The 72,089-nt window shown below is 39.3% G+C and overlaps 1 protein-coding gene and 1 pseudogene across 1 annotated transcript; both read left to right on the top strand.

Annotated features, from left to right (window-relative positions):
• The first annotated feature begins 17,652 nt into the window (after positions 1–17,652).
• On the top strand, positions 17,653–51,651 carry FMR1NB (FMR1 neighbor). The gene is made up of 6 exons (XM_077887800.1): positions 17,653–18,047; positions 30,306–30,425; positions 34,285–34,425; positions 36,509–36,605; positions 49,893–50,041; positions 51,488–51,651. Exons 1-6 carry the CDS (start codon positions 17,732–17,734, stop codon positions 51,502–51,504), a joined length of 840 nt encoding a protein of 279 aa, XP_077743926.1. The 5' UTR covers positions 17,653–17,731; the 3' UTR covers positions 51,505–51,651.
• Positions 51,652–67,565: 15,914 nt separating this feature from the next.
• Positions 67,566–67,670, top strand: LOC144309312 (small nucleolar RNA SNORA70; annotated as a pseudogene).
• The last annotated feature ends 4,419 nt before the right edge of the window (positions 67,671–72,089 follow it).

Genomic DNA, 72,089 nt, shown 5'->3' with positions numbered 1-72,089 from the left:
AGAAAGTGAGTCAGCGGGGAGGGAGCGAGGGCAGTGGGGGAAGGAAGAGAATCCCAAGGAGACTACTCATCGAGCACAACCGGAGCCCGACTCAGGGCTCCATCCCACCACCCTGAGATTATGACCTGAGCCAAAATCAAGAGTCAGACACGCAACCGACTGCACCACCCAAGCACCCCATTCATAACTGATTTTACACCAAGGAGACCCCTATAGAGAGCTGATGCAAGGAGGTCCTGGGTGGGGGGATTCCCCTTGGAGATGGAGGCCAGTTGTTTTCCCTACTGCCTGGCCAGCAAATCAGCAAAGCCTCTCATGTCCTTGGAGAAGGCTCCAGAAGAGGAAGTTCAGTGGTTAGCCACATCGTAATGCTGCTGAAAGAAACTCAAAAGACCCCGTCTCCAACAGACCTCCGTGCCACTCAGGAGACTGATTTTCTAATCCAACTGCTGGAGGGCCTTCCAATTCAGATTTGAGTTCATTCCAAGCAAACTTGGCCTAGGGCCCAATCCTCTGCCCTCTTCAGGGGGTTGCTTTCTGTCCTGGTCCATGTAGCCTAGAGCAGGTGTGGGGAGGATCCAGCAGACCTGGACCTACCAGACACTAGCGCCCGAGGAGCCGTTGTTCTGGGACCAGTAAGTGCATGATCAATGAATTTCCCTGGGAGGCTTTGGGATTGGTTTTATTACAGCCAAGAGACTCGGCACAGTTACTGCATATGCTGTTGGTCCCCCCGTCGGACTGCATGACAGGTACGGACATGCCGGGCTCCCTCGACCCAGCGCAGCGCACTGACCCGCGGAGTGGGTGCGGGTATTGCCATCTTTCCCTGTGAATGCAGAGCCTCTTGTATTTCCGAAGCCTGCCGGGACCATGCAGTAGGTGAGCAAGAACACATTGGAGGCCTATTCCGTTGCCAGGAGGCAGTGGTAGCCCCCAGTACCCTCCAGTTCCCAGCCCTCTTCAGCCAGTGAGTAAGTCCAGCATCTGTGGTCCCTGATTGCAGATCATCGTGTTTTTAATAGTGGCCACCGGGACACCCAAAGCATCTGATTCACCAACAGGCCTTACTGGCGCTTGGTACGTGGCCGTAGAGTTGCACTGTCCAGTTCTTCAGCCACTAGACACATGTGGAGGCTGCTCAGAGCTTCTAACGTGGCTGGTGTGAACTGAGATATCCCGCCCTGAGCCGAAGGCCGACTCTCAACCACTGAGCCACCCAGGTGCCCCAACAATTCAGTACTTGAATATAAAGAAAAATTAGGAAGTCTTCAAAATCCATCGTATATTCTCTCAGGAATAAATAAAATCTTAAAAAGAATAAATACTGAATTGTTAATATTTTGGACCTGTTCAGTCAATTAAACTATGTCATTAACATTAGTTATACCTGTCTCTTACTGTTTTTCTTTCAAATAGGTCTACTAGAAAATTTTAAATTCCATGTGTGCCTCACATTATATTATTCTTGGACAGAATTGCCCTACATTTTGCTAATGTCGTCTTCTCCAGATTTCTCTAGGAAGAAAAAAAGTACTTTGTTTTCATCTGGCAAAGTGTTAATTTTACCTTTATCGTCGTGCCTCGGGCATTTTGAACTTCCCCAGCAATAATTAATAACTGGAATATATCAGTAATGAGTAGGGTAATCCATTATATTATGTTGATGATATTTTAGGGGTTTTATTGTTTTTATTATTTTTATTTTTTTAAATATTTTATTTATTTATTCATGAGAGACACACAGAGAGAGAGGCAGAGACACAGGCAGAGGGAGAGGCAGGCTCACTGTGGGGAGCCCCATGTGGGACTCAATCCTAGGACTTCAGGATCATGGCCTGAGCCAAAGGCAGGCGCTCAACTGCTGAGCCACCCAGGCGTCCCTATTTTAGGGTTTTAAAAAAAGATTTTTATTTATTAGAGAGAAATCATGAGGTGGAGGGGCAGAGGGAGTGGGAGAAGCAGACTCCCTGCTGAGCAGGGAGCCTGATGTGGGGCTCCATTCCACTGAGATCATGACCTGAGCTGAAGGCAGACGCTTCACCAGCTGAGCCACCCATGCACCCCAGTATCATCTTTTTATATAGGCTCCATGCCAAGCCTGGTGCCCAACACAGGCTTAAACTCAAGACCCTGAGATCAAGACCTGAGTGGAAATCGAGTTGGACCCTTAACCGACTGAGCCACCCAGACACCCCTGTTTTTCTGGTGGCCCTCACAGCTCTCTATGCATGCTCTCTAAGCACAGCTGTGCACAGGTGGCTACACCTTGAATTAGGATGGAGACCAGGACCAGGCCACTTGAGTGCCCAGCTTGGGGGCTACATGAGCAGCTGTCCAAAGAGCTATTCCACAACCTAATAAGAAAAATTGTTAAAAAAAAAGAAAAAAAAGAAAGAAAAATTGTTGGCCTTGCAAACACTAGCTACACAAAACAGCCCTTCTCACCTGTTTGGCCTCCGGGTATTAGAGGCAGCACATCCTGCACCCAAGAATGTTACTTAAGAACCCACTAAAGTCATCGGACAGGTAGACAAATGTGATTGGAGCCCTCTGCAGTAAAGCCATGGAAGGAACACAGGTAGCAGTAAAATAATACCTGCTCCACCCCCAGAACTCCTTCTGATCCCGTGGAGTTTTAAGTACTGGGAACCTGTCTCATTTCTGATGCCTCTGGCAGTAAGACTCTGCCAGTATATGGATGGGTCATATCTTTGCCATGGAATGGTACATGCCTTTTGGGACAATTACTGGTTCTGGTGGGGACAAATTGTCTCACTACAGAAGAAAGTGTGATTCTCAGTTCCAACATTCCCATCTTGCCATGGGGTGTGGTCACTAAACCAATATCGATCACGGTCCAATCAGGAAACCAGAAATCACACCAGTGTTTTTAATGGGAAATTTAATATAGAGATTGGTTAGACAGACATTAGAGGATTGAAAATTCAAAACAGGAACATTAAGGTAACAGCAGAGGTGGAGTCTGCAGGAAGCATCTGCCATCTTGAGGCCTGGGGGAATGAAGGGATGAGGCTCAAAGGAAAGGCCCACAGATTTAAAACCCTGAGCTCTAGGAAAGGGATGCTGTTGGTTGATACTGGTACCTTGGTAACTCACGGGAAGGCCTCCATGGAGCTGGGACTTAGACCATTGAGGAGGGAGTGGCAGCCAACTGGTTGATGCTGGTGTCCCTGAGGAGATGTGCTGATGCTGGTTCTGATGGGGGGAGTGCAGGGGGGGATCTGGAAATTGAATTCAGCTGCTGTTACTGGAGCAAACCATTCCTGCCACGGTCTTCCAGCCTCCCTCTAGAGCCTCTTATCGGCAGAACCTAATAGGCAGCACTGGCAACGGAAAAATATGGTGTGCGGAGTCCTAGCCCCAGCCTCAGAGAGCAGAGCAGAGGATGGAAAGATGGTTTGGGACTGAGAGACAATAGTTTAATCATTGACAAAGTGCAACAAGCTGAAAAAATGTTAAATGGAAGCACAGCCAATTGGGGGTTAGGCCACTTGCAAAAATAGGTTGGCTACCCTCTCAATAGGAACTGAGATGCCCCCATTGGCTGCTTTGCTTGAGTTACTGGCTTAATAGGGGCCTCAATTTTGAGACTTGGTACCATAGAAGGAAACATGTCTCACTGATGGGTGAATAAGTTCAGTAGAATACTAAGCCATCTGTTATAATGATGGTTAGTGCTGACAACCCGTGGCATTAGTTGCTCTGCACAATGGGTGGAACTGCAAAGTGCTGCTTTCAGCAATAAAGCATTCTGCTCCTCAACGAATGAAATACACCTTTTCATAGACTCATGGGCTGCTGCTAACGGCCTCACTCCAGTCAGGCCATTGAGCGACCCAGGATGAGACCAGTAAAATCATGCCCTATGAAAACAAATACAACTCACCCACAGGCTCAATAAGTCACATAGGTGTTTGTCTCCTAGAAAGGGCCACATCCTGAGAAAAGCAAGGCATCTGGGATCCCTGGGTGGCGCAGCGGTTTGGCGCCTGCCTTTGGCCCAGGGCGCGATCCTGGAGACCCGGGATCGAATCCCACATCAGGCTCCCTGCATGGAGCCTGCTTCTCCCTCTGCCTGTGTCTCTGCCTCTCTCTCTCTCTCTGTGACTATCATAAATAAATAAAATCTTTAAAAAAAAAAAAAAAAGAAAAGAAAAGCAAGGCATCTGCAAGAAGTAAGTCAATTGAGGTCATGAGACATCAGTCATATCCATATCCATGATGACCTACTAGATCTATGTACAGACCCACAACACTAACAAAACCACCACGAAGGGCTGCCATTTGACATACAAAGAAGCTACCAATGCCACCCCCACCCCCACCCCCACCAGAGCCTGCACTCACTGACAGCTTCCTAACCCTGTAATTCAGGGTGAACTTGGTCACACTACAAAAGACCAGACTGGCTGGCTCATGCTGACAGACAGACTTCACAGGCCCCCTGCCCTCATTCCATTTGAAAATGCTCTCTGGGTGTAGGGTTGCTGTCCCCTCCTCCAATCAGATAGCCCATAGAGATTTAAGGCTCTGATGGACCACCTTGCCACATGGCAGAGGAGGTCAAGAGAGACTTTCAGACCATGATGCAGATCTGACATTTAAGAGGGAAAAGGAAGGAAGGAAGATTGAGTAGGAAGGATCTTAGAGTATAACACGGTTCCAGGCATGTTTCTACCAGGCTGATGGAGGTTCTTGAGCCAAAGTCACCTGTTACAGGGGTTCTTCTCCTCATAAGAATGGATCCGCATTCGTCCCCCGCCACTGTGCTCAATTATTGGCTTGAGGTGGTCTATAGGAAACATGACCTTGGCACAAACAGCCATAAATGCAGAAGGGTAGCAAGTGGGGCTGTCAGACAATCACGCTTGCCACAACAGATTGAAGTGGCACACTTGCCACTTGAAGTGGGCACCACACTACATAATAATAATTCCCCCTTTCTTTGGACCTGCATTGACTACAGTGAGTAGCTGGAAAGTTTTTACTACATAGATGAAGGAAATGTGGATGAACACAAATTTAAAATGGCATCTGGTGTCCTTTCCCACCAGGCAGACAACTCTGACACTGGGTATGTCATAGACCTCCTCTGCAAGTCGAGGACACTCCTGGGGCTCTTACGCTCATGCAGTGCAGTAAGTCACTTTTACACCGTAGCCATCTTCCTTGATTTCAAGAGACTGCCTTTGGTAATTGAATTGTTAGCCCTGGGTCTCTGTGGAGCTTTTCACTCCAGCCTCTAAAATAAGGGGCCTGGTTCATTCCTGAGGGGAGCTTATGGAACCCAACTGGTTGGGCATGGACAGATCCAACTCTAGGAAGCAAGTAGAGGATTAAGGGGCAAATAACCTCTCTTTTGTGAAATAAGTCAATCGGAGAAGGACAAACATTATATGGTCTCATTCATTTGGGGAATATAAATAATAGTGAAAGGGAATAAAGGGGAAAGGAGGAAAAATAAGTGGGAAATATCAGAAAGGGAGACAGAACATGGAAGACTCCTAACTCTGGGAAATGAACTAGGGGTGGTGGAAGGGGAGGTGGGCGGGGGGTGGGGGTGACTGGGTGGCGGGCACTGAGGGGGGCACTTGATGGGATGAGCACTGGGTATTATTCTGTACGTTGGCAAATTGAACACCAATAAAAAATAAATTTATTATTAAAAATAATTAATTAATTAATTAATTAATTAATTACTTGAAAAAAAATAACCTCTCTTTTCCTAGGCCAGATATGGACAGATTATTCCCATCTGGGGCAGTGACCATACTGCCAACTATCACAAAGCTTGATATGTCACCCCCAATTTGATTTGACTGTGGGGGATCTTATGACCACCCCACTATCAAACAGCAGCTCCAGTATTGCTTCTACCAGGCAGAGGACTGAGCCACTCTTTGCCTGGATTTTCTACACTCATGTACCATTGCTCGTGATGTCCATGCTAAATGGGTACAGACGTTCACCTTGGACAGAACTCAAAGCAGGCTTTGTGTTCTTTTCACTCACTTCCAGGGACAGCCTCCATTGCCTCCCCTGCCTCCTGCTTGGACACAGAGCTTCCTGAGAATAGCCATACAACTCTTTGGTAACCAAAGACCCAGTGGGCACAGGCTATATATCCGAGATTCCGGTGCCTTTAGCAGGATCTATCTGGGGGCCTTAGGGACACAGTTTATCATCATTTTATATGGGCTTTCCTCCCACCAGGAGGTGTTTCTAAGGCAAACTTGAGATTTCCAATGAGATAGCTGGGGTCTTAATATCAAAGATATTCTTGATCCCTCGTCTCTGCTTGTGTTGGATACCTGCATAGCTTTGCATTATTTACTGACTAGACAGTTTGCACTCTGGCCAACAGCTCCTGCTGTTTCTGACTGAATACCTCACTGCAAGTGAAGCTAATGTCAACTATAGGCACTAGCCACATGGCTCTAAACTGCCTCCCACCTAAGTCCTACAGTTTTCACGATGAACTTTGTGTTATTTAGGATTGTCTTCATTTTGCAGTGTCTTGTTTGCCATTGTCACCATTTCCAGAAACCCCATTGGCAAATCCAATTAATGTCTTAGTCCAATGGGAAGGCAGGTTTCACTGTGGGATAATGACAGAACATGAGACCATGTGCCTCATCTCACTAATACTTAGGCTTATGAGGTACCCCAATCAAACCTATTCTTGTGCCCACTGTACAGGACTGGCATCTTCTTTCACTCACCTTCCAAAGATAGATTAAATGGAGCAAAACTAGAGGCAGGGAGGCCACGTTGTTGGAGTAATGAGCCAACGCAATGACACTGAGAATGAAGATGGTGGGATCACTATGATATTTAAGAGCTAGAATCAGTGAGACTTGGTGATTATTATGTATGGGGAAAGAGAAAGGGAAGAAACTAGGGTTATGATTCACATGGTTTGGGCTTAATAGTTTTCTTTCAGAGGAATGTAGATTTATTCATACAACTAATGTTTATTAAACATATACCATGAGTCAGGCAGTATATTTGATGTGGAGATGCAGAAGAAAATGACACTCGGAAACAGAAAAATCAGCATAAAATAATAGATAATTACAGGGACAAAGAGATAATCGTGCCTCTTCATATGATGCAATGAGAAGGGCACAACTCACTCAGCAGTGTTCCTGTTAAAAAAAAAAAAGCTTAACCTAATAATTCAGAAACATCAGACAAGTTCAAATTGATGGACATTTTACAAAATAAAAGGCTGGTACTTGTCATAATTATTGAGGTCATAAAAGACAAGGAAACACTGAAGAACTGTTTCCAATCAAAGCAAACTGAAAAGACATGACAGTTAAATGCAACATGTGGTCCTGCATTGGATCTTCAACCAGAAAATACTGTCATCTTCTGTTACAGAGGACATTATCAGGAAACGTGGCTTATAAATCAGGTCTGCAGATCACGTGCTAGGACAATGCAAATTTCCCATTTTTGATAATTGCACTGTGATTATATAAGAGGATGTTCCTGTTTTTAGGAACTACATGAGGTATTTAGGAGCAAAGGGCTCCGATATGAACTGAAAGAAGTTTCGAGCAGTAGCATAGCAGCCAAGCATGCTTAGGCTTCGGGGTTAGACTGCAGGAGTTCCAATCCCAGCATAGTTATTTACTACCTATGAGGCTTTGGGCAAGTTATTAAAACATTCTATAGTTTAAGATTCCTCCCTGGTAAAATGGAAGATGTTAATAATAGCACCTAACTCATAGAGATGGCATGAGAGTGAGATTGCCATATGTAAAGCACTTAGCCCCGTGTCTGGCATGTATGCATAACCAATGCTGGCTGGATTTCTGCTCTTTTGCCTCTACCCTGGAAATACAGAGAGAAATGGGATATGGCTCCCTTGTTCAAAGAGCCACAGTCTCGTGGGAAAAATAAGGTTAATAGATAATAACAAAACCACGTGATAAGTGTTCTGCTAGGGATTTGAGCTGAGTGCAACTGAACCTAGGACAATGAGTTCTGCAAGAGGAAGTCAGGAGAAGTTTCACAGAGGGCTTCTGGTTTGAAATGGATCACCAGGGGTGAACAGGAGTTTGCCAAGAATGCACTTTTTCCCATTTTTGTCAGGCCCAGGGCATCATTGGTGCAAAAGCACAGAGCTCTGGAAAGGGCATTAAATAGTAAGTAGAGTACAGCTTTGGCCATGCAGTAGTGGTTGGCAGAAGGGCCAATATTGACTACTAGTCAGTTGACACAGGTTGAGATCCCAGCTTAAATATCACCTACAAACAAACAATCTCCCTAAACCTTGATTTCCCTGAAATATGGAAATATTAACACTTCCCTCATGCCTGTTAGGAGGAATAAAATAATATGCTTAGCCCAGCGCCCAGGACATGGCTCATCCCCAATAAAGGATCATGGTTAGTACCAATGCTAGTGTTAGATATTTCTAGGGTTTGCCACATTTCCTGATTCTTCTTTCCTAGGCACAGGCCTCCTTTGAGTGAGGCTTGGCACTGTAACTTCCTCAGGCCCACGAGGTGAAAGCAGAAAGGATGCATGTCCTTTTTGGGTCGAGGCCAGGATGCTGTGACTCTCCACACTCTCTTCCCCTGACACAGCGATGTGGAAGCTCAAGATGAGAGGGTGCCATCAGAAGACAGTGGCACATCTGTCAATCCAGTTAACGGTGACAACAATGAGCAGAGTGCCGCCTGCCAACCTGTGTTGGGCATGTAGCATGAGCAAGCAATAAACCCTTGCTGTTTTAAGGTACCAAGACTTTGGCATTTTATTATCTTTAGCCACCCTTATAAGCCCTGAGGAATCAGTGACTTTTCTAGATCCTTTGGTGTCCCATGCCGATTCCAGCTAAGGGAAAATAGGCATTCATCACTCTCCCACTTTGTTGATGGGGTGATAAAAACGGATGGAAGATTTAGAAGCATGTGTGGTTAACAGAGGAATTCAAAATCATTGTAAACAAAGAAAAGTCATCCTGTCTTGCAAAGACTCAAACAGTGAGTGGAGGAGGTGATAAACATGGAACAGATCTTTCTTTCTCTGAATTAACTATGAATTTGGTTTTTCACATTCAAGCACCATAAGATTAGTGATGTTATAACCTAACCTTCTAGGGAAGTATCAGGAGGGACTATAATCTTGTCTGGGGCTCAGGAAAAGTCTCACGAAGAAGTGATATTTGGGGTGCCTGGGTGGCTCAGTTGTTGAGTGTCTGTCTACCTTGGGCTCAGGTCGTGATTCTGGGGTCCTGGGATCGAGTCCCACATCAGGCTCCCCACAGGAAGGACTATGTCTCTGCCTCTCTCTGCCTATGTGTCTGCCTCTGTGTGTGTGTGTGTCTCTCATGGATAAATAAATAAAACCTTTTAAAAAAGTGATATTTAAACTGAGGCCTGAAGGAGGAAGAGGACAGGAAGAGAAAGTGTGTGAAAAGGTAGCAGAGAGCATCATGAGTCTGGGCGAGCTGGGTGTGGCCATAAGAGGAGGAGCTGAGGCTGGGGTGGTCAGCAAGGCGCAGAGCAGGTGAGCTCTCAGGAACCAGGATCCAAGGAAAGGAATTCGGGTTGTCAGGGCAATAATAACTGGCTGTCGAAAGGTTTCCAGAACGGGAGAGGGATGTGATCCGATTTATGTCTCTGCAAGTATACGGGGGTCACAGTGCGGTGAATGGACGGGAGTGGGCAAGGCTACAGGTAGAGATGAGCTGAGACTATCTCAGGAGTCCAGAGACAACGAGGGGGAGGCAGTGGAAACAAGAACAGCGGAAGGAATAGAGACCTTGTGTATCAGTCAGGGATCTCCAGGGAAATAAAACCCATAAAATATGTAAAATCAATATAGATTTAGTTTGAAGAATTGGTCTATGTGATTATAGGAGCTGACAAGTTCAAAATTCCTAGGGCAGGCGGGTAGGCTGAGAACTCAGACCGGAATTGATACTGCTATCTTGAGACAGGATTTCTTCATCAGGGACATTCCAATTTTGCCCTCAGGGTCTTTCAACTAATTAGATAAGGTCTGCCCAGATTATTGAGGCTAATGTCCTTTACTTAAAGTCAGCTGATTGTAGATGCTAACACACAGCTATAAAATACTTTCACAGTGACACCTAGGCTAGTGTGATGGACTGACTAGGTTCTACAGCCTGGCCAAGTTGACACCGAAAATGAATCGTCACACGTAGTTTCAGAGTTAGAATAGAGAGCTGTTGGTGACTGAATGAATGGGGATTGGAAAATATGGAGGACTCAGGGGCACCTGGGGGGCTCAATGGTTGAGCATCTGCCTTCCGCTCAGGGCGTGATCCTGGGGTCCTGGGATCGAGTCCTGCATCAGGCTCCCCCCAAGAAGCCTGCTTCTCCCTCTGCCCTATGTCTCTGCCTCTTTCTCTCTGTGTCTCTCATGAAAAAATAAAATCTTTAAAAGAAAAGAAAATAAAAGCAAAATATAGAGGACTCAGAGAAGACTCCCAGATTTCCCACTTGAGAAACTGGACAGAAGGTAGTACTGCTGATGAAGATAGTGAACAGTGCAGAAAGTGCGGGTTCGTGGCGGAGAATCATTCAATTTTGGATGTGAGCCGTTTCAAGTGCTGTGAGTCAGCCAAGCAGAGATGCTTAAGTGAGGTTAGGGAGAGAGATCTAAACTGAAGTTTTGTAAATAATCAAGATGTAAGGGCAAGTCAGCTGCTGGAGCGTAGTGATCCTTTGAGGGAACAGTGTAGAGTGAGGGAGGAAAAGAGAAGAAGGCCTAGCAGAGGGCCCAGCGGGGGGGCCTAGAGGAGGAGCATCCAACAGAGTAAATAAAAAACACATAGGAAAGGAAAATGAGGAGGCAGCAATCTGAAAGTGCCAAGGACTTCCTGAAGGAGGGAACAGATTTATTGTCATCATTTAGACTGTAGCCTTTAGGGAGCCAGCAGAGGTTATTTCAGTAGGAAGAATCATTTGACTGCAGTGAGTATGGTGGGTTAGAATTGTGAGATCCTATTGGTGGAGAGATCCTTTAGGAAACTTTTGCTGGTCGAGGGAAGAAGTAACTATGCAGGTCTAAGCTAGGACTGTTTAAGTAGAAATAGAAGGGAGGAATGGGACTGAGGAGTATTTTGAAGCAAGATCAACCGGCATCTAATTGGACATAAGGGATTAAGAATCCCAAAAAGCTCAGAGGTAGTAAATCAAAGGGATCCAAAGGATGAGAACATCTACAGGAAAAAGCAAGTCAGGAAAAGGTACTGGTTTGGGAGAAAAAGATCGGAAGGCCAGGTTTGTACATGCTTCGAGGTGTAGCAGAGTATTTACACCTGCCTCCCAAACACACCATGTCTATCATGTCCTTCCATTCCTCTGGGTCTCTGTTCGGCCTCTCCTCCATGAAAAAAATCTCCCCCATCTTGTTTGGCTGGACATTTTCTATTCAATCTTCAAAACTTAAATTAAATGTCACTTTTCAGTAGCTTTCACTGACAGCCTCAGGCTGAATTATTTGCCCTCTTCTCTCTGTTCCTATGGCACTCTGATCACACCTTTGTTTCCAAGAGCATTCATCACATTGTGTTATAATTGTATTTTACATGCCTGCTTCCCACCCTAGAGCGGAGCTCCCAGAGCCCAGGGCCTCTGACTTATTCCATCTGGTTCTCCTAGAAGCAACAACATTGAACTTGCTTTGTTGATCTCGAGTTTAGAGCTCAGGACAGGGGTGAGGCGAGTTATATAAAGATGAAAGCACCACTGACACAGAGTGATCAGCAAAGAAATGAAAATAAATATATCACTCAGGAAAAATCCAGCACAAATAAGTAGCAGTGGGCTAAATCTCAGGGAATGCCTACATTTAGCCAATGGGCTAGGGATTAGAAGGACATGAGATTTGTGCTTTGTCATAGCAATTATCCATTAAAATCTATTTATTTAGTGGATTCTGTGTGCCACTCACTGTGTAGGCATTAAAACTACATCAGTAAATAAGAAGCAAGATCCCTGCTCCTACAGAGCTCACAGTACTGTGGGGACACATGGCTTCCTCAGGGAAGGAAGAAAATTAACAGTTTCAAATGCTGCAAAGTGTTTGAAGGAGGATAAATACTTCAGTGGCTTTCGGGTTTGAAAATTGGAAGGTGGAGGAGCCATCTAGCCAGTTTCATCGCAAGGATAACGGCCAAGAGTTGTGATGGAAAGGAAGTCAGAGAAGTAGAGAATACAATTTTCTGGAATGTAGTAGGCCCTTGAGATGCAGAAAACGAAACAGGTGGTAAAATCAGATAATGTGAGTCCCAAACAGAGGAGATTGACCACAAGCATTGAAACCATGGTTTCAGAGAGCAAAGGGATCTAAGGTCTTTTACTGACCCTTTCTCTTTACCTGGAAGTAGGAGGAGCAGCATCCATCACAGAGGGTTTTCAGGACAGTGATGAACCCAGGAAGGGTTTGACAGTAGGAAGCTAAACTTCAGCTAATTCAAGGGGAAGGAGAACAGGAAAAAGGAAAAGTGTGAGGATTTAGAATAATTTCTCTTCATTAGGATGGAGAGGTAGGATTCTCTATACCATAGGAGGCGCAGTGGAAGGAGCTGATAGAGCAAGTCAGATGTGGAACGTGCCTGGGTGGTAGTAGCCCTGAACTGGCTGGGTGTGAGGCTATTGAAGGCGATAGAGGCTCACTCAATCTTTGGGGGTTTGACTCCCTATACTACAGAAACTAGAAAGCTAAACACTACATTTCCCATATTTCCTTGCAGACATGGTTTTGGATGTGACTTAGGTATGACCAATTAGACAAAATTATATTATGCTTGAATTCCAAACTGAACCAAATGTGGAGCAAAGCATCACACGCAGGACATTCATTTTGCTGGTGAGAGTCTGGAGTCAACAGTTCTGGCAGCAAGTTCCCAATCCCCAGGTCCCAGCTAACGTAGCATTTTCCTAGAACCACCAGTTCTAGAGCTCCAGTCTCTCAACTAGAGCAAAGGTAGTAGTTCCTTTTATTGGATGACAAGGATATCTCACACGAGATACACTGGGGTGGATTGTTTTTTAACTTGGCTCTCTTTTATAGGACACAATTACTTTCAGTAATAATCATTACATGAAATGAATAAATATAAATGGCCAGAAAAGAAATGCAGCCAGTGTGAAAATTTTCTTTTATTGAACTTCATATGTATATATATATGCATATACATAATCACACCATAGATATTAATAAGTAATAAAGGAAATATTAGAATCCAAGTGCAAAAAAGAGAAGAAAAACAATGGGTTAATACTTCTTAATTACACTGATAATTTTTTTGGGGAAAAAGGGAGAACAAACTTACATCTATATATTGGTCTGTTGCAGTAATGAATAATAGCATTCTAGTTTAATAAAAATCAAATAACAAGAACAGCACTGTACAAAGAAGGATCCATCTCAATTTTAAAGATTTTCAAATTTGGTAAAATCGTTCATGAATAAACTGTCATTTCACATTTACACTTACTAAACAAGCACAAATATTAGAGACATGAACTATACCTGAAGTGAGCTTGCAAACTGTGATGAACTAATTCTCAAAAACGAGCGTATGTTGTTGAGTCCAACAGGTGTTAGGGATTGACCAGTTGGAAGTTCTCTAAAACTGGAAGTTCTCCAACTTAACTTCCATGTAAATACAATGTTGATTAAAGGATATGTCATTAAGATGTGCTGAATTGAAGCTTACATATCTATTATTATGACTCAACAGCAGTCACAGCAATTTGTTTAGAACATAGTCCAATAAATGATTTTTTTTTTTTTTTCAGAAAGTAAGCCAGACAGGAGAGCAAATGCTTTGTGGTCTCATTTATATGCAGAATCTAATTTTTTTAAAAAAAGTCAAACTCGGGCAGCCTGGGTGGCTCAGCAGTTTAGGGCCGCCTTCAGCCCAGGCCGTGATCCTGGAGACCAGGGATCAGGTCCCACATCGGGCTCCCTGAATGGAGCCTGCTTCTCCCTCTGCCTGTGTCTCTGCCTCTCTCTCTCTCTCTCTCTCTCTCTCTCTCTCTGTCTCACATGAATAAATAAATAAAATCTTAAAAAAAGTCAAACTCATAGAAAAAGAAATGGAGATTAGAAAAGAGATTGCCAGGAGCAGGGAGATGGGGAAAATAGGGAGAGGTTGGTAAAAAGGGTATAAACTTTCAGCTATAAGATGAATAAAGTCTGAGGATCTAACATGAAACAAGGCGACCACAGTTGGTAACACTGTATTATACCACTGAAATTTGCTAGGAGGATAGAACTTAAATGTTCTTGCCAAAAAAAACAACAACAACAACAAAAACAAACAAAAAAACCCCCCACAAAAACAAAACAAATGAGAAAGAAAAGAAAAAAGAAACAAAACAAAAGATGAATATGTACGGTAATGGATGTCTTAATTAACTAGATGGAATCCTTTCACAGTGTACGTGTATATCAAATCACTATGTGCACATTTTAAATTTCTTACAATTTTTTTTAGCAGTTATACCTTAATAAAGTTGGAAAAAGAAGAGGTTGGCTTAATAGAACAGTGAAGTCACCTCTTGAAAACCTAGTATGACACCACCTAGGAGAAGGCAACCTGTGAGTTGTACACTCTGAACTAGAGCCAATAATCAACATACAGTGTAGTTTCTTCCATAACCGGAGACGTGAGGCTAAGAACTAAGGGTGGTGGTGAGAGATACCTGATGACCCACTTGCAAAAATCTTGTGCTTTGCTTATCATCCCCACAACTCTGGTTCCTGCCATTTTAGAAGCTTATTATCTAAGAGAGGACTTTTTCTTTCAGGGAACACAACAATGGTTTGCACTGAACTAGAAGCTGGGACTGCCACTTCATGCCACCAGGCAAAGTAGTAAAAAAAGAGAATGACTATGTTGGCTAGGGTGATCGATCCTGATCACCATTAAGTACTATATGCTTAGGGGAAGGAACTACACTGTGTTTCCATTTCCCTACTGAGGCATCCTTTATATTGCTTTCATTAAACCAATGAACATCTTTGTACATGTCTCCTTTTACACATGGATGACAGGATAGATACCCAAAAGTGGAATTTCTGCATCACAGACTATGTGGATATTTAACTTTACAAAGTGTCGTCAAATTGCATTCCAACGTGGTTGTACCCACTTACATCGCCACCAGCAATGACTGAATTTCTATTTCTGCATATTCTTATGAATATTTATTAATTTTTGCCAATCTGATGAGCATAAAATGATATCTCATTGTTGATTAATTTGCATTCCCCTGATTACCTGAGGTTGAGCATCTTTTCATGTCTGTCTATAGCAATATTTAAAAAATAGTGTCAATTCTCAATTTCCCACAAGAACAGTAGTCACATTCTGAGCAGTGGTATGTACCACCTCATGAAGCAGTTCTTGTATTCATGCCCATATGACAGATTTTCCTCCCTAATTAGGTCTGGGTTGACTAGTATCAAATTTAGCTCCCTCAAGAATATAGAATGAAAGAGGAAAGCCAGTGCAGAATTTTAAATCACCATCTGATAATCTTCAAAATGGCCACTTCGTATGGCTTTTTGTGTCCCCAATCTTGAATTAGTGTTATGTAATCCAGGGATTGCTCAGGCATAATCTTAGGGATTTTGTCCCTCTGAGTTCCAGTTAGTAATTTGGGTTTCTTTTTTTTCTAAGATTTGATTTATTTATTCATGAGAGACAGAGAGAGAGAGGCAGAGACACAGGCAGAGACAGATGCAGGCTCCGTGCAGGGAGCACGATGTGGGACTCGATCCTGGGACTCCAGGATCACACCTTGGGCTGAAGGCAGGTGACAAACCGCTGAGCCACCCAGGGATCCCCGTAATTTGGGTTTCTAATGGCTTAGAAGTACTGGCATTGTTGTAGAACTGCTATGTCTTGCCTCTTTGCAGCAACTGCAAATGCTACCATCCAGGACAAGTCACAGCAAGCTAGAGCGAGAAGGAATCTTCGTAATCAGTCTGCCCATAGCCCATGCTTTGCAGAAGGGGAAACAGTCTCAGAGAGCATAACCTGTGAAGCGGTCAAGAGCTGAGTGCCCAACCTGCGTGCTCTAGCTTAATCTCCTGAGCCCTCAGGGTGGTTGTGTGGTGCTTGGTCACACGATCATTCTCCACATGTGCTATGACATGAACAAGGTTGCTGTTGGGAGGCAACTGTTCATGGATTTCTCAAGTTTCTGCATGTCTCAGGGGAGCTTTTGTCTTTTGTCTCTGACCCACTTGTCTTGCCTCTTCTGCCAGCAACTAGGAAACTGCAGCAGGCCACCCTGTTACTCACAAGTAGGCTAAAATCTCCAACACTTCAGCTTCTTAGAGTTGCAAGCAGTAGTTTCAGAAGCTGTTAATAGCGTTTTGTGGGGCAGGTGTCCTCTGGTTAAATTAGTTTGGGAAAAGCTGAGCCCAAAAAAATCATAAAAAAAAAAATACAAGGAAGGAAAAGCAGGTTCTTTTCTTGTCAGATCCTTTAAGAAACTAAAGAGCCCTGTGAATTGCTCCTGGATGTGGGGATGGGGTTGAGCGGGCTAATTTCAAGAATTATTTGCATAGAAACTTCCCTCCCTCCTTCCCCCTAAGGAATGCCTATTAACAGTGGAAAGAACAACAGGAACAATAGCATAAAATCAGCAGAAAACCATTTGGAAAGCCAAAGTAAGATATTGTAGGAACAGGGATGGAAACGCAGTGGAGAGGGCCAGTTTTCACATCCCTTGAAAATTGAAATGAGGCAGGCTACAGTTAAGCCAGCATCAAGCACTCGCTCCTCTTGCAGGCCTGTCCAAACCGTGCAAGCTGCTGGGATTTTGCCTGAGAGTCCGATTCGAGAGTCAAAAGGGGGCTTAGAGACGATGCTGAGTCTCTGTTTAGACATTGCTGTGCTAAGGCCCCAGGAGGGAGGCACTTAGGCCCCCCCCCCCCCGATTCTTTAGTGGCAAACGATGGGAATAAAATCTAAGTGCTCTTAGAGATACTCTTTAGTGTTCCTCGCATGTTCTTTGTTGTCACGTTGTCCTGTTTCATCTATTTGTACCCAAACCTTCAAATCTCTGCAGGCAGGTATCATTTCGGTCCGCTTAGAAGCTCCGAGGACTGTATTGGCTACAGTCACTGCGCACGTCCAGCGCCGCCCGCTCCAGCTGCCTGCCGGGCCGGAGTCGGCCCAAACCCGCACGGTCCCGCACAGCGATCGAGCGCTGCGTACGTGGCTAGCGTGACTGCCAAAACGGCTTCTTGATTCCGTTTCATTTTAGTGACCTAGAGTTAACATCTAAGCAGCCCCAGGGGGTAGCGGCCACCGCAGGGACTAACGGTAGTGACCGCAGAGCGCAGTGCGGGACACGGGGGCCGAATGCGAGCGGGGACGAGGCGCCAAGGCCGGAGTCGGAATTCTCGCGAGGCACTGGGTTGCTCGGGGACCAGCAGTCCCGCCACAGCGGGCAGGCCTCAGGCCGCGTACGTTCGCCAAGAGCATGTTTCACAAGCAGCAGAAGCGCCAGGGCGCCGCTGGGGGAGTGGCGCGCAAACGCAGACAGTCGTTAAAAAGGGGCGGGGCCTGGGACGACGGCTGGCACGTGCCACGTGCAAACTGGGCCACGTCAGCGTCACTGTCCCGGGGGATTGTGGGGCGTGAGTCGGCGACATTTGAAGTCTCACCTCAGCGAGGCGGCCACCTCTAGCCATGCCTTCCGAGGGGAAGTCGATGCGGGGGAGGACCCGGTCCAAGTCCAGGGTGCTGCGGGGAGCCCGCTCCAGGCTCAGCTCTGAGGCGGGGTGCGTTGCGGAGGATCCGGCGACTGGGTCGCATCCCGGAGGTAGCCTCCCGGGCCGCCAGGCCGTCATGGCTGCCACGCCTCAGCCTGGCTGGCAGGCGTCTCTGTGTGGCCTCCAGGCCGAGACTCGCCACTCTCTGGGAAGGATGTGGGCCCACAAGCGCTTCGCGCTCCTGTTGCTCGGCATCTGGGTCTTGGTGCTGTTCTGTTACTACCTGAACACCGGTGAGTGAGGGCGGCTGGCCTCTGCCAGCCACGCGTTCGCGCCGGCTCTCCTGCCCTTTGACTTCTACCTGCCTGGTTGCCCCTGAGAGCCCCTCAGAAAGCCCTTCCCTCCCCGACTTCCCCGCATAAGATTCTAACCCCCCTTCACCCCCCTGCTTTTTGTTCGAAAAATGGCGGTGACCTTCACCTCACGTGAAATGGACTTTGCGGCGAGCAAGTGAGGCAGTTTAGTGTATTTCAGCGTTGCAGAGCCACCACCGCTGCCCAGTTCCAGAATGTGCTCGTCGCCCCGACTTAAAGCCCGCGTTCATTCGTAAAGCGGTTACTCCTCATCTCCCGGCCCCTGGCAACCACCAGTTTGCTTTCGGTCTCTGGGGATTTACCTTCCCCGGACATTTCGTATAGAGTTAACATAGAATATTTTTTCTTTTGTGTCCAGCTTAGTTTACTTAGCATAATGCTTTCGGGATTTATGCCTCTGCTACTTCGCTTCATCGTAATGGTCGAATATTATTCTGTGGCATGAATATACCGCGTTTTGTTTATCCATTTATCATCTGATGGGCATTTGGGTTATTTCCAGGTGTTGGCTATTATGAATAATATTGCTGTGAATATTCATGTACAAGTTTTTGTGTCAATGTGATGTGAATTCGCTTAGGCGTATACCTAGGAGTCGGACTGCTGGGTCATAGGGGAATCCCATGTTGAATTTTTTTGACGAAGCCCCAAATTGTTTCACAAAGTAATCGAACCATTTTACATTCCCACTAACAATGTGGGAGGGTCCCAATTTCCCAGCATTTGTTACCACTCCCTTTTTGATCATCACCATCCTAATGGATAGAAGTGGTACCTTATAGTGGATTTCATTAGTTTCTATAAAGACTACTGATACTGAGTATCTTTTCATGTGCTTTTTGGGCGTTTGTATGCTTTTTTAGAGAAATGGCTGTTCAAGTTCTTTGACCATTTTTTAACTGGATTGTATGTGGTTTTGTTATTGAGTTGTAACAGTTATTTATGTATTTTGGATGTATGATTTTTACATATTGTCTCCCATTCTGTAGGTTGTCTTTTTTACTTTCTTGATAATCTTTTTTTTTTCATGCACAAAAGTTTTTAATTTGAGGCAGCCCAGGTGGCTCAGCGGTTTAGGGCCGCCTTCAGCCCAGAGCCTGATACTGGAGACCTGGGATCGAGTCCCACATCGGGCTCCCTGCACGGGGCCTGCTTCTCCCTCTGCCTGCATCTCTGCCTCTCTCTCTCTCTCTGTGTCTCTCATGAATAAATAAAATAGAGTCTTTTAAAAAAGAGTTTTTAATTTGAGGAAATGCAATTTATCTGGTTTTTGAATTTTTTTATTTTGTCACTTGTGCTTTTGGTGTCCTATCTAAGAATCCATTGCCAAATCCAAAGCCAGAAAGATTTATTCCTATGATTTCTCTAAAGTAGTTTTTGGTTTTATTTTATTTTTTAAAATTTTAAATTTTTTAAAAAATGTTTTGGTTTTAGCTTTTCTATTTAGGTTGTTGATGCATTTTTTTTTGTTTGTTTTAAAGATTTTTATTTACTTATTCATGGGAGAGACACAGACAGAGAGAAAGGCAGAGACACAGGCAGAGGGAGAAGCAGGCTCCATGCAGAGAGCCCGACGTGGGACTCCATCCTGGGTCTCCAGGATCACGCCCTGCGCTGAAAGCGGTGCTAACCTGCTGAGCCACCCAGGCTGCGCGGCTGTTGATGCATTCTGAATTGATTTTTTTAAAATTTTTATTTATTTATGATAGTCACACAGAGAGAGAGAGAGAGGTAGAGACACAGGCAGAGGGAGAAGCAGGCTCCTTGCACTGGGAGCCCGACGTGGGACTCGATCCCGGGTCTCCAGGATCGCACCCTGGGCCAAAGGCAGGCGCTAAACTGCTGCGCCACCCAGGGATCCCCTGAATTGATTTTTTTTAATAATAAATTTATTTTTTATTGGTGTTCAATTTGCCAACATACAGAATAACACCCAGTGCTCATCCCGTTGAATTGATTTTTGTATATGGTGTGTGTTAGGGATCCTACTTCATTCTACATGTGGATATCCAGTTGTCTCAGCACCATTTGTTGAAGAGACCATTTGTTCCCCATTGAAAGGTCTTGGCATCCTTGTTGAAAATTAGTTGGCCATAGATGTATGGGTTTATTTCTGGACTCCTAAGTTCTGTTCTGCTGATCTGTGTATCTATCCCTATGCCAGTACCATCCTTTTTTTGATTACTGTAACTTTATAGCAAGTTGAATAATTGGGACATGTGAGTTATCCGGTTTTGTTCTTTATTCATTAGGTTTTGAGCATTCAAGACCCTTTGTAATTCCATATACATTTGAGAATCAGCTTTTCCATTTATGCAAAAAAGCCACTAAAGTTTTGATAGAAATTGCAATGAATCTGTAGATCAGTTTGGGCATCTTGCCATCTTAACAGTATTAAGTCTTTCAGTCCATGGATATGAGATGTCTTTCCATCTATTTATGTCTCTCTTAATTTATTTTAGCAGTGCTTTGTAGTTTTCAGGGTACAAGTCTTTAACCTCCTTGGTTAAATTTTATTCCTAGATATTTTGTTCTTTTGAATGCTATTGTAAATGGAACTATTTTGTTGATTTCCTTTTTCGATTGTTCATTGCTGGCGTATAGAAAAACAATTGATATTTGCATGTTGATCTTGCAGATTCTGCAGAGTTGCAGGGTACAAGGTCAACATGCAAAAATCAAAGTACTAGCCTCCATTTCCCCTCTCTTAAAGTTCTTCTACCTCTAACCTCATTTTACTAATCCCCCTTACCTCACCTCTCAAATTCCTTTCTCCATCACCTCCCTTCACAGAGACCTTTCCTTGCTCACTTCGCCCACACCAAGGCCTTTCCTTCTTTTATGGTTTGCCTTCCCTGCCTCCTCTACTTTCACAATTGACTTTCCTCTTTCACCTCCTGCCTCAAAGGCCTCGTTCCCTCAAGCCCTCTCACAAAGTGGGAACTTCCCTCTCCTCACATAATACTGAACTTTCACCTCCTTTCTTAAAGAAGTGCTCTTCTGTGCTTACAGAGGCCTTCTCTCTGTCACCTCCCTTCACAGATATATTCCCTCCCTCATCATTGCTCAAAAGTTCTTAACTTTTAGTCAAGGTCCTTTCACTTTTCACCTCCCCACAATGACTTTCCTTTGCTCACCTTATCGGCATCCTCTTCCCTCACTCAAAAGCCTTTCTTCTTTATCTCACAAAGCCCTGAACTCCCTTCACTCCATCTTCCTTTGAAAATGCCTTCATTCACCTCACGCTGTCTTCTCTCTAACTTACTTTCACAAAGCCCTTCCTTGCCTCAGTCAAAATCCTTGTCTTAGCTCCTTATTTACCCTTCTCCAGGCCTTCTTCACTCACTGTCCTCTTAGATGCCTCTTTCAGCCCTCCAAAGGCCCTCCTTCCCACTCACAGCTTTCCCCTCCTTCACCACTCAAAGGCACACTCTTCTTCCCCATAGTCGACTTTTCCTCCTTCTACTCAGTGGTCTTGCTGCCTCACTTTCCTCAGTCTTCCCAACTTTCTTCTCCAAATATGTCTTGCCCCCTCACTCAAGTACTTTTCTTTTCCCCACAGCCTTCACTTTTTAGCTCCAAGTTGGCCTTTTTAGAAGCACCTTCTCTACCTTACCTCCCATGGCCCACCCTCCCTTCCAACTCCCTCTCAATGGTATCCTATCTCCTCATCTGTATAAAGGCCTTGGCTTTCCCATAGTCTTTCTCCCTCCCTCAAACTCTAGCCTCAAGCTCAGCCCTTCCACCATCCACCTCTAATCTCAATGACTTCTCTTTCCCTGCCTGCTCCAGGGCCTTCTATGCCCTCAACCAAGGTTCTCCCACAGCCAAAGAAGGGGGCAAAACGTGGGGAGATGCATTGTGAGTAAATGGAATATAGACCTGTATATACTATGTCGTAACTTTGTGGGTTTATGACTTTTGGTGAGGGATGAAATTTAAAACTGAATAAAGTACATGCTATGCATTCTTTTCCAGCTATTTTATATAAGCTGGGAAAATAGGATTTTTGTTCTTTCACAAATATCTCAAGATACTTTTAAAATGATTGCTTGCAAATCATATTACTTCAAATTATTCGTATTTATTTTTCTTACTATTCATCTAAAATACCAGAGTATTTCTGAATTACTTTTACTGTATTTGTAAATGTTAGTTACAAATACATTTGAAAGCCTTACAAACTGAGAGCTTTTTCATTCTTTGAAAAAGTAAGTTAAAAACAAAACTATAAATTGTACATCATTTTTTCTTAGTCCATGATTTCTTCATTTTCTATTTCTATTTTGGGTAGAACTCTTACAAAAAAAGAATACTGTTATTCAGTGTGATTTCTTTATTTCCATGGGGACTTTTTCCAATATAGGCTTAACATGTTTTCTCCTAAAATAATCCATGATTCATTCTTTATATTGTCAGATTTCCCAGATTCCCAGGAGGTGATATGACACTGGATGGATTAAGTACCATTTTGCATTTTAAATGGTTTAACTTAATTAATTTAAATGCACTGTGTTATGGGTTAAATTGTATCCCTTCCACAGAAAAAGTTGGAATTTTAAACCAAAGGACCTCAGAATGTGACCTATTTGGAGTAAAGGTCTTTATAGAAGTAATTAAGTTAAAATGAAGTGAACCCTAATTCAGTATGATTGGTCTCCTTATAAAAAGGGGAAATTGGGACACAGAATTAGACATTCATAAAGGAAAGACAAAATTAATAGAACAGGGAGAAGACAGCTGTCTACAAGCCAAGGAAGGAGGCTTTTTTTTCTCAGCCCTCAGAAGGAACCAATCCTGTTGACATCTTGATTTTGGACTTCTAGCCTCCAGAACTGTGAGACAATAAGTTTCTGTTGTTTAAGTCACCCAATTTATGGTGCTTTGTTTCAATAACCCTAGGAAACTAATACACACTGAAGATTTAAATAATTTGGCCATGTCCTGGAGTATTGTGGTGAAAGCAAGGCACGTGGTCTTAGAGCTAAATTCCCCTTCTGCTTACTAGACAGACCCTTCTGAGTTCTCTTTTTTTTTTTTTTCTGAGTTCTCTTAGATTTAATGCCACTAATAGAATTTGAGGTTGAGGGACTTGAGGTAGATCTGGGATATCTCTAGTTTTGTATTTTCATTTGGGCTCCCAAGACACTTTGCTTTTCAGGTTCTGTTTATGTAGAAGATATGTAGACTAGTGGCATACAGAATGAGGAGACTAGCCGATTGAGGACTGGGAGTTTGATCCCACCTATTCCACCGATTCTCTGTAACCTATTGAATCAGTCCTCATTGCACATTTTTTCAGGGAGATTTAAAAAATAAAATAAGAAATAAAGATTGAATAATAGGTAATATTTTCGAAATGCTTTAAAAGCTCTATGGACAAAACCATGAGACTAGTTTCTCTATTATTATATTAGAATACTTCACTTATCTCCTATCCTTGGGAAATGAATGAGACGGTGCATATGGTCTGGCTACCTGCTGTGTACCTCATTAAGTATCAAGCTTGCTCTTGCCTTAACCATTTGTGTGTGTGGTATGGTTAGAGAAGCTCTGAATTAGGAGTTAGGAGACCCAAGTTATTTCGATTCTGCCACTGACTTGCTGTGTGACCTTTGATGAGTCACTTTACCTCTTTAGGTTGCAGTTACCTTGTCTAAAAATTGAGATTTCACTAGATGAGTGTTTCTCCTGACTCAGTCATTTGTATAACACCTGCCTGGCTCTTGGTTATCTTACTGTTACCAGTTTTTCATATTTTGTTAAACTGCCTATTTTTTTACATAAATTTATTTATTTATTTATTTACTTATTTATTTATTTTTATAAATATATTTATTTTAAAAGAAAACTGTAGCACAATTGTAGATGGAAAACTGATCATATTTGCTATCAAGAGAATTATTTCTAAAAATAAATATCCTGAAAACAAAGTAATGTTATTACATTTACAATTCTAAGCAATAAAAATAAACAGTGAAAGACATATGACAAAATATTTACTCATTCTACATTGTACTTCATTTAATCCTTACAATCCTTCAAAATAAATATTATCCCCATTTTGCAGATGAATAAAGTGAGGCAAAGAGAAGTTTACTGCCCGACTAGTCTGTGGCAGAGCCAGAATGCAAATTCAGGTCTATTTGAGGCCAAAGCCCAGAAAGACTGCAGCATAGATAGACCCTCAACTTATGAAAGCCCCAGCAGAATCTTCTCCAACGTGATAACATGAGCCACTGTTCCCATTCTGTCCTCACTCTTTAATTCAGTTCCTCGAATCTGAGAGACCTCCCTGCAGAGTAGGGCTGACAGCATAATTCATATAAAGAAAATGCAGGGTGCCTTGTTCAAAATTTATTATACATTTCAAGATGATAACAGAATCATGAGTAGGGTCCTTCTAAGAGCCAGACTCTGTAGACTGTGCAGGTCTTATACCCGTGGAGCCTGCAGCTTAGAGTCTGTTTTTTTTTTTTTTTTTCTGAAATGTAGTTAGATTTTCAGTCTTTTTTTATAACAGAGAAATTAAAAAATAAAATTCTTTGTGATGGGGAAACATAATTGGTCCTTTACCATTTCTTGCTGCCATTTAAGGAAGCTGGCTCCTAATCTTTTGTTTGCTGAGCATGTTAATGAGTGTACAGATGCAAATTAGAGGTAGAGAGGATGGAATTATTCTGCCTATGAAAAGCAGTGCAGGAGGGGAAAGAGTCTGGAGTCTACCAGAGTGAAGAGGAAGATCTGAGAAGACTTGGGTGAGGGCTGATGGGAGATTTTGGAGAGAGGAAAGGACAGTTGAATTGCTCCCAGGGATGAAAGAACAGAGATGTTAAGGAGAGTTTTATAAAGGTTTGCCATATGGTGAGTTATGTCAACCTTGTTGGGTGTCATGGTAGTTTTGATATGCTAGATTGATTGATCTATCTACCCACACACACACGTATATATATATAAGTGAAAAAGAGGAAGAGAGAAACAATCATATATTTCTTTCTATGCTTTTAAAGTAAATACATAAATAGCAAAAAATAAATACATACATAGATATTCAACTGTGTTCCTCCTAAAATTAACTCATGTAATACTTTTGGTACTCATGCCACACTTTGGGAAGTACTGCTCAAGATAATTTGTAAATAATTATCTTTAAATATAGGGAAGAAAGAAACCAGTGGTAGAGTGCAGGTTAAAACATGCTGGAGAATTTTGTTTCAGGCTGTCACCAATGGTGCCTATCTGAGTAAAATGTTTAATTGCCTCCTCTATTTCAAATGTCCATTGAAATGACCAAAAGATCTATAATGATTGAAAACCAAAAGAACGAAGAAGGGTGCCATATGCCATCAATATGCCAGAATTTTGGAGGGTTTTCTGAAAGATAGACAGGAGGCCAGGCCAGACACTACTAAGGAAAGTTGCAGCAACCTGTGTTTGACCTCAGGCTTAGGCCAAGCCTATCTGGTAGGGCCTGGAGACTAGGGTACTTTGAGTTGGGGATCAATCTCTGTCCTAGAGGGACACCAGAAAGTACAACCTCCTATAGAAATTAACCTAGAGTGGAAACTTAAGCCACGTTGTGCTATACTGCCAGCCAATGCTTCCTTCATATGATGCACCAACAAGGACAGTCAGTTGGGGAAGAGGAGGAGCACCAAGTGAACAAATGGCAGTTTCTGGTCCTGTCAAAGCCACTTATAATTGATTTCTTTTCTGTATGGTGTACAACAGTGAGCCCTCTACTCTATTGAAGTGTGCCTGGCAATATTAATCTCATTTTTTTGTACCCAGTGCTGGAAGCACTCTTCTAAGCCCTTGGTGTGCCCAGCTGCTTCTAATCCTTTTTTGAAACTTAAATATCATCTCAGGCCATCCTCTAGTTAAAGTAGGTCCCTTACCTTATACTGTATTGGTATCCCCTTTCTTCACAGAGCTCATTACAATTGGTAATTATTTAACTTCTTAGTTTACTTATTTTTTGTCTGTTTGCTCCACAATACTGTAAGCCCCAGGAAGGCAGGGTTCTTATTTGATTTGTTGTATTCCCAGAACCTAGAATATAGTAGTCATTAAATACATATATGAGTAGGAGTTAGGAAAAACAAATAGAACAAAATGGGTTATTTTAAATATTGTCAAGATGTGTAATATACAGTGAAGATAAAACTTTAATGAATGAATGTTTATGCATAATGTTAAAATACATAAAACAAATGGTCTTAGAAATTCAAGTAGAAATGGACAAAAACCACAGTCACGGTGGGAGACTCTAATACATATCTGTTAGTCCTTGACAGAAAAAATAAAGATATTGAGCATTTGAATAACACCCTGTAGCTTGATTTAGCATGTATAATAAAGTTCATATTCATGTAATACATTTCATATCATAAGAAAGTACTCTACAGTTTGAAAATACACACTCAAGTGTATGTGTATGGAAATTGGTCTCATTAAAATGAGAAGGGTTATTTTCATTGATATAAAGGAGATTTAAAAATTATAAGTGGATATTATTATGATTCCATTGTAATAATTATTTTGTAAGTGGCTGATTTCCTAGGAAAACATGAAGAAGTGAAATGCTGTTCAGGAACTATTCTCTCTACAAAATACAGTCAGACTATTTATGGATGACTTTCCCAAACCTTTAATGGATCATGTATTTCTTGTTCTGTTTAAATTGTTTCAGTATAGAAAAAAAGGATGGGGAGCTTCCCAGATTATTTTATGAAGCAAATATAAACCCCACACCAAAACATACAGAGAGATAGCACAAAAGGAATTGCAGGCACACTTAGAAATGTTGATCCACAAATCCTACGTACAGTGTTAGCACTATGGGCTTTATTTCAAGAATGTAAGAATATTTTAATATTGGGAAATATATTAATATTCAACAGTTAATAGGCAGAGGGAAGTATGATTGTGGCAGTAAATATTAAGAGCATTTGATAAAATCCCAGTTCCATTCTTGATTTAAAAGTAACACAAAATAACAACAGAAACTCTGTAGTAAATCAGGACTAGAGGAATGCATCCTTAGTTTAATAAAAAATGTCTGCCCTAAGCCAGAAGTCAAAGTTATACTTAATGCTGAAACACTGGTGCATTCCCATTAAAGTCAGGATTGACTGTAGCATGCCCATTATCATAGCTGTTTTTCACCATAGTTTCAGAAGTTCTAGCAATACAGTGAGACAAAAAAGAAATGAACTGTTAGTATTGGAAAGAAAGGAGACAACACCATCTATATTTAGTGATTATATGATTGTATAGATCTGGAATGAAAGTGAAGAACAGTGGAGAGCTAATGAGTCAAATAAGGTAGTAAATCAGAATATACATGAACCAGGGCCACCTGGGTAGCTCAGTGGTTGAGTGTCTGCCTTTGGCTCAGGTCATGATCCTGGGGTCCTGGGATGGAAGCCTGCTTCTCTCTCTGCCTTGCTCTCTGTGTCTCTCAAGAATAAATAAAAATTTAAAAATATATATACATACACCAAAATCAATAGCTTTCTTACATACCAATAGTAAATCAGTAAGAAAATGTGACAATACAGATCATATTTGCATAGCAAAGTATATATGATATAAGGGAGTAAACATAGTAAGAAAGGCATGGGACCTATATGAATGTAACTATAAACCTTACTCAGAGAGAAAAGAGAGTTGAATGAGTGGAGAAAGCAAACTTATTATTGGGTGAGAAGATTTTGTACAGTTATCACTTCTCTCCAAATGAGTTGACATATAACTGAATTTATGCCTAGCACATGAGACACATAATAAATACTTTTTAATGAATATTAAGTAAGTGAACATAATTACAATAAAAATATTGCTAGATTTTTTGACTTGACAAAATGATTCTAAGCTTCATCTAAAAATGTTCTTCAGAGTTAAGAATAAAAGTTTGATAATGAAGACTAATGAAAGGATTGCCAGATCAGTTATTAAAACATATAACATTGTAAGATAAATTATAACATTTATTGGTGGTATTGGTGCGTGAACAGATAGATTCATGGAACAGAGTAGAAAGTCAAGAATCAGATTTATAATTGTTTAATGACTTAGAATATGATGGTGAGATCATAATTAGGAAAGGGTGGGTGTAATGTATTTGGACAACTGAAAAAAAAAAAGCATCCCTACTTCAAAATATATTCCAAGTGGATGAATGACTTAAATTTCCAAAGTGAAGCTATAAAAGTGTTAGAAGGAAATATTGGAATTTATAATGTCTTTCTAAACATGACCCAAAAGGCAGAAATAGTAACAGAAGAGATTGATATATTTGATTACATAAAACACCTAAAATTTTGAACTTCCCAAAACATCATAAAAAATATAAAGGTAGCTGACTACCTTGAAAAATATTTGTAACACATGTGGTAGACTAAAGCTTAAGTTCTCTATTATACAACAAATGTATGAAAGATATAAGCTCCCTGATGACTAAAGGTGCAAAGTAAAACAAAAGAAATACCATTATTTTGGCTATCAAGCTGGCAAACAACAACAAAAAAGTCTGGGGTGCAAAGTAACTTGTATTTGCCTGCACTACTGGTAGAAGTGTACCTTTGAGCAGCCTTGCTAGAGGGTAGTGTGACCAAAATCAAGAGCCATCCCTTAATTATTTATCTTAAGGAATTTTTCATAGCTATTTGCAAATACAGAGTTCCAGTAGTAATCATTACAATGTTGTTTATTTCTTCTTTTTTTATTGAGGTATAATTGATATATAACATTGTTAGTTTCAGGTATACAACATAATGATTAGATATTTGTATATATTTCAAAAAGATCACAATAACTCTAGTTAACATCTGTCATACATAGTTACAGAATTTTTTTTCTTGTGATGAAAACTTTTTTAAAAAAGATTTTATTTATTTATTCATGAGAAGCAGAGAGAGAGGCAGAGGCACAGGCAGAGGGAGCAGCAGGCTCCATGCAGGGAGCCCAATGTGGGACTCAATCCTGGGACTCCAAGATCGCGCCCTGAGCTGAAGGTGGCGCTAAACCGCTGAGCTACCCAGGCTGCCCTGATGAAAACTTTTAAGATCTACTCACTTAGCAACTTTAAATATGCAATATGGTGTTCTTAACTATATTCACCATAGTATACATTACATCTCCAGGACTTATTTATTTTGTAGCTAGAAGTTTGTATGTTTTGATGTTTTTAACCCATTTCACCTACCTCCACCGCCTCCCTCTGGCAACCACCAGTCTCTTCTATGAGTTGTCGTCGTTGTTTTGTATCTATGAGTTCTATGCAGTGTTTTTCATAATATCAGCATCTTGTGAATAACTGAAATGTCTTTCTATGTGGGAATGGTTAACTCAGTTGTATTAGAGCCATATAATGGAATACTGTGGGATTTTTAAAAAAGATTTTATTTATTTATTCATGAGAGACAGAGGGGCAGACACATAGCAGAGGGAGAAGGAGGCTCCTTGCGAGGAGCTTGATGTGGGACTCAATCCCAGGACCCCGGGATCATGACCTGAGTCAAAAGCAGATGCTCAACTGTTGAGCCACCCAGGTGCCCTAAGTACTGTGAAATTATTAAGGATAGTGTTGAAAAATATTGAATGATATAGACAAATCCATGCTACAGAGACAAAAATGGATATACTTTCCTCTGATATAAAAGGAAATGATGCAAATAAAACTAAAAGCAGTTTGTTGGAAATATTAAGGAAGAAGGATAAGGAGAGTTTTACAATGTCTAAGGCCTTGATTTTTGTCTGTAAATAAAGATACCATCAATATATGCCAAGAGTTTCTGTGATGGAATCTAATTTAGTTTGGATGCATACTGTTTCCAAGTAGTTAATTGATTGGGCCTCAGTGTTAATGCTGTTTGTGAGGGGCAAGTTCAGTATTATAATTCAGTTTACAGCACGAGATGTGTTAGCCTATGGCTTATGCATTTTAAAATTATTTTTTTAATCACAAAGTTTTAAAAAATTAATAGTTTTACAGTTTCACAACAGAATCACATTCTGATTATTAATAGTACCTAAGCTATTATGAGATTTAAGTATAATATCTGTTAGCTCTTAGACTTTTCATAATTAAGCAAAGGGTAATTACTATTAAAAGGTCATAGAAAGTGATCAATGCTTTGTATGCTGGGATTAATAATTTCACTTTTTCTTAAGGGTTCTTGAGTTTTGTGTCTCCAAGTGAATATATTCTGTGGAGCAATGAAGATGCTGATGGACAGTCTCTGGAAAAAAATTCTGCATGGGAAACTCTGTTGAATTTTTTCCTTCCAACAAGTAAGTTCTTTGATTTTTTTTTTCCTCTCAATGTCCTCGTTTTGAAATGAGTAGTTAAATGTTTAGGAGGCAGTGTGGTCCATTGGCACGGGGGTGAGACAGACCTGAGTTTCAAAAGATTTTATTTATTTATTCATGAGAGCCACAGAAAGAGAGGCAGAGATATATAGGCAGAGGAAGAAGCAGGGTCCATGCAGGGAGCCTGATGCGGAACTCAATCCCAGGACCCTGGGATCAGGCCCTGAGCTGAAGGCAGACATGCTCAACCACTGAGCCACCCAGGCATCCCCAGACCTGAGTTTTAATCCTAACTCTGCCCTTTGCCTTAGGCAGGATAACATCTCTGAACTTCAGTGTCCTCATCTTTAAAATGAAAATATTTACCACAAAGAATTGTGAGGATGACTTAAGACAATCCATAAATGTTTGTTATTCTTTATAGAAATACTCTTCCTTCACAAATATCTAAACCTTTCACAATTTACCTTAGTGGCATTGTTTGAAATTTAGTCACTCACCCAGTACTGTGAAATCAATGTCTTCTTTAGCATTAACCAGAGAATTTTGTGGCTCTAATATTACGGAATATACCAGATGTTTTGCCATCTGTTTTAATGATAAAAAGTTCAGGTTTCAAGTCACATCATCTTTTTGTGATTCTGGATATAATGTGTTTATCAAGCACATGATGACCCCTGAGAATTATTAACCACAAATAAACATGTTTCATTTTCTACAGCATGTGGTGCCCTTTCAAGGAGAAGCTTCAAATAAATTGACATGTGAATTACAAAGATGAAATTTTTATTAAAAATCATTAAAATTTATTCTAACAAAATTTGATGTACATATATAAGCACAGAATTATATTCACTGTTTAGTTTCAGACTCTACCACTTAATTCTTCTATGATCTTGCATAAATCTCTTCACATTTCTCTATACTCGTTTCGTCAAGTACAAAACAGGCATAATACCCACTCTAAATGAGAATAGCAAAACAAATGAGGCCCTTAAATAAATTTTAAAAACTGCCATGGTCAAGTTGAGTGAAGAAAGAGAAATTTGAAGGGTTTCCTGGCTGACTCAGTTGGTAGAACATGTGACTCTTGATTTTGTTTTTTTTTTTTTTTTTTTTAAATTTTTTTTTTTTTTTTTTTATTTATGATAGTCACACAGAGAGAGAGAGAGAGAGGCAGAGACATAGGCAGAGGGAGAAGCAGGCTCCATGCACCGGGAGCCCGACGTGGGATTCGATCCCGGGTCTCCAGGATCGCGCCCCAGGCCAAAGGCAGGCACTAAACCGCTGCGCCACCCAGGGATCCCTTGATTTTGGAGTTGTAAATTTGAGCCTCATGTTAGACGATAGAATTTACTGTAAAAAAAAAATAGAGGTGCTAGGTGGCTCAGTGGGGTAAGTGTCTGCCTCTTGATTTCAGCTCAGGTCAAGATCTCAGGGTCTTGAGATCAAGCCTCTTGTGGGGCTCCACACTCAGCAAGGAGTCTGCTTCTCTCCCTCCCCCCCACCCCTGCTCATGCACACACTCTCTCTCTCTCTAAAACAAATAAATGTTTTTGAAAAATAATAAAATCTTTTAAAAACAAGAAATTTGAGGGGGTAGTATGTTGTGAAACTAAAAAAAATGGTTTAGTGATTGCCAAAATTGGTCATAAATGACAACAAATGATGATTTAAGCTTTAGAGCTTATGAAGATAACAAACTGTTCCATAATTGTCTCTGATAACATTATATAAACACTGCAGCCGCCTTTAAAAATAGTCTAAATAAGAATATCTGCATTTCCAAAATATTCCTTCATCCTGCTGCAGTAAGTTGAGTCAAAATCAATTGTATGAGATGCCCAACAAAATCAGACTGTTCCATTTTAAGAGAAACATTGGACCCAGGTTGATTCAAATCTTTCAGAAACAGTGATTAAATATTTATAAAATGTACATGCTATCTCTTTGAAAAGAATAGCTATAAGTTCATAAAATGTGAAGTATTTTTAACCAATTTTTTCCTCCCCTGTATAATTGAAAAGGAACATTCTTCCCACTTAAAGCACGTGCACACACACACACACACACACACACACACACAAGCCTGCCGTTTTGTCATCAGGCTGTTCATGAAAGATTTATCTCTTGTGCATTAAAGTGATAACCTTGAGACAGACTGGCAGGGAATCTTGAGAGGTTACACAATCCTCCTCTCTTTGGACAAAATTATATACTTAAACCTGATACAAAGTATTCTACCCTTTTTATTCTTCAGAATGCAGGTGTCTCAGTAATTTAAGTCTGAAAGTTAATTTTGGTATCTGGCATAAAGTCCAACAGAAGCTCAGTATTAGGTGAGATCTTAGAGATCACTCAGTCCAGTCTCTTCTGTGATTTAAAATCTCTTCTATGATTTCCATTCCTGGAAAGTGGTCTTTGAGCAATGCCAATAGTGAAGAATTCAACACGCAGTAAGTCCATACCGTTTCTGACTAGGCCTGACTATAGTCACCCTTTTCTGAGTGTGTGGTGCCTAGAACTGAAAATGGTATTCCAGATGAGTATCCAACTTGGGGAGGAAAGTCACTGTGGGCCTGGCAGAATTGAAGAATAGATTGCCCAAGTGTATATAACAACAAAGTAGACCAAAGTGTCACATGTCTAAAATGTTTGGGAAATGAATATCCAGGCCAACTGGTAATGCATTAAATTTGTGGCCTTGCACAGGTTACTTTGATCTTCATTTCTTTATTTCTAGAATGGGGATTGTACGACTTAGAGAGTTTTTTTGTGAAAATTAGAAATAATACGTGTAAAGTGAGGAACCTGGACCAAATATGTACCTAGTGAATAGTAGCTATTATTTTACCTTAGTTTCAGGAATTGCCAATCTTTAAAAAAGAGGATATAATAAAATATACCAAGAGAGAAAAATGTGCCTGTAACCATGATACTGTTCTTTGCTGATGTTAAAATTCTTTGGGGTGATCATAAAACATCAGTTATTAACTTTTCTAAGTCTGTAGTTGTTGATGGTATTGGAGATTGAATTAAATCTATGCTGGCTTTAAGCCATAATGTGGAAGTTTTCTTTTTGAATAAAAATTTGGTATCTTTTTGGTTGTCATTTGTTTCTCTTATAAAGCAGGATTTTTTTTTAAGCAACAGCTATTTGAGCTTGCAAGTCTCTATGAGCTTGCAAGTCTTATAGATTCAGATATATATGAATTTATTACAGTTGCATGAACTTTGGTATTCATGCCATAAGTTTTTGCCTACTGAAAATTAGATAGTCATAACTTAAGGCCAAAAGGGAGAGACTTAAAAAATACTATAGTGCCAATATGGTAAGTGTTCACAGGAAGTAGATCAATAACCGATAGTATCCACTTAACCTTACACTCTAGCAGTAACCTGTGAATTTTACTTACATTCCTTTTCGTTGACATATTCAGTGAGTTTCTGTAGCTTAGTAAAATTGAGTGAGAGGATATATATGATATTTTAACAAGGTGTTAGTTTTAAGGACGTTTGGTATTGTTATTTAGCTCCTTCTGTGTTAGATTTGTATCACTACTACTCAGCTTATGATCCATAGTCCTTTTAAAACTACCTTGCCAATGACCTCTTAACAATTTATATTTTCTGCAGTTCATCTAGAATTGAAAGTGTGATGTTAAATAACTTTGTGGTAGTTTTTAGCTTAACTCTTATTTTTTCAGCATTCATCACTATTTGTATATATCATCTAGTCTGTACCAGTTTGATTGTTTATCTGTTTTGCAGTCATTATTTAATTAAGGAAAGTGTTTATTAACCATACTGAATTCTTTTTCTTGGATTTTGTTTCTAAAAGCTTGCATTCCAAAGGAGAATGAGGTGCTGAAGGCTTGCAATGAGCAGCGAGATTATAACAAGAGTGAATGTTTGGAATACAAATGCTGTTATTCATCCTCCGAGACTAGTAACTTCAGCTGCTTCGTCCCATTAAAGGATAGTAAGTTCATCCTCTTACGTTTATTATATTTCTATTTTTAAAAATCAAATAAATAGGTCACAATGGCATAAATTTAAATTTGGATCTCCCAGGGACTCCTGGGTGGCTCAGTGGTTGAGTGTTTGACTCAGGTCGTGATCCTGGGGTCCCAGGATCAAGACCTATATCAGGCTCCCAGCAGAGAGCCTGCTTCCCCCTCTGCCTATGTCTCTACCTCTCTCTCTCTCTGTGCCTCTCATGAATAAATAAGTAAAATCTTTTAAAAAAATATTTTTGGATCTCCCAGCTTAACACTTAAAAGTGTGCTCCCAGCCCTAGAGCAAAACTGTCTGTAAAAGTCCAGAGGTGGTCAGGCCTCTATCCATGAATAGTTTCTGCTTAGTCCTTAGATGTGACTTTGGCAGTTCAAAATTAGTTTCATCTTTTGCTTTAGTCACTCTCTTTCTTATTCCAAAGATTCCAGACTCGAGATGTAACCCTCAGTGTCTGGAGAAGATACCAGTCAGGCATGCCTTAACTTATTTTTCTCTTCTTACCTTTTCTTCCTACTTGAGGAGAATTCTTCCCATTTTTTAAAAAAGTTTTTTTTAAGATTTTATTTTTTTATTCATTCATGAGACACACACACACACACACACACACAGAGAGAGAGAGAGAGAGAGAGAGAGAGACAGAGACACAGGCAGAGGGAGAAGCAGGCTCCATGCAGGAAGCCTGACGTGGGAGGGAGAGAGAGAGAGAGAGAGGGAGAGGCAGAGACACAGGCGGAGGGAGAAGCAGGCTCCATGCAGGAAGCCTGATGTGGGACTCGATCCCAGGTCCCCAGGATCAGGCCCTGGGCTGAAGGCGGCGCTAAACCGCTGAGCTACCTGGGCTGCCCAAATTCTTCCCATTATCTTGTCTTCAACCTCTCAATATGTAACAGTAGACTCGAATGTTCCTTGTTAAGGTTTGTTTATTAGCTTCTCTTTGTTCTATTGGTTTTGAATCAGGTTCTTAAGATTTTTTTTCTCTACAAAGTTTTAAGAACTAGGCCATCTGTTTTTGTGCCTGCATTTGGATAGTGGGGACGTATTACCAATTGGTCCCATCATGGACATATTAGATATGATTAAACACCAACAAATTCTATAAAAAGGATGCATACAGAACAGTGTTTTAGGTTAATGTAGTCCTTATTCAAATTATAGCTCTTTATTGAACATCTAGCAATAATAATGGAAACTGAAATCCAATCATGAATATAGTATTATAATTTCAACACTGTCACATGGTGTTTATAATTCATTCATCAGTTTAGCCTTTATATTATATGTGAAGAGACATTTGGTCTTTGTAGAGGAAAAAATTAAAGTGTGATTATAATTCCCCAATCATATAAAATGCATTTCCAAATGAATATGAGAATAAAATATGCTTGAGGCACCTAGGTGGCTCAGTTGGTTGAACATCCACCTCTGGGTTTCGCCTCAGGTCATGACCTCAGGGTCATGAGATCAAGCCCCATAGTGGGCTCTGCAGTCAGCATGGAGTCTGTTTGTCCCTCTCCTGCTCCCCTTGCCACTAAAATAAATTAATTAAAATCTTAAACAAACAAAAATGTTAAAAAGAATAAAATATGCATATTCACCTGCAGATTCTTGATTTCTGATTTAATGTTTTGTAATTTGGAAGTAAACATTTAAGAAGCCATTCGTTTAACAAGTTAACTATTCATAGATTAATTCACTCTTTGAGTGCTCGAGGATGTATAACATACGGCCAAGGAAAAAAACACACTTAGGCCATAGGAAGAAATATATAGTATGAGTCATAATAGTCTCTTAACAAAAACAGTAGCATCATTTTGTTAAGGCTTCCTTTGGGAGGCGTGTATTTCAAGTGTAGTATTTAGTTGTATTTCAAGAACATTTCATAAACTCTTACTACTGATAGAGTAGCAAAAATATTTACCTGTCATATAAGACTACCTCCTTATTTTGCTTTATTCACTGATAGTTTTTTATAAGGACTTTATGAAAGAGCTCAGATTTGCTTCTCTTGCTTAAGTCATAAAAGTAACAGGATATAATTAAACCAACAGAGCCCACACAGATGTTCCGGATGTTTGGGTTTGGTATGATCAGCATGATCATGCTGGGATGTCTGCCCATTTATTGCTGTACTCTTTGCCGGAGGAGGTAGGCAAACATAAACTTTTATTTGCTGATTGCTGAGTGTATTTGGATATTTCTGTGTAGACACATTTATTCATATGCACTAGAAACACAGGGATTATGTTTGGGTCCCTATTGTTTAAAAGAAGGTAGCTTAGGAAAAGCCTCAAATAGAATTACCATAATATTCTTAAATACATGTTATTTTATTTTTCCATAAATTTAGACATTCTCTTGCATAGTCTGTAATTCCCTCATCAAACAATTGGAAGGAAAAATACATCAGTGTACTGGGAGTGTGTGAGTGGAAGTGGTTATTAACTGCAAGTCAGAAGAGTTCCCAGAAGTGTCATCTCCATCTAGTAGACGGTCATCTACAATTGGATCTTAAAAGCCTTGGTCTGTCTTCAAGCCAATTTGTATCAGATTTCTTCTTAGCATCTTATAAAAAATCCCGTGGCCTATTGGCATGGTGCTTCTAAGGTTTTTAAAAAATAGCTCCCTACATTCTGTAACAGTGGATATAGAGATAGAGAGCGAGAGCAGGACCAGGATTAGGGTGGGGTGAGTGAGGCAGTTGGAGCACAAAATTTAAGGAGGCACTCACTCTCAGGTTTGTGCAAGTGCAGGGTCGGCACTAGCATGACCCTGAGAGTAATTATTTCCCTCAATTCTCCAGTAAAGAAAAGGTACTGGGGCACATGGGTGGCTCAGCTGGTTGTCCAACTCTTCACTTTGGCTCAGGTCGTGATCTCAGGGTCATGAGATGGAGCCCTAAGCCCCATCTGATGCTCTATGCTCAGTCAGGAATCCGCTTCTCTCCATTTGTCCCTCACTGCCCTCCACCCCACCCTTGCTCATGCATGCATATGTGCATTCTCTCTCTCTCTCTCTCTCTCTCTGTCTCTCTCTCTCTCAAATGAATGGATAAAACTTAAAAAGAAAAGAAAAGGTACCTGTTGAAGATTAAGTATCTTTTATGTTTTTATTTGAGTTAATGAGAAAGTGGTATTGGAGATACCAAAAATTGTTTAGATTTCACTGGAAGATTGACACTACACACAAGTTACCATTTTTCCATAAAGATCATTAAGTCTTTTTTCTTTTTTCCACCTTTTCCTGGAGTTTGGTGAATGTGTCATATTCATCACTGTATTTTCAGTCCATAGTAGGTTACCTCATATATTAAGGTGCTTATATATTTTTGTTGAATAAATGAATGGTTGAATGAATAAAGTATAGTAGATGGCATTGGCTAGCCTGGAAGTCAGTCTTACAATAACTTAAACTTTCTCATAATTTAAATCATTTTCTTAGACCATTTTATTGCAAAGGATTGTCCTCTACTTACCCTTTCTTTCTTTCCTTTTTTTAAAAGAGTTTTATTTATTTATTTGACACAGAGATAGAGCCAGAGAGTATAGTCGGGGGGGATAGCAGAGGGAGAAGAAGAAGCAGCCTCCATGCTAAGCAGGGAGCTCAACGTGGGGCTTGATCTCTGGACCCTGGAATTATGACCTGAGCCAAAGGTGGACACTTAAGCTACTAAGCCATTTTGAAGACACAGTGGAGTCACAGCCTTTCAACTCCTCCAGTTTGCTATCTGACAAGTCAGTTCTCTCACTTTTCACTTAGTTTCCTGTATTGAATGTGTAATCCCTAGGCCTCTCTCATTTTCTTTCTTTCTACAGATGATTGAAAATAGAAGTAGAGTTTTTGACCCTTCCTCTGTAAAGTTTGATTTCAGATAAAAGATAACCCATGAATAAAAATTAAATAATATTTGCTAGAAAATAGTAGTTAGGATTATACCATGAGATTTACAGTGTCTTGTATAATAGGCCTGGTATAATAATTTTATTATGGCCCCTCTATTGTGTCTCTGTCCAGGAGTTTAATGGGAAAATTCAGGGACACTGGATTTTTCTTTAAAATGAAATTCAAAGAATTATTCCTTGATAAGAATGTATTTTCTTCTTTCTACATAGTATAAACTACTTGAGAGAGTTGAACAATGTGAATAGTATATTTATTGAACACTAAAAATTTTGGTTTACTATCATTTATTCATTTGTTTGTTTTTTAAATTTATTTTACAATTTTGGGTAAGAGTGGTATGTTTCTTCAGACATCCTGGGTTGTTTGTTGCAACCACAGAGTATGTGCTTATTAGCAGTTTTCTGCTTAGCTTAATATCCAGGAACAATGAATGTTTGAGCGTGGATGGGGCATTGTCAAGCTTTTCCTGGTAAGCTGATTTTAGAGGCAATGGGAAAAATTGTGTTAGATAAAGATCCTATCCTTGATGCCAAACAAGGAGCTTAAATGAAAACCAAAGCCTGCTAACCAGCACCCCCTGCCTTTTTGGCTTAAGATATCCCTTCAGAAGTATCTCCTTAACTCACTTGCTAGTCTTCATTTCAAACAATAAAGAGATAGATAAAATATTACAGTAGGTAAAATAAATAACCACATAAAAGGGAAATAGATGCAGCAGTAAAATCAATATGTAGTGGTTTTAAAGAGAAAAGAAAGTAGCCAAACACAGTTGTTTGTCTAAATCAGAAGGGCTAAAAGCCAAAAGCAGATCTGCAGTAACATGATCTGGGCCTATTTGTTGGAAGAACTCTTGAGGCATTGGAAGGTACTCTTAAGCTCCTCCTCTGGTTGGATCCTGTCCTATGCATTAAATATACATACCTTCAGATGTTGTACCTCTCCCATCTCGGCCTTTAGTTGGAAGCCAAAATAAGTGATGTTTTGACATTCCTCAACTCCTGAAATTTGGAGAGTAAGTTTTATTTACAGATTGCTTTAGGACCTAACAACTAGCAAGAGTTGGAGGGAGTAAAAACGAGAAGTAATATGAGCAGGTGGGAGAAATGAAAGCAGTTTAGGGGAAGAGGATAAGCACTTTCCAGAACCAACTGTATTTTATTCTTTTGGTGCCTAATTCGTGCTTTCCACAGTTGACATATTCAGTCACTGCTTGTGCTAGGGAAGGATACAGAAATGTCTAAGACATAGGCCCCTCTTTTAAGGAGCTTAAATCTACCTTAAAATAAGTCCCAAGCATGACATGTTAAATAACAATATAAGATGGAATATAATTAAGGACTAAAAGAGTAATGGCAGTACCTTGTCAAAGTCCTGAAGCAGTGGGGATCAAGATGAGTGGGAAAAGACAGAGTGGGCTCCATGGTAGAGGTGCTATTTGAGCTAAGTTTTGAAGGGAGGTCAAGATTTAGGTTGGAGGAGGCTCCCACAGAATTCGTTAAGTCCAGATGGAGCCTCCTCACTATAAACCCCTTAACTGCTTGTCATTTGTAAGCAGTGGTGACTGAACTTTGCCCCTGGAGTAATCTATAAAGGAATCTCTAGCTCACTTCTACTTAACTTGAGTTCAAGAGTGGTACAAACCAGGTACACTGAGAACTCAAGCCAGCTTGAGCTGGTTGCGCATCTGCAAAAGGGAGCAGAGAGCATTAGTGAAAAGCTTTCTAAGAATTTGCTACTAATAGCCTTATTAAACTTGCATATAAGATGAGTTTTGAAATTCATTACATCTTCAAGGTTATGTAAGATCTATTTTTATTCTCATTAATAGATATCAGAAGCCTCATTAGGTTTAAGTGTCACTGGCAGGCTTAAGACTTATATAGAGATGAAGGAAGGAAAAGATCAGGTGGATGAGGACAAAAGGAAGCAGAGGAGGGGGGCTCTAGTGGGAGAGAGGAGAAGAGGGTTGGCTGAATTGTTCCCATTACAGTAATAAAGTACCAATAATAGAAGTCTCAAGTGCCAAATTCATTTTCTAATTTTTATCTGTTTTTAGATAAAGTTTAATCTCTATGCATAGGCTAGTTAAACATCTGTGTATTATATAGTCATATGATGCTTGAGTATGTACATAGCTTTGGTAAGGTGGAAAATTCAAACAATACCATGCCTATTAAACTCAGATGGAGTGCATTTTCTTGTTTTTTTTTTCTTCCTATCAGATTGAATTTGCAACTTTGAATTAAGAAAAAATTCAGAACTCAGTCTGCAAATGACAAAACTATGTTTTCTTTCAACTAATAAAAAGCCCTGTTTTTTTTTTAAGATTGTAGATCATCTGATACACAGATGATGTAAATAGCACATCCCCCATACACTTTCAATATTGCTACTTGCCAGATGGCTGTTACTGAAAATTTCTACATTTAGACAAATCCTGCTGCGTGATTCTCTGTATTATAATGTGGTTTTCATTATGCAGATAGTCTTAATACCACTTAGTTTCTTAGAATAGGAGGTAAAGAATTGGGAATAAATGTGTCAAAAATTGCCTAAAAATCATCACCCATTGAATTTTAAAAATAGGCATTTACATTTTCAAATCCCCATGTTTGTGTGTTTCATTATACTGTACAATATAATTAGTAATGTTATTTTGAAAAGCTTTATGCAGTAATTAGCCAACTGCTGAAAGGTTTGAAGTTCTTAGGATTATATACATATGAATTCAGAGAAAGGAAATAAAGTCTATAAATTTTAAAAGTATGGCTAGTCTCTGAGAACTTTGATAAAATATGATCAGATGAGAATGTGAGCAAACTGGAGCCCTGCTCTAACATGAGTCACTATAGATTTGAAACTCACATAAAGCCTGTTCTTCTTGGACCATGTTCAAGGTAATTTAGTTACTGAAATAATAAGAGAATCTCATTATATGGGGATTATATGTCTGAGGTGTTCCCATTGCAAGGACTCCAAGGGCAACATTTTAGAGAATTCTGGAATAGTAGGTACTATTAAAAAGAACATTTTGTTGCCAAGTAACTAATAACCTCATTGCAAAATGCAGTGGCCTTTTCTCAGTTCCCATCCAACTTGACTTTTTTGTCGCACAGTACACTGCTGACTGCTTCCTTCTTGAAACTTTCCTTCCTTGGATTTCATTGTTCCCCTTACCATTCTGATCCATCTCAGTTTGCTTTTCTTTGTTTCCTCAACTGGGGTTGTTGAGTCAACTGCCTTTGACTCAGGTCCTAATCCCAGGTTCCTAGGATCAAGCCTGGTATTGGGCTCCCTGCTCAGCACCCCCTACTCTCAAATAAATAAATAAATCTTTAAAAAAATGAATCCTGAAATCCTTACCTCTACCTCTTCCATATTTCCAATTGCCCTTGTGAATTATTTGTTCTGTTAGCATCTTAAATGCATCATGCAGAAAACTGAATTTATCTTTTTTTCTCTCAAATCATCTCTCCTTGATACCTGTCCATTTTTGTCAGTGATTTCTTTAGTCTCCCAGGCCAGAAACCTTGGAGTCATCTGTGACTATTTACTTTCCTTTATTTTCAATGTGTAATCTACTCTCTTAGTCCACTTGTCACTTTTTGATTTCCTTTGGAATGAGTCTGAAATTTGCCTCTTCTCAAGTTTATTGTTACAACTTGGTCCATGTCTTGTATGCTGTCAACTTCTGTCCTTGGTAAGTGGTTTCAGGAAAGGAGCAAAAAGGAACCAAGGTGTATTAGTCTTCTAGGGCTGCCATAGCAAAATACCAGAGACAAGGGGACTTCAACAATAGACATTTAGTTTCTCACAGTTCTGCAAGCTAGAAGTCCATGATCATGATGCCAGCTGATTTGGTTTCTGGTGAGAGCTCTCTTCCTGCAGATGGACATCTTCTCACTGTGTACTCACATGGCCTTTCCTTAATGCATGGGAGAAGAGGGAGAAGAAGAAAGCAGATTTTCTAGTTCTTAGTTTAAAAAACTGAAAAATTGGGGCACCTGGGTGGCTCAGTCAGTTAAGCATCTGACTTTGGCTCAGATCATGACCTCAGGATACTGGGTCCAGCTCCCTGCTCAGCAGGGAGTCTGCTTTTCCTTCACATTCTGCCCTGTCCCCCTGCTCATGCTCTTTCTCTTTCTCTCTCAAATAAATAAAATATTTTAAAAATAAACAACTGAAAAGTTAGGTTTTTTTATAGTAGCATTCATTTTACTGATTGAGGCTCCACCCTTATTACCTCATTTAAACTTAATTATTTCCTTAGAGCCCCCAATCTGCAAATATAACTGCATTGGAAGCTAGGGCTTAAATATATGAGTTTCAGGGATATAATCATTCAGTCCCATAACACAAGGCTAGCTAGCATCTAAAGGCAAAGAAAGGATTGAGAACTGCAGAGGGCATTGGAATGAGGTATTTAATCCTTAGAGTTTATACAAGAGAGACTATAATAACTAGGATGGGACTACAAGTGAGATTTGGAAGATGGCTAGGAGTTGAGTACTGGGGAAGGTTCTTGGCACTTTAATAGGAATATATGGCTTAAGAAGGGGAGAGTTGGTTAGAATGCTTGCCATGTAAGTTTGGGCATATACCTGGATTCCTAATCTATGTTCCTTCCAATACATCCTATAATATCCTGCCAGATTAATCTTCCAAAGATAGTATTATTTCATTTCATTATATTTTTCAAGAACTTCTAATGTATCCAAGAATATCTGGATTCCAGATCTTGTGTTAGGTAATGTGAAGGACAAAAAGGTGATTCAGAGCATGCTCTGTTCTCAAGGGACACATAGTCTAATAAGGGATATATACAAATACCCAAGGTAAAAAGTCACACTCCATTAAAAAGGTACAGGTAAAAACAATTAGCTTATTCGACCTTTTCCAGTTTATGTAAAGTTTTCACATACTTTGTCTTATATGACCTTCAAAACAGAGATGCAGGAAGGTTTGGTCTCTTGCTCAAAGTTACATAATGATAGAGCAAGGATTACAAACTATATTCTGAGTTTCTTTTTCTACTATAGAAAATAGGAAGAAAAGAAATGTAGATAAAAATACAATGGCATCTTGTTGCTTCAAGTCCACTCAAAAGGCTGTGGCTTTCAAAGTTATCTATATTAGATTCATTTTGTAACTCCAATGACATTTCTTAGAACTCTCCATGTACCTCGTGTTCCGTCTAGGGAAGTATCTTTACTTTTCTTGGCATACCCCCGGCTTTATTCTTGCCTCTATTGTTTTGCCCATGTGGCTCCCAAATTTTGTGATTGTTCTTCATCCTCTTCACTAATTTGAATTCTCTCTTACCTTAATATTACAACTGCCCCGATTCGTCCATGAAGTGTTCTGCAACTGCTCCAGATCCCAATGTTTTCTCTTTTCTTGGAGCCTCTCTCTACATTTGTGTTTTTAGCCACATAGTATAACTCATAATTATCCTTTGTCTTATGTTACTAGTTTTCTTTCTCTGGCTGAATTGTAATTTCTGTGAGGACAAGTTGCCAAGCTTTGTACTTCTTTGAGTGTTGATCTGTGATTTCCCAAATGGGGTCCCTGCACTAGTATCATCATCATCTCCTGGGAGCACGTCAGAAATACATGTTCTCTAGCCCTACCCCAGACCTACTGAATCAGGGGCCTGAGGGTTAAAGCCCAACAATTTGTGTTTTAACAAGCCCAGCAAGTCATTTTCTCTTTTTTTAAAAATAAATTTATTTTTTTATTGGTGTTCAATTTGTCAACATATAGAATAACACCCAGTGCTCATCCTGTCAAGTGCCCCCCTCAGTGCCAGTCACCCAGTCATCCCCACCCCCGCCCACCTCCCCTTCCACCACCCTTAGTTTGTTTCCTAGAGTTAGGAGTCTTTCATGTTCTGTCTCCCTTTCTGATATTTCCCACTTATTTTTTCTCCTTTCCCCTTTATTTCCTTTCACTATTTTTTATATTCCCCAAATGAGTGAGACCATATAATGTTTGTCCTTCTCCGATTGACTTATTTCACTCAGCATAATACCCTCCAGTTCCATCTACATCGAAGCAAATGCTGGGTATTTGTCGTTTCTAATGGCTGAGGAATATTCCATTGTATACATAAACCACATCGTTTTATCCATTCATCTTTCGATGGACACCGAGGCTCCTTTCACAGTTTGGCTATGGTGGACATTGCTGCTATAAACATCAGGGTGCAGGTGTCCCAGCGTTTCATTGCATCTGTATCTTAGGGGTAAATCCCCAACAGTGCAATTGCTGGGTGATGGGGCAGATCTATTTTTAACTCTTTGAGGAACCTCCACACAGTTTTCCAGAGTGCACATTCCCACCAACAGTGCAGGAGGGTTCCCTTTTCTCCACATCCTCTCCGACATTTGTGGTTTCCTGCCTTGTTAATTTTCCCCATTCTCACTGGTGTGAGGTGGTATCTCATTGTGGTTTTGATTTGTATTTCCCTGATGGCAAGTGATGCGGAGCATTTTCTCATGTGCTTGTTGGCCATGTCTATGTCTTCCTTTGTGATATTTCTGTTCACATCTTTTGCCCATTTCATGATTGGATTGTTTGTTTCTTTGCTGTTGAGTTTAATAAGTTCTTTATAGATCTTGGAAACTAGCCCTTTATCTGATACGTCATTTGCAAATATCGCCCATTCTGTGGGTTGTCTTTTAGTTTTGTTGACTGTATCCTTTCCAGCAAGTCATTCTCATGTACACTCACATTTGAGAACCACAGGTCTCTAGAACATGTGGTAGGGAACTCAGTAAATAATGATTGAAATAATCTAGTCAGCCATTTTAGTGGATTTTCTATCTTTTCTATGTTGCAAATGATAAATTACATTGAAAAGTTTTTTTTTTTTTTAAATATTTTTTTCTTTATTTATTTATGATAGTCACACAGAGAGAGAGAGAGAGAGAGAGGCAGAGACACAGGCAGAGGGAGAAGCAGGCTCCACACCGGGAGCCCGATGTGGGATTCGATCCCGGGTCTCCAGGATCGCGCCCTGGGCCAAAGGCAGGCGCCAAACCGCTGCACCACCCAGGGATCCCGAAAAGTTTTTTATCTATAAGATTGATGTTATGTTCTTTAACTGTCTTAAAGAATTTATATTAATTACAGTTTTTTAAGAAATATGGAAAAATCAACCTACTAGACCAGTGTCTATGATGCTCTAGTCTGGGAATATATAATATATATATATATATATATATAAAATATATAATAATACAGATTCCCAGGATACACTCGAGAGATTCTGGTTTAGTAAGCCTGGGATTTGGACCTGAAATGTGTATTTTCTGAAGCACCCAAAATGAATCTGGTACCTAGCCATGTGGAACTACACTAGACTCTCTAGTTCAATCATTTATACATTATACATTATACATTCATTCTTTCTGCAAATATTTATCGAGTTCTTACTTTGGTCTGGGCACTTGCTAGGTATTACATTCTTCATCTGATCATCAACCTGGGCAGCCTCACTTTCAATGTTAGAAGCCACCTAGGCCCATAGCTTCAGGGTTCCCTGATTTACTAATTCTGAGGAATCTCTCTTGTATTCTGTATTGGCCACCCACTTTCATGCCCATATCCTGAATCTTGTAATTCATAAAAAATTAAACCTCTGAGTCTCTGAAATCTTAAACTTTCAAATCTGAAACTACTCTTTGACCATAGGTGCTTTATCCTCTAGGTTTTTTCTTTCTTTTAGTCTTGCTACGCCTGTTCTTATTGGGACCTCTAGGCTCTTTAACTCTGTTTTCCTCTATCTTTTGTCTTTTAATATTATATGGTTTTTCTATCCAGCCTCTGGATCCTGTTGTCTGATACGTAAATCCATTTTTTTCTAGCTCCTTTGTTTCATTGAAATTGAATCCACATCACTTGTCTGCTCCTAGATCTATAAGTTCCTGGGAATTCTTAGAGAAAAAAAAAAATCTCAAAACTGTATAGATCTGTATCACAAGAAATTACCAGTGAGCCAATTACTGTTTTCAACCCCACACTCTACTTGATGTTTACAAACAATATACTTCTTTGCCACTCTGGTCTTTTCATACAGTGTACCACCCACTGATTGAAATGCTTTTATACATCTTCCTATCTCTACCCTTCTTTATCTGGCTCACTCCATTCTGGATGCAGATCTCAGCTTAGACATGACCTCCTCTAGGAAGCTTACCCCAAACCTCTGGCCTAGACTGCTTCAGCCAGACTTCTTCCTATTTGTCTCCTACCAATCTCTGCTTACCTCTGTTTGATTATCTCAATGTATATAATTATCAGCTTATAAATATCTGTCTTCCCTTCTAAATCTTAAGCTTCTTGGGGGCAGGATCCATATATCGTTCATCTTCATGTCTCTAGTGTTTAGAATGGTGTTTATTTCATAAATGAGCAAATGTGTTAGTGAATGAATATGATATAAGTTGACCTATATATTTCTTTTTTTTAAAGATTTTATTTATTTATTAATGAGAGACACACAGAGAGAGAGAGGCACAGGCAGAGGAAGAAGCAGGCTTCATGCAGGGAACCCGACTTGGGACTTGATCCCAGGTCTCCAGGATCACACCCCAGGCTGAAGGCGGCGCTAAACCGCTGAGCCACCAGGGCTGCCCCTGACCTATATATTTCAAGTGTGAATATGCTGGTCACAATATGACATTTTACATAAAAAGAAGAAAATAACCTCTAGGACTCTGGACAAATCATTTCACCCCTACTTTCTCCCTAATGAGAATGAGCATTCTCATTAGATAATGGATAGAATATCTAACATTGGATCTCAATAATAAATAAGTCTGAACCTAAGTCCTAGTTCTCTGCAATCTAAACTAGTGCAGTGCGTTTCAAAATAATAAGGCCATGTTGCATTTTCTTTGTCAATTAAGATGAAATGTATTCCATTAAATTAAAAATAAAATCTATGTATAAAGAAAACATTTTAATTACATGAAATAAAATATAGTGAAGTCACATTAGAAAAAAGCAAAAGTTCCCAATTTCTTATCTAAAATTCTGAAGTTCAAAAAGCTCTATAAACCTAAAGCTTTTTTCCTAACTCATTTGGTAGCAAAACCTGAGCTGACCTGACCTGAGACATTTTCTAGTCATTATTTAATCTTAGAGTGAATCTTTATATATTTTGTTGTAGAAAATTAATGTGTTTGATCATGAGATGTTTCCCCAGACCTTATGGGAGTATCATGTAATATTCAGTATATCATATATATTACCTTTCTAAAACCCAAAATATTGGACATTCTGAAACACATTTGGCCCCAAGAGACTGAGAACTATGTAGTTGTTTCAGTTATTCTTTTGAGACTGAAGTTAATAGCACTACAACATAAAGAGGCCATAGGTAAATCATAAATATATTTTTGGCCTTCACCAACTATTTCATTTATGCCTGGAGACATTTTTATGATTAATCGAAGAAAAAGTATTTATTTGCTCCATATTTGTCTTACCTAGTAGAGCTCAGTGACAACTCCGTAATGCAGTTTGAGGGGAGAAAAGTGAGTATTATCTTCAAAGTCATCTTTTCAAAGGCAGGCTTTTAAGTCTCTGGGCCCTACATGCTAAGAACCTGGTTGCTCTGTATAGCTAAGTAACACTGTCAGGATCCAGGTGTCCTCTTCTGTATACTATCTAGTTTTGAGCTGAGGATAAGACTATGTATTTGTCATTACCTCTTCATAATATCATATGGAAATCTTTCTTTCTCTTTTGGGTTTTCTTTGAGCATTAGCTTTGAGCATCTCTAGTTTTGCTTCTTGGCTTGTGCTTAAATCTTTGGAAAGTGAAAGATCTTGGAGCACCTGGCTAGCTTATTCGATAGAGCATGCAACTCTTGATCTTGGGGTTATAAGTTCGAGCCCCACAGTGGGTATAGAGATTATTTTAAAAAGATTTTGGGATCCCTGGGTGGCGCAGTGGTTTAGCGCCTGCCTTTGGCCCAGGGCGCGATCCTGGAGACCCGGGATCGAATCCCACATCAGGCTCCCGGTGCATGGAGCCTGCTTCTCCCTCTGCCTATGTCTCTGCCTCTCTCTCTCTGTGTGTGACTATCATAAATAAATGAAAAATAAAAATAAAAAAATAAAAAGATTTTAACAAAATCTTTTTAAAAAGAAAGTGAAAGCTCCTATAAACATAAATATCAATTAACATTTCCTTAACCCTCATTGGGTACCAGGTTCTGTGAGATATATAAAGTTACAAGGTAAGGCTCTAGCCTGAAGATTTTTTCCAAACTCTGAGGGGGGAAAGGGACAGGTTTGCATAGTTAGTGAGAGATTGCTCTTTAGATTTAGGCAGGTGTGTATTTAAAACCTGGCACCACTACTGAATAGTCTGGTGACCTTAGGCAACTTACTTTCTCCTCCCTGGTGCCTCAGTTTTCCCATCTGAAAAATGGACATGATAGAACCTGCCTCATCAAGTCATCATGAAGTTTAAGTAAGATCATGGCTTATATACAGGCCTTGGCGTGTGGAAAGTCTGTCATACTTGTTATTAGTCATCATTCACTAATACTGCAGTGTGGTCTAATGGAAAGAGGCTGTGTTTTAGAGCCAAACAGACCTTGGTTCAAATGCTAGCATCTCCGTTTACTACTTCTGTGTGACCTTGTGTGAGTTATCTTTCTTCTCCAAGCCCCAGCTTAATAATTTGCTGAACAGGAAATACAATATCCATCTTATAGGATTGTTATGAGGATTAAGTGAGATAAGGTATGTAAAGTATGTAAAGCACCTGGCCAAGTTATTAGCCTGTGATAGGCTCTCAGGCACCCACAACCCTGACTATTCATGCAAGTACAAGGAAGTACAATATTGAATACTAGATGATAGCAATAGTCAAAGTGCAAGCTTCTAAAATAGTAGATGATAATCTAATAATGTGAACTATTACCATTTAGTTTTGAAATTAATAGGATGGAAGAATCCCTATAGGCTAGGAGTAAAGGGAAGGTTTTCTTTTTTTTTTAAGATTTTATTTATTTATTCATGAGAGACACAGAAAGAGAGAAGCAGAGACCTAGGGCAAAGGGAGAAGCAGGCTCCATGGAGGGAGCCTAATGTGGGACCCAATCCCAGTACTCCAGAATCACACCCTCAGTTGAAGGCAGACGCGTGTAACTGCTGAGCCACCCAGGCGTCCCAAGGGAAGGTTTTCTAGGCAAATATCTTGAAGGGTGAGTAACATTGATATCAGCAAAGGGGAGTTAGGACAGCATTCCTATTGTGGAGGATCAAGTGATCAGAATGACACTATGTAAATTGATAGTGATGGTTATAATGATAAATATGAATGAGCCAAATGCAATATTTTCTATCAGATTTGCTAAATATGGTAAGTTAAACAATCAGGTGGGACTGTGTAATGAGTTATATGAGTAAATAGCCTTTTCTTTATGACCCATCACTTTTTTATAACCCATAATTGTTATTGTTCTATCACTGTTGAAAAGTAAGGCTTCACTTTGAACTTGGAATATTACAGCAAATGGGCCAATCCTTTACGAAGGAGAGTCAGCAGAATTTTAAAGGATATGAAGAAACAAAAAATGAAAATGAAGAGGGATGCTGAAATGTCAGGGACAGCAGAAGAGGAGGAAGGTGCAGGTGATGATAAAGAGCAAGAGACCAAAGGTAATTAACAGTAGGATATAAGATTTAAGTATTTAATATTTGATTCTTGTTACCACCATCTTAGTTCAGTTATATATATATTTTTTTTACCACATAAATGCTTGGACCACAGAAGTATTAGTTTCTAAAACTAATTGTTTTATCACTAATTGAGATATTTGGATGCTAGGAAGGTGTACAAGAAATGTGTCAAGTTGTTTGGGTACCACATTATTTGGTATATATGGTTTAACCCTTCAGAAGAAATAGTGGAATGCCAGCTCTGACTTTTAGGCTCCATGAAAGATACCCTTGCTAAATAATAATGGCTGTAGTTCCCCCATACGCGTTGACCATGACAAATATCCAGGGGAAGGAGGGTAGCTTCGGGAATCTGACAGACTACAGTCAAATCCTGGATCCTAGCTGTTAATGTCAGCTACCAGTTCGCTAAACTTAAATAATTCGAGAGAGGGGATCCCAGAATCATACACCAGGGACTACCTGACCCTCAGGCTTACAGATTCCCTAGGCTTGGCCTGGGTTTCCTCCTTCCATAATCAGTATGAAGAGCCAACTAAGAATAAAATGGCTGGTGAGAAAAGAGGTACATTTTCGGGAACAGAGTATAGGATTTGGTGAGGGGATGGTCAGGAGACTCAGGCCATTAATTAGTGGACAAGTTAACCTTTCAACAACTTGATACCATCAGCAGAAATTTTTGTGTAGCTTAAACAATATAACAAATATGAAAATGCTTTGAAAATTGTAATGCATTACTCAAATTTAAGTTGTTAATTTCTAGCCTCAGTTACAGAGATGCAGAGGAATAGAATAACAGACAATTGACCTTAGTGTCAGGAGACTCTGGTTTTAGTCTCAGTTTTGCCATTACATACAGTGAGAGCTTGAGCAATTACCTTAACTTTCCTGAGCTTCAGTTCACCAAGCTGTAAAATAAGTTTGGATTAGGTGAACAGGAAATGTGATTAATCTAAGAAAAAACAAAATCCTTATACAAGGTATATATAAAATATATATATAAATACATATATATATATGTAAGGTTATATGTAAGTATATATAATAATCCTACATGTCTATATATTACTGATTTGTATAAATTTAATACATACATGTGCATATGTATGCAAACACAGACACACATATATGACATTATAAATAGAATAACAAAACAATTTCTGTGGGCCATTTACTGGGGCATGGAAGTTCACACCAACGACAATTCAGAAATTGTCATTGTATTTGCCACAGTGTGTTTTATTTTTATGCCTCACAGTAATATGAGATGGTACACTGACAAACTGAAAATACGTGAGTTAAACATAGCATTGAATATATAGAGTTTGAGAACTTTGTTGCAATCATTTCCTTTTCTAACAAAGCGTGATGTATGTATATTAGTCCTATCAAGTTGTTTAACTCTACTTTGCTTTTCTCCAATAGCATTATTTTCCCACTAAGAAGAATGTGAACCATTCAGAGCAGAGGAGACTGTCCCAGTCATCTAAACCTGATGGAGCATTTTAGTACAAAAATTAATGATTATTTTTGTCATATTTACTTCCAAATATAAAATAAAGTTGATAGTTCTGTTTCTATGCATCAAACCAGGCTCTGAATTCTTCTTATTAAAAATAGTTTCAGAATTTAAAAAATATATAAAAAGCATTGGTAGCATTTCAGGTTCTAGATAGTGACAGGATTTTTGCAAATTGGGTTATGTTATAAACATATACTTCTGTTAGGGTTAAATAACACAGAGATTTCATGTTCATATTCACCTTCTAGCAAAATGTGTGTGTGGGGAAACTTAGTGATAATTTTTCACTTTATATGATAATGTATTTATTTTGAAAAAAAGAGGTAACAGTATTTTGTAGTAGGGTTCTTATTTTGTAATTTATAACATTATTTTTTCCACTATGAAAGATACACTCATAGAAAATTTGATAAATACTCTAGAAGAAAGAAAAAAAATCATCCCATAATCCTACTACCAAGACCTGAACACTGTTATTAGCTTATTTTTTTTAACAACTGTGTTCTGTGACATACTTGAATTGGTTTTTAAAAAGTTATCTTTTCTTTATGATTCACTTTCCTCTTTTGAAATGTGTGGGGCTCAAGTTTACCTGGGCTTGTTGCTCACTCATTCAATAAGAATTGATTAAGCTTCTGCTATGGACACTGCACTTTCTATGTGCTAGGGATATAGTCATGAGGAAGGTAAAGTTGGCCTTTCCTTCATGGAGCTCACAGTCCAGCTGGAGAGGAAGTCAGATAAAGAAGTAATGACAAGGTTCTGATAGGAGTACCAAGTTCTATGAGAGTATTTAGCAGGGGCACTTAGCCCAGACTTCAGGAAGAGGCATAAAATGAAAGGTAAGAAGGACCAATAGGTGTTTCCCATGCAATCGCAGTGTGGTGGGAGGAGTGTTTCAGATATGAAGGCCCAAGGACATGGAGTATTTGGAATACTGCAAATAGTTCAGGGTGGCAGCAACTTCAACTTAGATGTTAGATTAGAAGAACTTTATTTTTGATTGATTTATTTATTTGAAAGAGAGAGCACAAGTTGGGGGAAGAAAGAGGGAGAGGGACAAGCAAAGTCCATGCTGAGTCAGATGTGGGACTTGATCCCAGGACCCTGAGATCATGACCTAAGCCAAAATCAAGAGTCTGATACTTAACTGACTGAACCACCAGGCACCACTGATGAGAACTTTATAACCCAAATTTTAAAAATGGATTTAATCTTGTAGACAGAAGGGAACCAATGAAGGGTTTTAAGCACAAGAGTGGTAAAGGTTAATCTATGTCCTTAGAGGTCACTCTATTGTGTGGAGAATTGGAAGTAAGTAGCACTGGAGTCAAGAGAATCAGTTATGAGGCTATTGTATTAATATAGATGAGAAAATATGGTGTCCTGGGCAAGGGTTAGTGGCACTGTAGATAAAAGTAAATACATCTAAGAGCTATATATATGGCATGTAGCATTACTAGGACTTGGTTATTAGTTTGTGTGGGGAAGAAATGAGGGGGTTGAAATGAGAGTATGAATTTCAGGTTTCTAAATGATGAACCAACTGGAAAGATAGTGGTCTTATTCCTATTCAGTGAGATGAGACAATGAGGAGAAGGACAGGTATGGCAGGGGAAGATGAGTCATTTTTGGATAGGCTGTTTGAAGTGCCTTTGGAACATCCAGGTAGAGATGACTAGCAGGCAGTCAGATTTATGGGTCTGGAGCTCAAGGGAAAAGTCTGGCTGTGTATAAAAGTTTAGGAATCATCAATATAGGGATGATAATTGAAGTCACAGTTAATTATTGATATCAACCAACAAGAATAAGTAAAAAAGAGAACACAAGCTTTTAAAGCATAGTCAGAAATGGTGTAGTTGTTAGTGGCAACTGAAAAGTATGAGGATAAGCAGGAGAGAGTTGTTGGGGAGGAAATATTTTTATATACCTTTCAAACTCATTTTGGCTGATCTAAGAATAAAATTGAAAGAAAAATTAACAGGAGAAAATAAAATTATGTAGACACAGAGGCTCTATAAAGAATTTGAGGCCTATAGGCAGTCAGGCAATTGAAGCTTATATGCCATTCAGAGCTAAGGAGGAAGAGGATAGGGGTCTGGGACTTCAAAAGGAAGACAATTCACAGGTAGATAAAAAAGAGTGAATGTTTAATAAATGTTTGCTGGGCCATACAGAAGCAATGGGATACACAGAGAAATTTTAACAAACTTTGCTAGATTCCTCGTCTGCCACACCTAGTCCATATTATACTGTAGTTATCTATGCTTAGTAGATCCCTTCCTGGAGTAGATCCTCTATCTAAATCTTTTAGGCAGTTAGCAGGAAGGCAAAAAAAGAAAGAAAAGAAAACCTTCTTGAGTTTTCTTGAGTTTTCTTTTACTTAAAAAAATCAGCCTAAAATAATCCACATGCCAAAGAGACATATTTTGGGGTGGCAAGTTTTGCTCCCCTGCAGAGTAGTTTAATGAAATCCAAGAGGTGGCACATTTCAAAGAGGAGGGAATGATCAACAGTATCAGAATTCTGATTGATTTCCACTGGATTTGGCAACATGGAAGTCATTGGTGACTTTGGCAATAGCAGTTTCAGTGATGAGGTGGGAGCAGAAACTAGGTAACTTGAGTTGCAGAGTGACTTGGAAGTGAGAAAGTGAAAGCAGTGTGGACAGCTTGTTGAAGTTTGGCTGTGAAGTGAATCAGAGAAACAGTGGTATAGTAATTGGTAGTTTAGGTTGGGGAGAATTTTTTCAAGATAGGGAGTAGAAGGAGCAGAGTGTAAAGGCTGGCAATGTGGGGAAGTTTCAACTGATCCCCAACTTATCCTGTTCTGTTTATTCCATGGCATTTATCACCTGTGAACATACCATATAGTTATTTGTTATGCTTATTGTTTATTTTTTGCCTTCTACCAGAATATAAGCTCTTCTAGGACAGAGGTAGTTTTAGGTATACAGTTCAGGGATATACCCCAAGTGCCTAGGACAGTGTCTGGCACACAGTAGGTGCTCAACAAATAAAATACCCATTGGATGATTGGATTGGAAATGAAGATATTTTTGTAGTATTCTTCACTTTTGCTATGATTAGTGGGCACTTCCAAGGCAAACTGAAGTCTTAGGAAAAAAGCCAAACTGTACAATAAATTATCACCAGAGTTTAGTAAACAAGTGGTTGCTTTCAAAGCTATTCTCCAAGAATCTGATACTGTTGCTCTAAATTTTAAGAGCTGCATTCAGGGGAAAATTAAATTAAGAACAACCAAAAAAGTTCTCTGGGTAGAAATAAGTAATAAAACAACTATATAAGGAAATGAATACTTTATAAAATTGAAATTTTAGCAAAAGCAGTGGCAATCTATGGATATAAGCATAGTGTGATGCAGTACTCTGAAAGCAATAGGAACATCTGCAGCGGTTCTCTAACAGATTAGAAACTAGGTTGCAGGGGACACTGATAGAGATTACCATTAAGTGATACTGTGAGGGGAAAAATGAGTTTAGAGTGGCAAACAACTATAGATGCAGAATAAATGCTGGGCCAGAAATGAAAAGTTGAAGCAATTTAGGGTTGTTATTATTAAAGATTAAAAGTCAAAGGGAGCCTCGTGAGAGTGGGAAGGAAATAAGTTTTTTGGAGAGCTGTCTCCAACACCAGTGCCTAGTGCACTACTAAATCATGTCTGACATGGCTGACCAAGTCCTGCAAGAGATAGATTGGTAGATAAGTGTGTCACTAGCATGCAAACTTTAACAGTCACAGAATCATTTCCCTCAATCTATTACTGTATCTGTGCCAAATAAAAAGACACTAGCTAAACAAGAAGTACTTTTGATGCAGAGCCTGATTACTTAAACTGATTAGGGTGACTGCTTTACAAGCAGAGGTGATGAACATTCTCCCCAACTACAGAGACATTGAAACTTTATTATTATTTTTATTTTTTTTGACACTGAAACTTTAAATCAAGAATGACCAGGCAGCCCGGGTGGCTCAGCGGTTTAGCGCCACCTTCAGCCCAGGGCCTGATCCTGGAGACCCGGGATCAAGTCCCACGTCGGGCTCCCTGAATGGAGCCTGCTTCTCCCTCTGCCTGTGTCTCTGCCTCTCTCTCTTTCTCTCTCATAAATAAAATCTTAAAAAAAAAAAGAATGACCAAGTGTTCAAAACCAAATCTCTTCCACCTTACCCCATGGCCAACCAGATATTGGTAGAGAATCTGGATAGATGTAAAGTTTAGTTGTTAGGAAATGAGGATAAGATCTCTCTTAGATATCAGCATCATGGACAATAGAAGTGCTCCATAAAATAAAGGCTTGTCTTTAGTATAAGAAGACACATTTTATTCATTATGGCATTTTGTAAATATTTCTCATCTATTTATGGTCTAAATGATGTACAACTTCCTTTGGGAGGACTAGGAAAACTGATAATACCTATTATAGGATTGGCAGACTGAATTCAAAGCCTCAGATCAAGCTGTAATATGTGGGTTAGCTGTTGTCTGTCCCAGATATCAGGCAGAGGACTTGCCAAAAAAATGGAGCTGTATGTGGGCTTAGCTTCAGAGTAAAATGAGCAGAAGGAGGTGAAACTCAAATGGAAAATTATTTAGGAATAGCAAGACTAGCCATATAATATGTGGGGCCTAGCACAAAATGAAAATACAGGGCTGCATGTTCCCAGTTACTAAGAGTTTCAAGATAGTGACAACAGAATTATTAAACCAAGCACAGGGCCCTTCTAAGAGCTAGACCTGTGCACAATTGCATAAGTTGCATACCCACAAAACCAGCCTTGAGGGATAGTTGTCATACATGACAAATTTAGTTATCATATATGGATCCCTCCCCACCTTCACCCCTGCCAATGCCAAAAAATGATAAAGAGTTAATGGAACTCAGTGTTAAACTTAGCAACTAAAACTCTATCGAAAGCCTTAGAGTATGGTTAATGTATGAAGGGGAATGCAGGCGTTGGCCAGGGCCTACGGATGGCAAAGTGGTTAGGGTAAGGGTTTCTAGTTGCACTCTTTACTTTCTCTTCATTGTGCCCAGAGTCAGATTCCATTTTTAAAAGGTGAATATTACCGAAATTTCAAGAACAGATAATCCCAATCTTACACAAATTGTTCCAGAAAGTAGAATAACAAGAAAAGCTGCCCATCACTTTTATGAAGCTGGTATGCTATAGATACCACAACCAGAAGAAGATAGTGCAAGAATATTAGAGAATATTAGAGGCCAATTTAACCTAAGGACACAGATCCAAAAATCCTACGTGTGTGTGTGTGTGTGTACTGAAGCCAACAATGTGAATGCATAGGGATATAATTACATTAATGAACTGAAGGAGAAAAATTACATCATTTTCTGAAAAGGTACAGAAGAAAGCAATTGATAAATATCAACATCCGTTTATGATTTAGATATCTTAGCAAACTAGAAATAGAAGGAAAAACTCCCTTAACCTTTTAAAAGAAAATAAACAGTATTAATGAAGACAAGTTAGAGGTATTCCCTTTAAGGTCAGGAACAGGCAATGAAGGCTGGTATCACAGCTACTATTTTTGTTTTGTTTTGTTTAAGTAAATTCTACCCTCAATGTGGAACTCAAACTCAAGACCACAAGATCAAGAGTTGCATGCTCCACCAACTGAGCCAGCCAGGCACTCCCACAACTGCTGTTTAACATAATACTAGACAATCTAGCCAAAGTCCTTTAAGAAAAACAAATATATCCTTTAAAGACTAAAAGAGGAAAACTCTGTGATTTGCATACAATATTGTCATTTACATAGAAAATACAAGAGAATCAACAAGCAATTGGGACTAATCAAACAGTTAAAGATTGCTGTATTCAGCACCTAGAGTCCATAAGAAGTCTTATTTTATATCAGCTTCCGTGCACTTACTGCGCTGGGAAAGGATAACCACTGTCCTGGTTGCCCAGAAGAGAGGGGTTTTCTTGGATGCAGGACTTCCATGCTAAAACCAAGACAATTACCCTAGCTCTGCCTCTGATTTCTTTCTTCCCTTATAACCCCCAGAAATTTACTTTCCTTTCAAGCTAGTCTGTGTATTAAAATTTGTTTGGGTATTGTATTTTATTCAACATTCCTAGATATTTTTAGCATAAGGTATGGGTCTACATCAGCTCAATCTGCTCTTTTTTCAGAAGTCTTCATAATAATCCTTTAAGAATAATGAAATGTTCAGTTACATGGGAAAATGTTCATGTGTAGAGTGAAAAAGATGATAGAGCTATAATGAATAGCTGAGTACCATTTTTGTTATAAAAATATATCATGTATTCATATCTTTGAAATTTTTGAGATTTTCTTTAGAGAATTTCTGCAGGTAAAATTGACTTTAGTGTCTTTTGGGGTGGTTTATTGTGGGTAGAGGAAAAAAGAAATCTGATAGGTTGTTGAGCAGTTGAAAAAGGGGAAGGATGGGACGGTAGAAGAAAACTGGTGAAGATTGGGAGAAGTAACACAGAGACAATGTTACCATTGTAGTGAGAGGGTTTATATTATAAACATTTTTGACCCACAGCTCTTTCTCTTTTTTCACATTACATGACTCTTCTCTCATATTGGAGAGAGAGAGTGATCAAATGTTATTCCTCAGAGCCCAGGATCCAGATGGCATTGTCTTATTGAGCATGTAACTAGGTCATTGGAGCAGGCATTTTGAACAATCACTTACTAAAGGGATTTTGTAAAATCCATGCTTCAACCAGAACAAAAATATAAGTTAACTAAGATATATTTGAATGTCAAGTATTCCTAGAAAGGCTCTGACACATCTTGGGGTTTTTTTATGGCAATAAAGCAAATTGGTAGCTGTGAACCCAGGTTCAAAACAATTTTGATGAGTTGTCAGGTATTTCTTGGTTAGGAAAATGGTAGAGATATGTTCTTGGAATTTTTAGGTATATGTGTGTCACAGGGAAATCCCGTCTGAGGCAGTTTCTTCTTTTTTTTTAGATCTTATTTATTTGAGAGAGAGAGAAAGAGAGAGAGAGAGAGAGAGAGAGAGAGAGCACAGAGAGGAGGAGCATAGGGAGAGAGAGAAGCACACTCCCCACTAAGCAGGGAGTGTGACTCAGTGCTCTATCCCAGGACCCTGGGATCAAGACCTGAGCTGAAGGCAGATACTTAACCAACTGGGCCACCCAGTTTCCCCGGAGGCAGTTTATTCTGTAAAGAGTTAAACACAGGTAATGTAGAGAAGAGTGGGAGGGGGGTATAACGATAAAGGAGTAGCACTAGGAGATCTTTGGGGTGATGGAGTAGTTTGTATGTATCTGGACTGCAGTAATGGTAACAGTGAACCTACATGTGATAAAATGACAAAACTGTGCACACACATTGTACTGATGTTAATTTCCTGGTTTTGATATTGTACTATAGCTATGTGAAATGTAACCATTGAGGAAAACTAGGTGGTGGATATGTGGGACCCGTCTGTTCTATCCTTGCAGCTTCCTGTGAATCTCTAATTATTTCAAAATAAAAGTTAGAAAAACACCAAAAATTAGGTCATGTAGACTAGCATCACCCAGGAAAAGCCAATGTAACTCCCAAATATTCTGTCTACTTTGTCCTAGTTGAGCACCAAGGCTGGGAGAAGAGTTTTGGGCTGACTGATATGTGTGTGCCTTGCCAAGTAGTGTGTTAGGCAATGGAAAGGTAAATATAACCTGAAAATCCTTGTTCATTTTCACTTTTATAGGCCACAGTGTCTTGCTGCAGTTAGAGAAATGACCTTCCAAAACATTCCACAATTGGTTTATTTAGACTGTTTAGTCAAATAACCAATTAATTCACTAGAGGGTGAAAAAATCACCTAATGAATTGAATGATCAGTTAGAATGTTAGGTTCTTCACTCAAGTATAGACAGACATGGGATGCATGTTCATGATAAAATGGCTTACAGAACAGCTTTTATACAATTTGACTTACAATTTTTTTAAGTAGAGGGTCATACTTGGAATAAGCATTAACAACAACTAGTACATTGGAGAATGGACCTTAACTATCTAAGCTAAGTTTAAATGTAATAAAAATATTTAGAATTAGAAAAGACCAAAATTCTCTAATTGAATCACCTCATTTTATATGTAGTAGAAGTTTATATCTGAGTAAAAACTAAGATTTAGACATATCTAGGCATCCATTTTCATAGGTTCATTACATCAGGCATGGGACCTGGTTAGCTTTGTGCTAGCCACCAGCTAGCAGAATCTTAGTGATGGATGGGTGAGTAGAGTGTATTCCTCTGATTGGCTCCATAGACTAGGCCCGAGCCCTATGGAGAGAAGAGCATTCTTTCCATTTCTCCTTGGAACATAATATGTATTAAGGGTAAAGCAGAGAAGAAACAATAGGCATAATAAATTATGTGATATGTTAGAATGTCATTAATACTATGGGAAAAAGTAGAAAGTACAGCAGAAGGAGAGGGGCTCAGGGAGGCACAGATTGCACTACTGAATAATCAGGATAGAATTCACAAAGCAGGGACTATTTGAGGAAAGATTTGAAAACATTAGCTGAGCTGATATCTATGGGAGGTGCATTCCAGCAGAGAGGATAGCTACAGCAAAGGCCACAGGCAGGAATGTGCCTGGCATGTTTGTGGAACAGCAAAGAGGCCTGTGTGGCTGATTAAGAGAGCAAAGGGAAGGGTATGAGGTGAGGAGGTAAGAGTGGTGGTCAGGGCCAGAGGATAGATAGGGTCTTATAGGCCATGGTGAGGATGTGGGCTTTCTCTGTATGAGATGGGAAACTGGTGTGGGGTTTTAAGAAGAAAAGAAATGGGACATGGCTTGTGTTTTAATAGAATCACTTAGGTTGTTGTGTTGAGAATAGACTTTAGAATGGCAAGAGGAGAAAGAAGCAGGGACACCAGTGATGAGCGTGTTGCAGCAATGTAGGTAGGTTAAACCAGAGTGGAATCAGGTGAGAAGTGATGTGACGAAGGTCTGATGCTGGGGAAATTTTGAAGAAAGGGTTGATAGGATTTCCTAACAGATTGGATGTGAGGTATAAGAAAAAGAGTAATCAGGGAAGAATTGGAAGGATGGAGTTGCTATCAGTACTGATCTGGGGAAGGCTGCAGGAGGAGTAGATTTGAGGAGATGATCAGGAAATATCCATGTTGAATTTGAGATGATTATTAGATATTCCAGTGGAGATGTTGACTAGGTCATTGGGTATAGGAGTCGGGAATTCAAGATTGCAAGAATTGTCAGCCCGTAGATGGTATTTAAAGTCACGGGATAGAATGAGTAAGATAAAGAAGAGGACCAAGGAGTAATCTTTGGGGCATGCCAAAATTGATGTAAGGAAAAAGAGGAGAACTAGCAAAGGAGACAGGGAGTGTCAAGTGAAGGAGGAGGGAAACCCAAAGTGTATGGTGTTCAAGGGAGGAAAAGAGGAAGATGTGATCCATGGCCAAATGCTGCCAATAGGTCAATAAGATGATAGCTTGCACTTGGAGGCTTATCAATACTGAGGTCATTATAGACCTTGATGAGAGTGGTGTGGTGGAGTGGGTGGAATGAAAACCTACTTCAGAGGAGTTTATGAAAGACTAAGAGGAATTAGAGACACCAGATATAGGCAACTCTTTTGAGAGATCTTGTTTCAGAGAGGAACAGAGAAATCAAGCGATAGTTGATAGGTGGTGGAGACTGAGATAAAGAAAAATGTGGTTTTCTTAAGGTAATGTATATCATAATTGGAAAAAAAGATCATTTCCCCATTTGAAATTTATTGATAAATGCACAATTAATGCAGATTGTGTTGAATTAAGACAAATGGAAAAAGGGGGAGTAAAGCAGCAGTTTTCAAAGTGAGATTCCTGGAACAGCAAGATCAGTATCGTTTGGGGGATGTGTTGGAAATGCAAATCTTGGCACCTATGCACCTCCCACCAAGACCTACAGAATCAGAAATCTGTACTTTAACAAGCCCTTCAGGTGATTCTGCTGTACACTGAAATTTGAGAGCCACTGGTGAAAGCACCATTATCAGGTGAGTGTACTTCAAAATCATTAACAGAATATCTCCATTTCTTCATTAAGAGCGGAAGGAATGTTTTTTTCCCTCTCCCTTCCCATCTCTAGGTTGCTCAAGTGTCTTCATCCTAAAAGAAGTCTCTGTCTCTCTCATGGGAAAAATAACAGCATATTTGTTTGCTGATGGGAATGATCTAGTCCAGACTAAAACACTGATGATATAGGAGAGAGAGTTGTAAACTTGTTGGAATCATGTGCTTCAACAGGCGAGAACAGAGGGATCTGATGCTTAGGTGGCATTAGGAGCAAAGAAAACATCTATGGTAATAGGCAGGAAGGCAGAGAGCATGGGCACAAGCAAAGGCTGTGGAAGTTCTTATTGTTCCAATTTTCTCAGTTAACTAGGAAGCAACATCATTAGTTGAGAGTGAGGATGGAGGAGTTTTGGCAAGCTTGGCATCACATTCTGTGAGCAATACTCTGTAAAAACAGTCACTCTCAAACATTGCTAGTGGGAGTATGGAATCATTATAAAAGGACTCCTATGGAGAAAGATTTAGCAAGATTTTTATCCTTTGACACAGCAGTCTCACTTCTAGTAATTTAGCCTGAAGATATCCCTCCACAAATATGAAACAACATATGCACAAGGTTATTTATTGCAGCATTGTTTGTAATAGCAATATATTGGAAATAACCTGACCATCCACAGAGGACTGGTTGATGGACTACCATGCATCTGTAGAAAGAATAAAGAAGATAACTATAAGCTGACATACAGTGATTTCCTGGCTATATTATTAAATGAAAAATGCAAGGTACAAGAGAGTTTATAGTATGCTACCTTTTGTGTAAGAAAGAAAAGGGAATGAGAATATATGTTTATTTTTTTTTACAAAAAGAAATGGATAAACCAGAAACTAAAGAAAATTATTACATAGAAGTGGTGGGTAGAAATAGGGTAAAGGGAAACAGAGATGGGGATAAGACTTCTCTCAAGTGTCTCTTATCATAGTATTCATAGTCTTATTTAGATGTAATTCAATATGTAAAGTTCACCCTTTCAAAGTGTACAGTTCAATGGTTTTTAGTATTCACAAAGTTTTTCATCAGTAACAACCATCTAGGGGATCCCTGGGTGGCGCAGCGGTTTGGCGCCTGCCTTTGGCCCAGGGCGCGATCCTGGAGACCCGGGATCGAATCCCACATCAGGCTCCCGGTGCATGGAGCCTGCTTCTCCCTCTGCCTGTGTCTCTGCCTCTCTCTCTCTCTGTGACTATCATAAATAAATAAAAATTAAAAAAAAAAAAAGATTTAAAAAAAAAAAAAAACAACCATCTAATTCCAGAATATTTTCATCAGTCCCAGAAAAACCCCACACTTGTTAGCACTTAGCCCCTTGCCTTACCTCCCCCAGCACCTGGCAACCACCAATACACTTTCTATCTCTATACATTTGCCTGTTCTGCATACTTTCTACAAATGCAGTTACGTGATATGTGATCTTTAGTGTCTGATCTCTTTCACTTAGCATGATGTTGTCAGGGTTCATCCAGGTTATAGCATGTGTCAGTATTTCTTGACTTTTAATGGCTCAATAATATTCCACTGCATGGATATACCACTTTTTGTTTATCCATTCATTAGTTCATGGACATTTGGGTTGCTTCCTTCCAATTTTTGGTTATTATGAATAATGAGATTATGAACACTCATGTACAACTTTTTGTGTGTTTTCATATGTCTTGAGTATATATCTAGTATATACCTAGAATTGTTCGGTCATATGGTACTACCGTATTTAATATATTGAAGAACTGCCAAACTAGCAATGTATTAGGGTTCCACTTGCTCCAAATCCTCACCAACATTTTTTATTTTCTGTCTTTTTGACTGTAGCCATTCTAGTGGGTGTGAAGTGGTATTACACTGTGGTTTTGATTTGCATTTCTCTAATGGTTGTTGAGGTTGAGCATCTTATGTGTTTATTCTATGTTTATTCTTATGTTTATGTGTCAATTCCATGTCATCTTTAGAGAAAAGCTTATTCTAATCCTGTGCCCAGTTTTTTTTTAATAATTTATTTGTTTGAGAGAGAGAGAGAGCGTGCACAAGTGGGAGAGCCAGAGGGAGAGGAAGAGAGCCTCAAGCAGATGCCACAGTGAATGTAGAGACCAAGGCAGGGCTTGATCTTACAACCTTGGGATCATTGACCTGAGCCAAAACCTAGAGTCAGATGCTTAACTGATTGTGCCACCCAGGTGCCCCTGTCCAGTTTTTAATTGGGTTGTCTTTTCACTGATGACTTGTAAGTCTTCATGTATTTTGGATAAATTCAGATATATGATTTGCAAATATTTTTCCTCTTCCATGGGTTGTTTTTTTTATCTATCATCTATCTATCTATCTATCTATCTATCTATCTATCTATCTATCTATCATCTATCTATCAAGAGAGAGAGCACAAGAAGGAGGGGCAGAAGGAGAGGGCAAGAAGCAGACATGCTGAATGGGGAGCCAGATGTAGGGCTTGATCCCAGGACCCTGATATCATGATCTGATTCAAAGTCAGATGCTTAACCAAGTGAGCCACCCAGGCACCTCAGTCTTTTCACTATCTTGATAGTATCCTTTGAGGCATAAAAGTTTTTCATTTTGATGAAGTCAATTTGTTGATTTTTATTTGGTTGCTTGTAGCTTTGGTGTCATATTTAAGAATGTATCACCTAACCCAATGTCAAGAAATGTACTTGTAAGTTTTCTTCTAATGTTTTTATACTTTTACACCTTATATTTAGATATATGACCCATTTTTACTTTATTATTCTATATGGTATGAGGCAGGGGTTCAAATTCATTGTTTTGCTTATGGGTATGCAGTTGTCCCAGCACCATTTGTTGAAAATATTATTCTTTTTCAATCTGATTGTCTTATAACTCTTATTGAAAATCAATTAACTGTAAGTGTAAGGCTTTATTTCTAGACTCTCAATTCTATTACATTAATCTTTATTTCTATCCTTATGTCTATACCACACTGTCTTGATTACTCTTGCTTTGTAGTGAGTTTTGGTTAGGAAGTGTGATTCTTCCAATATTGTTCTCTTTTTCAGATTGCTTTGGCTTTCCCAGACCTCTTGTATTTCCATTTGAGTTATAATGTCTGCTTATTAACTTTTTTCAAAAATGGCAGCTGGATTTTGGGTGAGGATTTCACTGAATCTGAAGATTGTTTTTGGGAGTACCAATATTAAGTCTTCTAACCCCAATCATAAGATGTCTTCTCATTTGCTTAGGTCTTTAATATCTCTCACCAATGTTGTCTTTTTTCTTTCTTTTTTTTTAACCGATGTTTTCATTCCAGTTTTTAGTGAACAAGTCCTGTACCTCCTTGGTTAGGAATAAAGTTCCTTAGCATTTTATTTTTTGATGCTTTCGTAAATGAAATTGTTTTCTTAATTTCATTTTCTGATTTTTTTATTGCGGTGCATAGAGATACTGTTGATGTTTGTGCCTATATTCATAATGGGTATTGGTCTATAGCTTTTTTTTTATTGTGATGTCTATGTCTTTTTTAAAGGATTTTATTTATTTATTTGAGAGAGAGCATGAGTTGGGGGAGGAGCATAGAGAGAGAGAGAGAGAGAGAGAGAGAGAGAAAGAGAGAGATGGGGACAAGCAGACTCCCCACCGAGTGCAAAGCCTGACATGGGGCTTGCTCTCACAACCCTGAGATCATGTCCTGAGCTAAAGTCAGATGCCTGTCTGAGCCACCTAGGCACCCCCATATCTTTTTCTTTATTGTGGAAAAATTTAGATTTAGCCAGCTGGACTCAGTTTAAATGATCCCAATTTTGTTGGCAACATCCAGAGCATCATAGTCAGGAGCCATTCAAACATATACCTTTTTCTCTCAATCAGGCCTGATCAGAGTGTTGACTATGATATATCTATGTCATAGAGCTTCTTCACAGTCTATTTGATACGGTGCTTGTTGGCCTTGACATCTGCAATGAACACAAATGTGTTGTCATCTTCTATCTTCTTCGTGGCTGACTCAGTAGTCAGGGGGAACTTGATAATGGCATAATGGTCAAGCTTGTTTCTCCTGGGGTTTCTCTATTGAGGACATTTGGGCTGCCTTCAGAGATGCAGTGTCTGGAGCCATTGGAAGGTAGGTGACATTCAGATCTTTATTCTGTGACTGTGGACACCTTTCAGCACTGCTTTCTTGGCCTTCAAGGTATTTGCTTTGGCTTCATCTTTGGGAGGGGCAAGGGCTTCCTTCTTTGCAAACTTTGGCACCATCTTAATGAAAGGGCTATGTCTGGTTTTGACATCAGAGTTATAATCGCCTCATATAATGAGTTGTGAAGTGTTTCCTTTTCTTCAGATAATAATCTGAAAGGGATTGTGGGACTTGGGCTTCTGTTTGGGGATAGTTTTTAAATTACTAATTGAATTTCTGCTTTTTAAAAGTCTATTTGGATTTTTTTTATTTCTTTGTATTATTGAGTTTCAGTAATTTTTACCCTTCTAGGAATTTATCCCTTTCCTCTAAGTTATTGGCATATAATTGTTCATAGTATTCTTTTTACCTCTGTATCCTTTTTTGTTTTTGTTTTTTTAAAGATTTTATTTATTTATTCATGAGAGACACGGAGAGAGAGAGGCAGAGACACAGGCAGAGGGAGATGCAGGCCCCATGCAGGAAGCACAATGTGAGACTCGATCCCAGGACCCTGGGATCACGCCCTGAGCTGAAGGCAGATGCTCAACCACTGAGCCACCCAGGGGTCCCCCTTTTTTATTTTTGTAAGGTTGATAGTAATGTTTCCTCTTTCATTTCTGATTTTAATAATTTGAATCTTCTCTCTCTCTTGCTTGGTATTGATATAGTTAAAAATTTGTTAATTCTATTGACCTGTCCAAAAAACCAAACTTTGGTGTCATTGATCTCTATTTTTCAACTTTCTATTTTATTCATTTCTGCTCTGATCATTTCTGCTCTCTTCTACTTGCTTTAGGTTTAGTTTGCTCTTCCTTTTCTTGTTTCTTAAGGTGGAAGATCAGGATATTGATTTGAGATTTTTTTCTTTTAATATAGGTCTTCAGAGCCATAAATTTTCATCTGAATTTGTACCTTATAAGTTTGCTATGTTGTGTTTACATTTTCATTCATCTCAAAGTATTTTACAATTTTCTTTGTGATTTCTTCTTTGACTTTATGGTTATGAAGCAGTGTGTTGTTTAATTTCTACTCTTTTGGGGTACCTAGGTGGATCAGTCAGTTAAGTGTCCAACTCTTGATTTCAGCTCAGGTCATGATCTTGGGGTCCTGGGATCAAGTTCCATGTCAGGCTCTGCTCTCAGCATGGAGTCTGCGTGAAATTCTCTCTCTCCCTTTCCCTCTGCCCTTCTCACTCATGCTCTCTCTCTGTAAATAAAGTCTTAAAAAATAATAATTTCTACTCTTTTCATATAGTTTTAGCTTTTGAACCATGTAAATATTTGACATATCCAAAAGAGAATTAAGAAAAGCAAATTAAGTTGAATACATACAAAAACAAATGATCCCAACTGTCTATCAGATTGGTAACTAAATCACAGAAGAAAGAATTCAAGTAAATTTTGACTCTAAACAATCTCAGTAGGATATATCCTAAAGATATAAAAATCAGGTGATTATATAATTGTGGTTTATTCCTATACTTTTAATTTTGTTTCATTGATCTATTTATCTATGCTGTCCCCAATAGCACACTGTCAAGACCACACTGTGGGACTTGATATCTGGTTGTGTAATTCCTTCAGCTTTATTCTTTAAGGTTGTTTTGGCTATTCTTGACCTTTTGCATTTCCATATAAATTTCAGTATCAGCTTGTCAGTTTTCCTAACAAAGGTGCTGCAGTTTTATTTGGATTTCATTGACTGCATAAATCAAGGAAGAATTGACATATTAACAGTGTTCCCCATGGGGGCCCAGTGTGCAATGGCTGCAAACAGTATCCTCCTTGGTAATGTGTGGGTTGGCCTAAGAAACCTTAGAGACAGCCCTTTCCGGTGGACATTGATGTCTGACCTCATACTATCTCCAGTCTAGGCTCCATACAGGTATGCAGGGTACCTTTGGAAAGCCCAGGGCATGGTGGCCAGGGTCTACATTGGCCAAGTCATCATGTCCACCTGTACCAAACTGAAGACAAGGAGCATGTGATTGAGGCCCTATGCAGGGCCAAGTTCAAGTTCCCTGGCCACCAGAAGATCCAGACTTCCAAGAAGTGGGGCTCTACTAAGTTTAATGTGGATGAATTTGAAGACATGGGTGGCTGAAAAGTGGCTTATCCAAAATGGCTATGGGGTCAAATTGTAGCCCTTTGGACAAATGATGGGGTCTGCACTCATGAGAACTATGGCACTGTCCCCTCCCTATTCATGCTCACCAATAAATCCTACTTCCTGTCAAAAAACCCCTAGTATTAACAACACTGAGACTTTAACCTATGAACATGATATATCCCTACATTTATTTAGGTTTTCTTAAATTTCTCTCAATAATATTTTCTAGTTTTCAGTGTAAAGATCTTACAGATCTTTGTTAAATTTATTCTTAGGTATTTAGGTATTTGATAGCTTTTCTGTACTATTGTAAATTAAAATTTTTTTCTACTTGTCCTGATCTATAAAATTAAATTGATTTTTACATTTTAACTTTATATCAACATTGTTAAATACACTTATTAGTTCACATTGCTTGCAGATTCTTTTGGATTTCTTATATATATAATCATGCCTCGTGTTAAATGATAGCTTTTATTTCTTCGTTTCTACTTCTTTTACCTTTTATATGTTTTCCTTGCTTAATTACACTATCTAGGATCTTCAGGACAGTATTAAATAGAACTGTTGCTAGCAGATATCCTTGTCTTATTCCTAATCTCAGGGGAAATTAAAAAATAATGATTTAAAAAAAATAAATGATTTTTTTGGGTAGCTATTATTTATACAGACTAGTAAAGTTGCCTCTCCCACCTGCATGGCTCAGTTGGTTAAGTGTCTGCCTTTGGCTCAGGTCATGATCCCAGGGTCCTGGGATTGAGCCCTGCATCAGGTTCCCTGCTCAGCCAGGAGTCTGCTTCTCCCTCTCCCTCTGCCCATCCCCCCCACTCATACTCTCTATCTCAAATAAATGAATAAAATCTTAAAAGAAAATTGCCTTTTCTTCCAAGTTTGCTACAAGTTTTTTTTGCTATGAGTTTTTTTTAACATCAAGTGGGAGTAGAGTTTATTACATGCCTTTTCTGCATCTGTAATTTTCTAGCTTTTTCCTATATGCTAAATTACACAAGTTGATTTTCCCACAAACCCCATTTCATTGAGATATATTATCATTGTTAAATATCACTGGATTAGATTTACACATATAAATCAATGTTTTTAATTTTCATTTTTATACCACTTATTAAGTTATAGCTTCCATGTTAAAAGCTGTACCTATATAATATATTGATGAGTATAGGTACAATATATTGTACCTATTTAATAACTTGATGAGTTTGGAGATAAGTAAAAACCATCAAGACCATAGACATATCCATCACCTTCCAAAGTTCCTTCCTGCTCCCTTTATTATTATGTGATTTTCATTCCTTGCAATTTTTTTCAAGTTTTGATCATGCTGGCTTCATAAAATATGATGGCAAATATCACCTTTTTTCTGATCTCTGAAAGTGTTTGTATAAGATCAATGTTATTTCTTCTGTAAGTGTTTGAAAGAATTTACTAGTAAAGCCATTTAGGTCTGAGGTTTAACTTAGTTGCAAGGTTTTTTTTTCAGGAGGAAGGTTTTTAATAACAAGATCATTTCTTACACACATATAGGACTCTTTTCGTCTTGTGTCAGTTTTATTGAATTGTGTTTCTCAAGGAATTTAATTTGCTTCTTCAAGGGCTGCTTCTGATCTATTCTCTCACTTTTCTGAGTCTCCCAAGTACACTCTCTACCTTATCTCTTATGTTTCTCATATGTCTAATTTCCATCCTTTTTGCTCCCCATTCTTCTTTTTAGATATTATCTATTGACCTATCTTTTAATGCACTAATCATGTTTTCAACTTTGCCCAATCTGCTGTTAAATCCATGTGTTAAAGTCTTAGTTTTAGTTATTTTATTTTCTGTTGCAGAATTTCCATTTGGCTTTTTCTTATAGTTTCCAGTTCTCTAATGAAAATTTCTCTTTTGCTATCTATTTTGTTGAACCTATTTATCACAATTATTTCAGAGTCTGTGTCTGATAACTCCAGTATCACCTATGTTTCTGTTTCTATCTTCTCTCTATTGCTCTTTGTCTTGTTTATTTGTATGTCAATAAATTTTGATTGAATGCCCAACATTATGTATGAAAAATTATAAAGGCTTCAGATCATGTTATCCTCCTCCAGAGAGGATTACTCCTCTCCTCTGGCAGATAGCAGAGATTCAGATCACTTTATTTCAACTACAGACTTTTCTGACTCAAGGCTAGTTTGCCATCTTTATATGTCCAGGTTTGCTTCTGGTTCACCCCTATTTCTAAGGGTAGCCCTCTGGTAGTTTCAAATAAGAATCAGGGTTGTTTGCTAGGGCTCCTTCTACTTGGCATATTATAACCTCTTTTTCTCTCTCCAGCACTGTGAGCCTGTCACAAACTTGCTCTGCTTTGCTGATGCTTTCTGCCTGACTTCTTGTCCTCATTCTCTGCACAACTTAAACTGTAAATAACTTTAGAAGAAAACTGGTTCCACATGTTAGGTTCTATTTTGTGTCCTCCTATCTCTCTAGGATCTTGGTCCCTCAATAGTCAGCTAACTTGGCAACTCCAAACTTGACTTTTATAGTTTTCTGAGCCCCTTAAGGCAACCTAAAGCTGATCTGCTGGCTTCTTTGTCTCGTGCTCTATGCCAAAATGATCCTGAGGGAAAAATAGTGTGCAGAAAGTAAGGATTACCTTAATGAGCTTCTCTTCTTTTTGGATCTGATCTCTCAAATCTTGGCTGTCTCAGTAGTCCCCTGATTCCTTCATAAAAGATATTTTTTTAAACCGGACTTTTGTAGTTTTTCTTGTTAGAATATTGGTCTGCTAGAAGGCTAGTCTATCACAGAAGTCTTCTGAACTCACGATTAAAATGTGTGTGTATGTGTATGCATGTATTTCCCCTTATCTCTGTACATTGATCAAAAAGATATAAGAACAAAAACTCTCCAGTAACAGTGAACACAGCTAGCAATCAGATCTTTGTTTCCATCATTTCCCACTAAGATGAATTAAGTTTCCTTGAAGAAATAGCTGATTTCAAGGAAAGCACAAGATGAGTCTGAGTAGCTTGCTGGACCAGAAATTAAGAAAAAGATCAGAGAATGATGGGAACATGTCATAAGGACACAGAAGCCAAACTGAAGAATTCCACCCACTGGCTAAGCCTGGAATAATTTGAACACCAAAAATAGTAATGATGAGGAAACAAAAGCAAAAATGAACTATTGGAACTTCATCAAGATAAAAAGCTTCTGCACAGCAAAGGAAACAATCAACAATACTAAAAGGCACCCTACAAAATGGGGGGAAATATTTGCAAATTATATATCTGATAAAGGGTTAGTATCCAAAATTTATAAAGAACTTATCAAACTCAACACCCAAAAACCAAGTAATCCAGTGAAGAAATGGACGGACAGAAGACATGAATAGAAACTTTTCCAAAGAAGACACCCAGATGGCCAACAGACACATGAAAAGATGCTCAACATCACTCATGATCAGAGAAATACAAATGAAAATCTGTCAGGATAGCTAAAATTAACAATACAAGAATCAGCAGGTGTTGGCAAAGATGCAGAGACAGGAAACCCTCTTACACTGTTGGTGGGAATGCAAACTAGTGCAGGCACTCTGGAAGACAGTATGGAGGTTCCTCAAATAGTTAAAATACAAATTCAGCAATTGCAGTACTATGTATTTACACAAAAAATACACAAATACAGATTCGAAGGGGCACATGTACCCTGATATTTATAGCAGCATTATCAACAATAGCCAAACTATGGAGAGAGCCCAAATGTCCATCGACTGAGGAATGATAAAAAAGATGTTGCGTGTACACACACACGGGAGAGAGAGAGAGAGAGAGAGAAATATTACTCAGCCATCAAAAAGAATGAAACCTTGCCATTTGCAACAATGTGGATAGAGCCAGAGTGTATCATGCTAAGTGAAGTAAGTCAACCAGAGAAAGACAAATACCATATGATTTCACTCATATGTGAAATTTAAAAACAAAAAGATGAACATATAGGAAGGGGGGAAAGAAAGAGAGAGGGAAACAAACCATAAGAGACTCTTAAACATAGAAAACAAACTGAGGGTTTATGGAGGGAGGTGGGTGAGGGATGGACTAGACAGGTGATTGGGATTAAGGAGAGTACTTGTGATGAACACT

Source organism: Canis aureus, chromosome X, assembly GCF_053574225.1.
Source record: "Canis aureus isolate CA01 chromosome X, VMU_Caureus_v.1.0, whole genome shotgun sequence".
In the NCBI taxonomy this organism is placed as follows: domain Eukaryota; kingdom Metazoa; phylum Chordata; class Mammalia; order Carnivora; family Canidae; genus Canis; species Canis aureus.
Note: the sequence above shows the minus strand (reverse complement) of the source record. Positions and strands in the feature narration are given on the sequence as shown.

Excerpts from the sequence above, each read along its gene's own strand:
- FMR1NB (XM_077887800.1), top strand. The coding sequence starts at position 17,732 with ATGCCTTCCGAGGGGAAGTCGATGCGGGGGAGGACCCGGTCCAAGTCC. Across the intron at positions 30,426-34,284 it reads GAATTTTTTCCTTCCAACAA|CTTGCATTCCAAAGGAGAAT; the intron begins GTAAGTTCTTTG and ends TGTTTCTAAAAG. Across the intron at positions 34,426-36,508 it reads CTTCGTCCCATTAAAGGATA|AGCCCACACAGATGTTCCGG; the intron begins GTAAGTTCATCC and ends TTAAACCAACAG.